Source organism: Balaenoptera acutorostrata, chromosome 6 (genome assembly GCF_949987535.1).
Source record: "Balaenoptera acutorostrata chromosome 6, mBalAcu1.1, whole genome shotgun sequence".
Classification (NCBI taxonomy): Eukaryota; Metazoa; Chordata; class Mammalia; order Artiodactyla; family Balaenopteridae; genus Balaenoptera; species Balaenoptera acutorostrata.
Window position 1 is genome coordinate 23,023,521 of NC_080069.1, and position 72,089 is coordinate 23,095,609.

At 39.3% G+C, this 72,089-nt stretch overlaps 1 protein-coding gene across 1 annotated transcript; it reads right to left on the reverse strand.

Moving 5' to 3' along the window:
• Positions 1-43,970: 43,970 nt before the first annotated feature.
• On the reverse strand, positions 43,971-50,946 carry LOC130708396 (spermatogenesis-associated protein 31E1-like). The gene is made up of 4 exons (XM_057548332.1): positions 50,860-50,946; positions 49,056-49,113; positions 48,412-48,472; positions 43,971-48,135 (listed from the first exon to the last, which is right to left on the reverse strand). Exons 1-4 carry the CDS (start codon positions 50,944-50,946, stop codon positions 43,971-43,973), a joined length of 4,371 nt encoding a protein of 1,456 aa, XP_057404315.1.
• Between the last annotated feature and the right edge of the window lie 21,143 nt (positions 50,947-72,089).

Below are 72,089 nucleotides of genomic sequence, written 5' to 3' on the forward strand. Positions count from 1 at the left end.
TGTTCTAATTTATTCTTTTACATGTAGCTGTCCAGTTTTCCCAGCTCCACTTACTGAAGAGGCTGTGTTTTCTCTATTGTATATTCTTGCCTCCTTTATCAAAAATAAGGTGGCCATATGTGAGTGGGTTTATCTTTGGGCTTTCTATCCTGTTCCATTGATCTATATTTCTGTTTTTGTGCCAGTACAATATGTTCTTGATTACTGTAGCTTTGTAGTATAGTCTGAAGTCTGGGAGCCTGATTGGAGCCTGATTCCTCCAGCTCCGTTTTTCATTCTCAAGATTGCTTTGGCTATTCAGGGTCTTTTGTGTTTCCATACAAATTGTGAAATTTTTTGTTCTAGTTCTGTGAAAAATGCTATTGGTAGTTTGATAGGGATTACATTGAATCTCTAGATTGCTTTGGGTAATATAGTCATTTTCACAATGTTGATTCTCTCAATCCAAGAACATGGTATATCTCTCCATCTGTTTGTATCATCTTTAATTTTCTGTCATCAGTGTCTTATAGTTTTCTGCATACAGGTCTTTTGTCTCCTTAGGTAGGTTTATTCCTAGGTATTTTATTCTTTTTGTTGCAGCAGTAAACGGGAGTGTTTCCTTAATTTCTCTTTCAGATTTTTCATCATTGGTGTATAGGAATGCAAGAGATTTCTGTGCATAATTTTCTATCCTGCTACTTTACCAAATTCATTGATTAGCTCTAGTAGTTTTTGGTAGCATCTTTAGGATCCTCTATGTATAGTATCATGACATCTGCCAACAGTGACAGCTTTACTTCTTCTTTTCCTATTTGGATACCTCTTATTACTTTTTCTTCTCTGATTGCTGTCGCTAAAATTTCCAAAACTATGTTGAATAATAGTGGTGAGAGTGGACAACCTTGTCTTGTTCCTGATCTTGGGGAAATGGTTTCAGTTTTTCACCACTGAGAACGCGGTTGGCTGTGGATTTGTTATACATGGCCTTTATTATGTTGTGGTAAGTTCCCTCTATGCCTACTTTCTGGAGGGTTTTTATCATAAATGGGTGTTGAATTTTGTTGAAAGCTTTTTCTGCATCTATTGAGATGATCATATGTTTTTTCTCCTTCAGTTTGTTAATATGGTTTATCACATTGATTGATTTGCATATATTGAAGAATCCTTGCATTCCCGGGATAAACTCCACTTGATCATGGTGTATGATCCTTTTAATGTGCTGTTGGATTCTGTTTGTTAGTATTTTGTTGAGGATTTTTGCATCTATGTTCATCAGTAATATTGGCCTGTAGTTTTCTTTCTTTGTGACGTCTTTGTCTGGTTTTATATCAGGGTGATTGTGGCCTCATAGAATGAGTTTGGGAGTGTTCCTGCCTCTGCTATATTTTGGAAGAGTTTGAGAAGGATAGGGTTTAGCTCTTCTCTAAATGTTTGATAGAATTCGCCTGTGAAGCCATCTGGTCCTGGGCGATTATTTGTTGGAAGATTTTTAATCACAGAGTCAATTTCAGTGCTTGTGATTGGTCTGTTTATATTTTCTATTTCTTCCTGGTTCAGTCTCGGAAAGTTGTGCTTTTCTAAGAATTTGTCCATTTCTTCCTGGTTGTCCATTTTACTGCCGTATAGTTGCTTGTAGTAATCTCTCATGATCCTTTGTATTTCTGTAGTCTCAGTTGTTACTTCTCCTTTTTCATTTCTAATTCTATTGATTTGAGTCTTCTCCCTTTTTTTCTTGATGAGTCTGGCTAATGGTTTATCAATTTGTTTGTCTTCTCAAAGAAACAGCTTTTACTTTTATTGATCTTTGCTCTGTTTCCTTCATTTCTTTTTCTTTAATTTCTGATCTGATGTTTATGATTTCTTTCCTTCTGCTAACTTTGGGTTTTTTTTGTTCTTTCTCTAATTGCTTTAGGTGTAAGGTTAGGTTGTTTATTTGAGGCGTTTCTTGTTTCTTGAGGTAGGATTGTATTGCTATAAACTTCCCTCTTAGAACTGCTTTTGCTGCATCCCATACGTTTGGGTCATCGTGTTTTCATTGTCATTTGTTTCTAGGTATTTTTTGATTTCTTCAGTGATCTCTTGGTTATTTAGTAGTGTATTGTTTAGCCTCCATGTGTTTGTATTTTTTGCAGATCTTTTCTTGTAATTGATATCTAGTCTCATAGCACTGTGGTCGGAAAAGATACTTGTTGATTTCAATTTTCTTAAATTTACCAAGCCTTAATTTGTGACCCAAGATATGATCTGTCCTGGAGAATGTTCCATGAGCACTTGAGAAGAAGGTGCATTGCGTTGTTTTTGATGAAATGTCCTATAAATATCAATTAAGTCCATCTTGTTTAATGTATCATTTAAAGCTTGTGTTTCCTTATTTATTTTCATTTTGGATGATCTGTCCATTGGTGAAAGTGGGGTGTTAAAGTCCCCTACTATGATTGTGCTACTGTTGATTTTCCCTTTTATGGCTGTTAGCATTTGCCTTATGTATTGTGGTTCTCCTATGTTGGGTGCATAAATATTTACAATTGTTATATCTTCTTCTTGGGTTGATCCCTTGATCATTATGTAGTGTTCTTCTTTGTCTCTTGTAATCATCTTTATTTTAAAGTCTATTTTGTCTGATATGAGACTTGCTACTCCAGCTTTCTTTTGATTTCCATTTGTATGGAATATCTTTTTCCATCCCCCCACTTTCAGTCCATATGTGTCCCTAGGTCTGAAGTGGATCGCTTCAGACAGCATATAAACAGGTCTTGTGTTTGTATCCATTCAGCCAGTCTATGTCTTTTGGTTGGAGCATTTAATCCATTTACATTTAAGGTAGTTATCGATATGTATGTTCTTATTACCATTTTCTTAATTCTTTTGGGTTTGTTATTGTAGTTCTTTTCCTTCTCTTGTGTTTCCTGCCTAGAGAAGTCCCTTTAGCATTTGTTGTAAAGCTGGTATGGTGGTGCTGAATTCTCTTAGCTTTTGCTTGTCTGTAAAGGTTTTAATTTCTCTGTCGAATCTGAATGAGATCCTTGCTGTGTAGAGTAATCTTGGTTGTAGGTTTTTCCCTTTTATCACTTTAAATATCTCCTGCCACTGCCTTCTTGCTTGCAGAGTTTCTGCTGAAAGAGCAGCTGTTAACATTATGGGGATTCCCTTGTATGTTATTTTTTGTTTTTCTCTTGCTGCTTTTAATATTTTTTTCTTTGTATTTAATTTTTGATAGTTTGATTAATATGTGTCTTGGCCTGTTTCTCCTTGGATTTATCCTGTATGGGACTCTCTGCACTTCCTGGACTTGATTAACTATTTCCTTTCCCATATTAGGGAAGTTTTCAACTATAATCTCTTCAAATATTTTCTCAGCCCCTTTCTTTTTCTCTTCTTCTTCTGGGACCCATATAATTCGAATGTTGGTGCGTTTAATGTTGTCCCAGGGGTCTCTAAGAGTGTCCTCAATTCTTTCCATTCTTTTTATGTTATTCTGCCCTGTGGTAATTATTTCCACTATTTTATCTTCCAGGTCACTTATCTGTTCTTCTGCCATTGATTCCTTCTAGGGAATTTTTCATTTCATTTATTGTGTTGTTAATCATTGTTTGTTTGCTCTTTAGTTCTTCTAGGTCCTTGTTAAACATTTCCTGCATTTTCTCCATTCTGTTTCCCAGAGTTTGGATCATCTTTACTATCATTACTCTGAATTATTTTTCAGGTAGACTGCCTATTTCCTCTTCATTTGTTTGGTCGGGTGGGTTTTTACTTTGCTCCTTCAACTTCTATGTGTTTCTCTGTCTTCTCATTTTGCTTAACTTACTGTGTTTGGGCTCTCCTTTTTGCAGGCTGCAGGTTCGTAGTTCCCCTTGTTGTTGGTGTCTGCCCCCGTTGGCTAAGCTTGGTTCAGTGGGTTGTGTAGGATTCCTGGTGGAGGGGACTAGTGCCTGTGTTCTGGTGGATGAGGCTGGATCTTGTCTTTCTGGTGGGCAGGACCACGTCCAATGGTGTTTTGGCATGTCTATGTCCTTATTATGATTTTAGGCAGCCTCTCTCCTAATGGGTGGGGTTGTGTTCCTGTCTTGCTAGTTGTTTGGCATAGGGTGTCCAACACTGTAGCTTGCTGGTCATTGAGTGGAGCTGGGTCTTAGCGTTGAGATGGAGATCTCTGGGAGACCTTTTGCTGTTTGATGTTACGTGGAGCTGGGAGGTCTTTGGTGGACCAATGTCCTGAACTCGGCTCTCCCACCCCAGAGGCACTACCCTGACACCCGGTTGGAGCACCAAGACCCTGTCAGCCACATGGCTGCTGAGCCCCTTTGAGCTGCTGCCTGCTCGCTGCCTCTGGAGGTGTGGGGACATCCCCCTGGATCCTGGTCCTTTTTTAGCAGCTTTGCTTCATGAGCTTTCAGACTCTGAGCATTTTTTTTTTCCAAACTGTGTCCCAAAACCACCTGGATTTGGCCTAGGTCCGACTCAGAAACCCCAGAATTTTAATTCTCCTTCCTTCATAGAATCCTTGTGCTGTTTGCCTTGTTGTTTTTTTTTTTTTATTTCAAATTCTTCTTCAGTGCTTTTGATTTGTCTTTATAGAATCTTCTATGATTTATGTCAGTTCTGGGATTTAACTTGACCCTATTAAGTCTAATAAGTTAGCTTTATTCCAGTAATGCAAAGCTAGTTTCGTATGTAAAAATCAAACAGTGTAATCTACTATGGAAACAGTACAAAGAAGAAAGACAGTATGATCCTATCAATTGATGCAGAACAATCATTGGAGAATAATCAATACCCAGTCTCTTAGAAAACTAACATCCTCAACCTGATAAAGAACATCTATAAAAATCTCTACAGATAGCATCATACTTAATGACTGATTATTTTCCCTGTAAGATCAGGAATAAGTCTCACTACTCTTTGGGGGGACTTCACAGTGAGGCTATGAATTAAACTATTATGTGATTCAGCACACAATTAAATTTTGTGTTTAATTTTCAGCAGTATCAGTCTTGTGGCTTCAAGAAATAGGAGATGTTTCTTTAGGGATGACGTGGAAGCCATCTGGTTCTCAGACCATCTGAGCTGAGAATTAAAACACCTGAGCTTGTTCTTTTTAATATATAAATAATTATACTCGAATTAATTCATCCCACACCACAGTCATCATCACTGCTGCAATGGTCAAGGGCAACAGTCACTTGGGCTCCCAAAGCACATGTTTCAGTTGGTGCATCATCACAATTAACCATGGGTGGTTAGTGTGGATTAATTAAATTTTATGTCATTGCATGCCATGGATTACTAGCATCTCATCTTCCATTAGGCAGGAGCTCAGCACCATGCCAAGCCCAAAAGCATGAGCAAACTAACTCCCAAACCCATCTTTATGGTTTATCTTCTAACACCACTCTCACTATCAAGTTGGACCCAATCAGGAGACAGAAACTATATAGGTGTAAACAGGGGAAATATAAGGAATTATTATACTATGATAGGAAAATAACTCTAGAAATGGAAGGAGAGCTCTAAAGGGTACCTTAGGGCTTAGGAAGAGGACCCAAGGCAGGCCAAACTTGGAAGGGGAATTTGGACTTTGTTGAATAAGATGTGGTTACAGACCACCACTGGAGAGAAGTTTACTGAATTGCCCAAGCTAGAGCTGATCCATAGTCACTGAAAAAGCAAGAATAACACTCTGGGTGGGACACACATGAGCAGAAGCTTGTAGGCAGGCATGCAGAGGGAGTTGGGGCACTACCGTAGACACTTTTGGAACTTGGAGTTGGATTGGCCTTGGTCTGCAGAAACCAAGCATACTTACATGTATGGCCCAGGCCAGGGTGGTTCTGGTCCACTGTGTGGAATGAAGATCAAGCTTACACCAGCTTGGTGTGGCTTACCTAGTCGAGAAGTGGGTGCTAGGGAGCCATGACCTGGGCTGGGGCAGTCCTTTGCTTGCTGGGGCTCCCTGCTCTTCTGCTGTTGCCTGAATCAAGAGTTGGAGAAAAAGTGCCGTGTAAGCCACACCCTGAGGCATGGAGCACTGGAGAAAACTGTATAGTCAGTAGTAAAGAAAAAATCATACTCTCCAAGAGGCTGGTGAATGAGCATAAGGACCCATGAAGGAAAACTTCTTATTCCTGCAGTGTCTCTCCAGAGCCCTCTCCTGACAAAACTTAACATCAAGCCAGCTGGCAAGGGGAACATTTAAAATGTCCAACTACCTTGTCTCGGATTAGGCAATTAAATAAGAATTTATAGTAGAGAATCATTAAATTGATAACTGGCACACCACACCTTTTTTACCTTTTACCATTTCTCTCTCTGTCTCTCTGTCTCTCTGTCTCTCTCTCTCTTTCTCACACACACACACACACACACCCCTCATATATGTATTTATGTAAGTATTTGTAGTGTCTAAATGAAAAATTAAAATATATAATTTTCAATAAAATATGCTCAGCCATAAGTATGTTAAAGACATCATGCAGTGGTCAGATGCATTCATCTATACGGGGAATAACTATGAATGTGGTGTTGAGTGCAGAATGATGCAGGGGTCTTGGCTTAAATATCTCAGGGTCACCGGTGAAGTAATTTTTCCAAAATGCAAACAACCGTTGATAAATTTCAAACAAATAAAGAATTATCATTTGATATAAGTGGCAGTTGCATTCCTGGAAATTTCTACATACATTATACACATGTAAAAATCATCTATAAATACACAAAACAGAGTTGGTACTAGATTCTTGCTGTAGTGTAAGGGCCTGACATTAAGCTTTTGATTGCCGAGGCATCCATTTCAAAAGACATCCTTCTTGAATAAACATATTGCCAGCTATATGACACAGCTACCAGCAAAACAACCAGATAAGGAATTAGGCTGCCCTCACTCATGAATTTCCCCTTTCAGATAGCCCTGCATAACCTAGATAACTGACCACTTGAGTGATCCCATCTCTTCCTCCCTGTGCCCTAATTCCCACTCTTATGCTTTAAATTAGCTAATAAGGAGTGAAGCTGCAAAATTCTAGATATCCCACCCTCTGACCCTAATAAATGCAGAGCCCCAGGTCCCCACTCTCTCCTTCTCAACCCACTACCTTGCTGTGTGGCCCTCAGGCATGCTGTGTATCCTTCAGGACCTGTGAGTAATAAATATTATTTCTCAAAGTTCCCTGATGGTTTTTGCTAAGATGTGTCCTGCAATCATAACAAGAACTACAAGGGCCAGTCTAGCCACAGCAGTGGCCTGAGTGGGGGAACTGTCTTTGGGGCTTGTTATGAGCAGTATGGACCCAGGTGAGTGCCTCAGGTATTTCTAGACAAGAGGATCATTATCAAAAGGCTGGGACAGTCACAACATATGTAAACACAGTGTTTTCACCCATATGAATGTATATTTGGACAATCAGAAGTTGACTGTGATAATTCCATGTGTGACAGGATGTGCAGTATCCCTGACCCTTTCCCACTCAGTGCCTATCACTGGGCCAAACACACATAATTTCATTACTTTTCCAAATGACCCATGGGGTTCAGTCCTCCACAACCCTTGGGAACCACTGCTCTACCTTCTTCATGCCTCTTTGCATTGCACTCCTGCTTTCTTTCAGGTTCCCTTTTGGCACTGAGTGTCTGTCTTCTGACCTATGATGTTTGTACTTCAGAAAGAAGCTTGGTGGTAAAGAGGACGGCTCCCCATTACCACAAATTTTGCTGATACCACAGGGAAGCACATGTGGATCAGTCTGGCAGCCCTCCTTTCTCTGCATGTCATGACTGAGGAAGATCAGGGCCGTGTTCTGATCCTCAGCATTCCTCTATCGCAACCCATTTTTTTCTTCAAAGATGCTGTTAAATCTTTCATTAATGTTGTTTTGCCTGCATACTGTGATTTTTTTTTTTTCTTGGCTTTGGAATCAAACTGAACTGAGTTGAAATATGGATGTATGGTTTTCATCAAAAGAAACAGCCAATCCACAATATTGTTTGAGACAAGACTATACCAACACCAATTATTTTCACTACATTGAGAGGGAGAGAGGTTGCTTTCATCTTACAAAGGGTAAACTTTATTTTAGTTTTTATTTTATATTGGAGTATAGTTGATTAACAATATTGTGTTAGTTTCAGGTGTACCACAAAGTGATTCATTTATACATATACATGTATCTATTCTTTTTCAAATTCTTTTCCCATTTAGGTTATTACAGAATATTGAGCAGAATTCCCTGTGCTGTACAGTAGGTCCTTGTTGGTTATCTATTTTAAATATAGTAGTGTGTACATGTCAATCCCAAATTCCCAGTCTGCCCCCCCCCCACCACACTTCCCCCACTGGTAACCATAGTTTGCTCTCTAAGTCTGTGAGTCTGTTTCTATTTGGTAAATAAGTTCATTTGTATCATTTTTTTTTTAGATTCTGCATATAAGCGATATCATATGATATTTGTCTTTTTGTCTGACTTACTTCACTTAGGATGATAATCTCCAGGCCCATCCATATTGCTGCAAATGACACTATTTTGTTCCTTTTAATGCCTGAGTAATATTCCATTGTATATATGTACCACATCTTCTTTATCCATTCATCTGTTGTTGGACATATAGGTTACTTCCATGTTTTGGCTATTGTAAACAGTGCTGCAGTGAACATTTTGGGGCATGTATCCTTTCAAACCATGTTTTCCTCTGGATATACGCCCAGGAGTGGGATTGCTGGATCATATGGTAGCTCTATTTTTAGTTTCTTAAGGAACCTCCATACTGTTCTCCATAGTGGCTGTACCAAGTTACATTCCTACCAACAGTGTAGGAGGGCTCCACAAAGGATAGACTTTAACGAGAAGGGACATTTGATTTGGTTACCAAAAATAAGTATGTACATACACACATATATACATTTACCACAGGCTTCCAGTCTGAGTAACATGACTCTCCTAAAAACTGTTTTTTGCTGATGATACTCCAATTTATAATTATGTTTATGCAAATGGTTCCAATGAACTCTAAGACTTTTGTTGAGCAAAAAGAGAAAAGAAACACATGTATACTGTACCCAAAGATTAGAACTTCCTGCTTTTTAATTCCTCATGCAGTTTTAAATATTCTTTATGGCTTTCATTCCCAAAGGTAATCAATGATTATGCAGACATGCACATTACACTCCATGGGAGCTGCCCTTTCAGGAACTTGGTTTTGAGCTGTAAAGACTCCCACTATGTCTCCTGAAGGTCATGGTAAGATGTTTAAATCACAAATACAGCCGTGTGATCACTGAATTCTCCTAAGAAGCATCTTTCTTTTGACTTTTACTTATATATGTTTTCTTTTAAGTGTCTCAAAGAAGCCTGAGGCATTGTAGGCCCTTTGGGTACTTTGAATTTTTTGTAAAGTGTTAATGATACTTTATAATAATGACATCAAATGAATTGACATTTGATCACACACACAAAATTTTAACTTACACTTTTTTATTCATTTACTGGCTTTCAGTGGACTTCCAAAACTTCTAGGGACCTATACAGAAAATGACCCTTTAAAATGAAAATATACCACTCTGTGTTTGTCATAAATATGTTATCAAAATATAAGAAAATCTATTAGTGGGGAAAGACAAGTAGAAGAATGTCAAAAAGTTGTGTAGAAAGAGATCATATCTACTACTTTGCTCAGTCATCCACTCTGCATTTTAAGAGAGACATTGAATATTTCTAAAATAAAGTGACCCACATGGTAGACTATCTAGAAACAAAGTCAAGTGATTATTAATTTAAGGAAGTGCATGTGTTTAAAATACAGAATAGACAATAAAATTAGGGCCAATTTTGAAAATTGCGTAATTTTTGGAAGCAAATTTCATCACAATAGTTCTTGTTTTGTAACAATTAGATCAGTCCAAAAGGGAGGTAGTGTATTCCTTATTGTATGAATTTAAGAAAAGGCTTTTTCTTTTCCTCCAGGAGTCATAGATGTTGTATTGAATATAAGCTTTAGATGGAACATCAAGCCAGTGCCTTTCACGTTCCCTTTTAATGTTTGTGTTCGATGTTTTTAATCGGGATCAGTACGGAGACTCACTCATGGTAGATCTGCAGTATTTGTTTACTTCTGCTGTGAATTCATGTCATTTATGTTTATTGATGGTTCTTGATTCATGGGATGCTTATTATTTTCATGCAATAAAAAATAGATATTAGGCACTTTATGTATGTTGCATCTGGGTAATTCCCAACTGCATTGTTTATCATCAATGCAAGTGTCACATTGCCTGAGATACCTTCTCCAGCTCTCTCAGTCAGAGCAACTGGATGCCTTCTCTGTTGCCTTTAGAACTTTGGAAAATTCATACATACACAGAGATCTAAAATGCACACACACGTCTATACATATAAACATGTACATGTACATGTATATGTATATATATCCACCCACATAAATATTTTACTTTTTCTTTCAATAAGTTTTTTCATATTTGTGTGATTTTTAACAACAATAACAGAACCCTATGGGGTCAAGTATACCATAGGCAGACTTTAAAGCAGAGTGTGAATATCTTAAAATTAACATATTATAAAGATAGAAAATATAATATGAAAATTGAACAAAACAACTTGATAATTCCAGAATAAATGCTTAAGAATTATGTGACTTCGATAATACAACTAAATAACACTTTCATATACGTACAATAAAGTTTTCTGTTTCTCTAGAACAAAAAAAGGATTACATGGCTTCCAATAAATGTGTCCCTTGGCTCTTTTTTTTTTTTTTGAGTTAAGTTTTATTTGGGGCAAAATGAGGACTGCAGACCGAGAGACAGCAGTTCAGATAGCTCTGAGAAGCTGCTCCGAGGAGGCAAGGCGGGGAGCCAGGTTATATAGAAGTTTTGTAACAAAGGGCAGGTAGTCTGAACATCAAAAGATTATTGTTAATTAAGGAAAACCAGATATCTCAAGTTAAGGAATTGAGGGCTTTTCTATCTGTATCACGTGACTATACGATGCACACCACAACTTTTTGCCAAGCTATCAAATCCGTATTAGGGCTTTGTTTGCTTGCTTGATTGTTTATATATCCATAGGTATTTCTGTGTTCTCGCCAAGTTCCAGCTTGTGTTACTCTTACATTTCTTTAAGACTTTAGAATAGTATTACCGTGTCGTCAACAATAACTCAATTTCAGCTTTTCTACTAAAAGCTGAAATTGAGTTATTGTTGACGACACGGTAATACTTTAGAATAATATTTCTTATGGAATCAGGAAAGCTGAAATTGAATTATTGTTGATGACAAGGTAATACTATGCTAATAAAAGACTAAAGGCACCCTGCATCCTTGATACAAATTAAAAGATAGATCAAATGCCTTCGAAGAGGAAAGTCCACCCTCTTTCTCTGAAATAGACAAGAAGAAATACTATCTACTAAGGAATGTGAAAGAGAGATTTTGATTTGTAATGAATATATCATTTTGGAAGTGTGCTTTGGTATCATTAAGTATTCATTTATTTTCTTACTGATTTACTCAGCCCCCATTATTGTCTGCCATATGCATTACCCCATGTTACATGCTGAAGTGGAGAGGGGTGATAGCAAAGACGAATTGGGGAAAATGGACATTAACAGTGTACCAAAGAAAACTTAAAGGTCTGCAGAAAATCGTAAGGACATCTGGAAGAGGTGGTCACTTGCTCTGACTTGAGGGAGCTGGAGAAAGCATTTCAGGTGAGGCCATGCACGTCTTGGTCCAAACATTGCAGTGTGACTTCACCAGGTGAAAAGGATAGGTATTCCTAGAAGACACACTAGAAATCGCAGAGTGGGGAGAGGAAATCAACAGCAACAAAAATATAACAGTGCATTAGGCAATAATAAAAGTTTTCAAAATGACTAGTCATAGGATTTGGGAAGAATTGCAAGACAAGGTGACTAACAAAAGAGATAGGACCACACTGTATAAGTTTTTGTTGTTGTTTGCTTCGTAATTCCTAAAGAAAATGGCAGAGTCAGCCAGTACGGTAAAATGTAATGTTTACAGTCAAAGAGGTCTCAAGGTAGGGTAAGAAGCAACAGTAGAGCTCTGGTCTGCAGTGTCATGCATTCCAGCTGCCTCTTCTGTGCTTTTTTTCCTTTTGTGCTCTCTGCAAGTCACTTAGTGTTCTTATGTTATCTTCTGTGTTTCCTCTTCTTAAAAACATCCGGCAAAACCAATTCAACCTAAGGTGTAGAGCCCCAGAGTGAGGACCATGCTAAGCCATAAGAAATGACACACAGATTATGGAATCAGGATTATTAAAGAAATACCACTGGGGAGAAATAAGGTCGTGTCTATGCTAATTACTGACATCCAAAGGGATTATGAACTCCTACGTTTTTACTCAGTGGCATTACTTAACACACATTTCTACAGTGAGGCAGGAGGAGAGGTAATCATCCTCAGAGATGTAGTTGTGAACATATTCTTAGTTCTAACACACCACTCCTACTTGTCCTGCTCTCCCAGTTCACTTGGCCACATGACTTATTTTGACACTACAGGCCATTGGGTACCAGCCATCACGGATTAGTCTGTAAATATGTTTTCTACTTTAGGTGCCTAATTTCTCATTCATTATTTGCTTTGTTCCTTTCTATGTCCAATCATTCTCCTATCTATTTTCTCTAGTCTCTAAAAACCTTGACAGCAAATTTATGGTAATTATTTGATTTTTATTCATAAATTTAACTTACATATCACAACAGAGTACTTTGCGAGCAGAGTGCAAGGTCATTGCCATAAGGAAGTGGAGGGGCACTAAAAAGAGATTTTGTGGAAACTGTAATGTTTAACCTGGATATACCTATAGGTAAGATTATAAGGTGGCAGAAGAGGGAGTGTCAGGCAAGAAGTTTGGACGCCAGTAGGATTAGGGGTATTTAAGAATGTCATAACCAGGTGGCTTGAAACTGTCATAAAATGCAATAATCAACCATTGTCACTGGTTGGGTTCTCTGGAAGTAGATGTTGAGGATGATGTGTAGTGTGCAGAATATTCAAGAAGAATCAACACCCAATGAAAGACAAAAACAAGGATTGCCTCAGGAATAAAAATGATAAAAGTTTTAGAAATTATTAGTGTAAGCCACTGTTAATAGATTAAAAGAGACATGATACTTTTGATTATCTCAGTATTTACAGAAAATGACACATGACACCACTTAACATCCTTTCATAGTAACCAGAACAACAACAACATAAACCTCAGCAGACTAGAAATGAAAAGATACTTATTTTAACTTGATAAAGACAAAAATCAAAAAACAAAACAAAATAAACATCATACTGGAAGGTGAAGGGTTTAAACCATTTCTTTTAAAATTGGGAACGTGAAAAGAATGCCCACTGTCACTGCTCTATTCAACGTTGTGCTAGGAAGCCTAGCTAAGGTAGTAAGACAAGAAACGAAACTATCATGTATAAGAAATATAAAGGAGGAAACAAAATCATTATTAGCAGTAGATAAAATAGTTGTCAACATGGAAACAAAACTCTAAACAAATTTTTGAATTTCAAAGACAGTTTAGCATGTTTGCAGGATATAAGAATATTACCCTAAAAATCGATTGCAGTTAGATATCACAGCAACAAATTATTAGGAAACATGAAGACATCATTTACAGAAATATATAATGCCCAAGAATAAATCTAAAAGAATATGTGTTTATGTCCTTTATGGAAGAACATTTTCAAATTTTATTGAAAAACATTGGATAAGTCCCAAGACATTATTAAAGGAATATCAATTTTCCTCAAATGTGTCTAAATACAATTCTAATAAAAATCCCAAAGGTGGTACTTACCTAGCTGGCAAGAATATTCCAAAATGTATATGGCAGAAATAGGGCCAAAATAGCCAAGAAAACAATATTTTTAAGATGTTAGTTCAAAACAATTGTGATAAATAAGAACAAAGTTGGGAATGTTACCCCAACTGATTTTGACTTACTATAATCATGTCAGTATGAGACGTGTAAAGATGGATATGTAAATCACTGAAAGAGAATAGAGTCCAGAATTAAATCCACACATAAAGGGATGGTCTGTTGATTTTCAACAAATGTGCCAAAGTGATTCAAAGGGGAAAGACATATTTTCAATAAATGGTGCTAGAGCAATTAGATATACATATTCAATAAAATGATCTTTGACTCTTACCTCAAAGCATATATGAAGATTAACTCAGAATGGATCATAGACCTAAATGGAAGAGCTAAAACTATAAAACTTGTAGAAAAAATATGAGAAGATATTTGTAGTTCTGAGTTTCTATATAGACTCATAAAAATTTTTATTGATATATGGGACACAACATACTAATAAACTAGATTTTGTTACATTTAAAAGCTTTTGCTCTTCAAAATACTCTGTTAAGGAATTAAAAAGACAAGTCACAGACTGAAAGTAAATACTTGTAAAATATATATTGGACATAGGATTTATATTCAGGATATGTAAAGAAGACTTGCAGCTCAGCAATAGAAGAAAAAAATCCAGTAAGGAAATTGGCAAAATATTTGTATAGAAACTTCACCATAGAGGAAATATATAAATAAATGGTAAAATAAGCCTGTTTTTTTTGAGCCTGTAAAATACCAATGGTAATTTTTTTTAATGTCCTGTTTTTTTAATTTTTGAAGTGTGAGTGTGGTGCGAAGGTGTGTCTGGGTGTGAATCTGCACCTGTGCCCTGCAGTGTGAAATGTGAGGAGAGACATGGAGGGGGCGAATGAAGCCCAGGGACTAAGGTCCACTGGAAAGACCAGCAGCCTGGTAGAGGCCATGCAATTTAAGATAAACAATAAGGGAGGGGAAATGGTTGATGACAGAAATAAGGAGGGACTGGGAGAAGTATGAGAATGTATATAACCTGATCACTCAGAAATAGGAACTACGAAATGTCGGTTATGCAAAAAGGGGAACTCTGAATTACCAACTTCAGCCTTGACCAAGGTCTTATTCCTCCTCCCAGAATTAAAATACAGATTTTCTTTCCCTTTAGAGATACCTGAGTAATGGTGGCATAGTGATTGTAAATATATTAAAATATTTTCTAATTTCCCAAAAGTCATTGACAAACTATAGTGACTTCAATAAAAACTAAAAATATCTAAAATAAAAATGGTATAGACAACAATATTTTGCTTCAAAAATTTACTATATTCTTAGTTTTATCATATTTAATTTTCCTTATAAAATTGATTAGCCATTTTCAATTTAAAATTTTCTATTATGCATATGTATAAATATATTTTGAATACCATTTCCATGCTTAACTTCTTTACATAAATCATGAAAAAATAACTTTTAGTTTGTATAAAGATATAATTTAATATCTGGTGGGAAGAATAGGTATGTAGCTGAAGATCTTTCTTGTGGGTTACATTATGTATGGTCTCTGGATATGAATGTGATCTCCAGAACTTTTTCTACATTGGATGAATACACCTAAGGACTTGCTTGACCACCTTACATATATGAGTATTTGTAGATACCTAAATGTTTTCTGTTTGAATCAGAATAAATAGAGCTGAATTTGTTTTAGGTTGTAGAATTTCTCCAGCATAAAATGGGGCTAAACTCCTTCAAATCACTTGTTTTTCAACTTGGACATACATGAATAGGCAGGATTATCTATGTATTTCATTTGAAATACACTAAATGCTTCAATCCGATATCAGTGCTTAATTTTCTCTCTGAACATCTGTCTAATTTTATAGTGAACTAGGCTAAAAAACAGCACAAAAAGGGACTTCTCTGGTGGATCAGTGGTTAAGAATCTGCCTGCCAATTCAGGGGACACGGGTTTGATCCCTGGTCTGGGAAGATCCCACATGCCACGGAGCAACTAAGCCCGTGCACCACAACTGCTGAGCCCACATGCCACAACTACTGAAGCCCACGCACCTAGAGCCCATGCTCTGCAACAAGAGGAGACACTGCAATGAGAAGCCCGCACACAGCAACGAAGAGTAGCCCCCGCTCGCCGCAACTAGAGAAAGCCTGCACGCAGCAATGAAGACCCAACACAGCCAAAAATAAATAAGTAAATAAATAAACAAAACAGAAAAATATAAAGAAAAGCCCAAAAGAAGTAATATTTATGAGCAGAAATCCTAATGGGTCATGATTTTCCACCAAAGAGACTAAAATATGTCATCAGTTTAATACACCACTCAGTAGGAGCACTGTACAATAATTCCACCTCTTCTTCATCTGGGTACAATTTCTGATAACATTATTCACTTGTTCTTTGGATGTAGTAAACTTTTACCTCTTGAAAATTTGCTTCACATTCTCCAGGTCGGAGGATGCATGATGATGAAGAAACGAGTAAGTATCCCTTTACCCAGCTCTGTCCAGGGCTGCTGCAATATTCGATGCACAGACTGTACAATGAAAAGCATGCACAGCCATACACAGCAGCCCGTGCGCACTATCACCCCTGTTTTCTTCCTTCATCTGTGGAAATCTGCAGGAAGCCAAGTGTTGCCATAACTGTAGCCTGTTGCCTCAGCTTCTTTGCTAATCAGAGACCAGAGCACCACCACCAAGCTATAAAGTGGGTGGGGCTGGGCTGTTTCTTTCTGCTCTGTACCCGAGCTGTGGAATTTGGTTCCAAGAAAAGAGCTCTATCATGAAAATAAGCTATTCTTCCAATCATTCAAATGGGAATTTCAAAACTTGGACTTGAAAGGACTTCCAGCATATTCTAATCAAGATCTCTTCTCTGTCCAGATCCTCTCTTTTCCTATTTTCAAAGGCAGCAAATAAACATCCTGACCCAAATGTTTCAAATTGCTAAAGAATTCATATGATGGTACTGGATTGACCTCCAAATGAATGTAAGGTGGTGTATTTTCACCACTTGCCATGCTTACACAATAGAATATGTACCCAATGAGATTTTTAGTTGCATATGTCTTGGCCTCTACTGGACTAGTTTGAGCCTTAGAATCTTTTAAAATTCAATAAAGTCTAGAATAAGGACACTCAGAGCATCTCTGCTGTTTTTGCTTTTGCCCACCACCACTTTCTTTGGTGACAACAAGCACTAATAAAGTGTATCTCTCTTTAATATTCATGTGTGTTAGAAATGAAAAACAGAGAAGTGTGTGTAATGTGTGTGATCCTTGTATCTTAAGTAAAAACTCAAATTTATCAGCTAAATATGCATTTTCCTAGCGCCATTTTGCCCACTGAGATGGTATGGATACATTTCTTTAAGCGCACCAATGATAAATGATGAGCAGTGACAATGACTTGAGATCAACTTGTTAGTTGAAGATCTGCCTAGAATGCCTGGGTCAGAGGGCTCTCACACTTTCTCTTAGATCTTTCACCTGCTCTCTGGTGCAGTTCAGGGGCCTTTTCTCCAGCTTGTCCAGCACTCTGAGCCTGCATCGACTCTCTGCAGGGTGCCATAGACAGAGAGGTAAACCCAGTCCAATCCATGATTTCAAGAGAATTTTAAGAGAAGTAAGCATGCCATGTAATGCGTGCCTTGAAAGAGCTATGTCTCCAATGCCAGAGAAGTTAAAAACAAGAATCTCATTTTCAGGTAGGGCAATAAGAGGAAAGCTACCTGGAAGAAGTGACATTTAGGCCAACTTTGAAATGTGGGTATTATTTTAATGGGCAGAGAAGCACAGGGGCTCTTGTGACAGAGAGCATGGCATTAACTAATGTGTGGAGGAATGTTTGGGACTAATGTGAATAGTCCAGTTTGCCAGATGAGTGGAGCAAAATATAAGGCAGGAACCAAGAAAGTTGAGATCTGGAGAACCAAGAAAGTTTAGATCTGAATACAACTTACTGAGGAACAGGGATGTGATGTAACTGGGTTTTAGCAAACTCATCAGAAGGTGGTTTTCATATGGGATGAGTAGTAAGAGGCTAGAGGCGAGAAGGCCTGGTAGGAGGTGAAAGGTGAGAAGGGGATTTATAGGAAGGATGATGCATAGACAGATGGCTCTAAGAGTCTTAACTAATTAATTAATTACTGCTGAGCACTGGGGATATGTGCTGAGCAAAAATTCAGTCTAATACAGTGGGAGAAATTAAATATTCACACATCGGAGCAGAATCACATCTGTGATGAATACTTGACAGAAGCAATTTGACTCTAGGAGGATTTCAGAACTTGGGGGAGTGATTGGCAATATTATATTTTGAGCCCCAGATAATGTCACATTAAGGAATTTGGGTTTGTCTTTTAGACTGTGAAAAACCACTGAAAATTTTGGATCAGAAACTAAGATTAAGAAAGCAGCCTTTCTCTTGGTCCATGTGGTCTTCTTTCTAGAGTTGGGATATTACATTATATACACCATGAAATTCTGGAAACAATTAGAGATGGTAAATCCTATATATGCCTCTTCTACCTTGAGTTGATGTCCAGTGGTCATTCAGTCAAATGCTTTTTAAAAGAATACTTCTGTTAAAACTTCAGTAATTCATTCAGAACAGTATAGCAACTGTACTTATGTTATAGTGCCTTGGATAATTAACGGATTCTACCTTTCCAGCATTGTGTTGTTTAATTTTCTGGAGTTACTGTTGGACATATCTGGTTATTTTTTCTCAGGTTGACATAAAGTCAAAATGAAAATAAGTAAGGAGAAGCATAGTGACTTTAAAAACTGTAACTTTAAAAAGTACTTCTGTGACTTATGAAACTTCTATCAAGGATTTTTATCTATTATGTTTATCATTTTTTACTGTATAGGTCCAATTTAAACACTTCCTTTAAAATTTATTGCCAAAAAAACTTTCTCTCAATTAACATATATTTGTAGTTTTTTTCCTAAAAATCAGTATTCTCACCTGTTTATCTTAACTTCAAAGAAATTGAGGATCCTTTCTTTATAGTGGTAAAATATGCATAACGTAATATTTATCGTTTTAACTGTTCCGAAGTGTGTAATTCAGTAGCATCAAATAACATTTGCAATGTTGTGTAATCATCACCACTATATCTAAAACTTTTTGGTCATCCCCAACAAAAACTTTGTATCAATTAAACAATAATTCCTCTTTCCCCTTTAACTCTATTCTACTTTCTGTCTCTATGAATCACCAAATGATTGTTGTTTTGTATCTGGACAATTTCACTTAGCATAATGTTTTCAAGATACATCCATGTTGCAGCATATATAAAAATTTCACTTCTTTTTATGGCTGAATAATATTCCTTTGTATGTATATATCACAATTTGTTTAGACATTCCTTTGCTCAAGGACACATGTTATTTACACCTTTTGGCTATTGAGAATAACTTGGCTATGAACATTGGTGTACATATATATGTTCAAGTCCCTGCTTTTAATTCTTTTGAATGTATACCTAGGAATGAAACTGCGGGTCATATGGTAGTTTCATGTTTAGTCTTTTGAAAAAACAACAAACTGTTATCAACAGCAGCTGTACCATTTTATATTCCCACCAGCAATGCACAAGAGTTCCAATTTCTCTACATCCTTGTCATCACTTGTTTTCTTTTTTTTTTTTACCCATCCTAGTAGGTATAAAATGCTATCTCATTGTAGCTGTGATTTGCATTTCCCTAATGACTAATGATATTGAGCACATTTTCATGTGCTTATTAGCCATTTGCATATCTCCTTTGAGAAATGTCTATTCAAGTCCTTTGCCCATTTTTGAATTGGGTTATTTGGTGTTATGGAGTTGTGGGAGCTCTTTATATATTCCGGATTTAATCCCCTATCAGATGTTATTTGCAAATATTTTACCCCATTATTTATTTATATATTTTGATAGTATCCTTTGATGCACAAACATTAATTTGATCAAGTCCAATTTATCATTTGTTTCTTTTGTTATCTGTGCTTTGGTGTCATAGTCATTAAGTCGTTGCCAAATCCAATGTAATGAAGACTTTAAAATTTTTTTCCCTGAGTTTTACAGTTTGAGCTCTTAAATTTAGATCTAAAATTTAGATCTTTGATCCATTTTGAATTGACTTTTGCATTTAATATGAGGTAAGGGTCCAACTTCTTTTGCATGTGGATATCCAGTTTTCCCAGCACCATTTGTTGAAAAGACTTTCTTTTTCCCATTGAATGATCTTGGCACCTTTGTCAAAAATCAATTTACCATATATGTGAGAGTTTATTTCTGAGCTCTCTATTCTATGCCAGTGGTCTATATGTCTGTCCTTAATGCCAATACCATTCTGTATTAGTTACTACAGCTTTGCAGTAAGTTTCAAAGTCAGGAAGTATGAGTCTTCCAGTTTTCTTTCTTTTTTTTAGGACTGTTTTAGCTATTTAAGGCCCCCTAAAATTCCATTTTTGTGAAAAGAACTATTGGTATTTTGATAGGGATTACATTGAACCTGTAGCTTGCTTTGGGTGGTATTAACATCATAAAAATATTAAGTCTTCCTAGCCATGAATATAAATATCTTTCCATTTATTTTTGTCTTCTTTAGTTTCTTATTTAGTTATTCATTTATTTTTTGGCTGCGTTGGGTCTTCGTTGCTGCGAGCGGGCTTTCTCTAGTTGCGGTGAGTGGGGGCTACTCTTTGTTGCAGTACGCGGGCTTCTCATTGCGGTGGTTTCTCTTGTTGCAGAGCAGGGGCTCGAGGCACGTGGGCTCAGTAGCTGTGGCACGTGGGCTCAGTAGTTGTGGCACGTGGACTGTAGAATGCAGGCTCAGTAGTTGTGGCGCATGGGCTTAGTTGCTCTGCAGCATGTGGGATCTTCCCGGACCAGGGATCAAACCCCTGTCCCCTGCATTGGCAGGCGGATTCTTAATCACTGCGCCACCAGGGAAGTCCCTTCTTCAGTTTCTTTCAGCAATATTTTGTAGTTTTGAGTGTACAACTCTTTCACCTGCTTGGTTAGATTTACTACAAAGTATTTAATTCTTTTAGGTGCTATTATCAGTAGGATTGCTTTCCTAAATTTTTTTTGGCCTTTTTTTATTGCTGGTATTTAGAAACACATCTGATTTTTGCGTGTTGATCTTGTACTCTGCAACTTCGCTGAATTTATTAGTTTCTACTTGGTGTATTCTATATACTGGATGGTGTCATCTGCAATAGTTTTAGCTCTTTCTATTTTGGATGCCTTTTATTCACTTTTCTTTTCTGATAGCTCTGGTTAGAACTTCCAGTAGAATGTTGAATAGCAGCAGTGAAAGTGGGTATTCTTGTCTTTGTTCCTTATCTTAGGTGGACAGTTTTCAGTCCCTTACCATTGATTATAATGTTAGCTGTGGGTTTTTGTAAATATTTTTTAATATGTTGAGGGATTTTCCCTCTATTTCCAGACTTCTGGAAGTTTTTTATCATGAAAGTGTGTTTGATTTTGTCAAATGCCTTTTCTGCATCAATTGGGATAATCATGTGGTTTTTTCCCTTGTTCTATTAATGTGACACATTACATTGATTAATATTCTTATGTTGAACGACTCTTACATTTCAGGAATAAATGCTGCTTGGTCATGGTAAGTAATTATTTTAAAATGCTATTGGATTCAATTTACTAATATTTTGTTGAGGATTTTTGCATCTATCTTCATAAGGGCTATTGATCTGTGATTTACTTTTCTTGTGGTATTTTTTTTTCTGGCTTTGATATAAATTAATGCTGGACTCATAAAATGAGGTAGGAAGTGTTCCCTCCTTGTCAATGATTTGGAAGAGCTTGAGAAGGATTGATATTAATTCTTCTTTAAATGTTTGGTAGAATTCTTTTGTGAAGCCACCTGGTCCAGGACTTCTCTTTGCTGGTAAGTTTTAGATTAATAATTCAATCTCTTTACCTGTTATAGGTCTGTTGAGATTTTCTATTTCTTTGTGAGTTGGTTTAGGGCATTTGTGTGTTTCAAGAAGTTTGCCCATTTCTCTAATGGTTATCTAATTTGTTGGCTTACAGTTGTTCATAGTATTCTTCTATAATTCCTTTTTGCCTCTATAAGGTTTGTAGTAATACTTCCATTGTTATTCTGATTTTAGTTATTTGTGTCTTCTCTTTTTTATTTTGTCAGTCTAGGTAAAGGTTTGTCAATTTTGTTTATTTTTTCAAAGAACCAATTTTTGGTTTCATTAATATTTTTCTATTGTTTTATTTCTCTATGTTGTTAACTTTGCTCTAAACTTTATTGTTTCTTTCCATCTGCTGGCGTTGAGTTTGGCTTTATTTTCCTTTTCTAGTTCCTTATGGTATGAAGCTGTTGATTTGAGATCTTACATTTTTTTACAATGTAAACATTTACACCTATAGATTTCCCTCTGAGCACTACTTCCACTGCATCCCATAAATTTGGTATGTTGTGTTTTTATTTGTTTCTAAGTATTTTCTAATTTATCTTGTGATGGCTTCTTTAAGAGTATGTTGTTGAGTTTCCACGAATCTGTGAATTTTCCTGTTTTCTTTGTTACTGATTTTTAACTTCATCCTGTTGTGATTGGAGAAGGCACTTAGTATGATATCTGTCTTTTAATCTATTCAGACTTATTTTGTGGTTTAACATGTGATCTGTCCTGTAGAATGTCCCATGTGCACTTGAAAAAAAACTGTATTCTGCTGTTTTGGGGTAGTGTGCTATATATCTTTTATATCTAGTTGGTTTATTGCAATTTTCAAGTCCTCTATTTTCTTACATCTCTTATGTCTGACTGATCTATCCATTACTGAAAGCAGGGCATTGAAATCACCACTATTATTATAGAGCTCTCTATTTCTCACCTTCTGTTCTATCAATTTTTTGCTTCATATATTTTGAGGTATTTTATTAGGTGCATAAATGTTTATAATTTCTATTTTCATTGTGATAGCGAACCTTTTTTAATTTAATTTTTTATTGAAGTATAGTTGATTTACAACATTTTATTAGTTTCAGGTGTACACATAGTGATTCAATATTTTTATAGGTTATACTCCATGTAAAGTTATTACAAAATAATGGCTATATTCCCTATGCTGTACAATATATCCTTGTTGCTTATCTATTTTGTATATAGTAGTTCGTATCTCTTAATCCCATACCCCTATTTTGCCTTTCTCCCCTTCCCTCTCCCCACTGGTAACCACTAGTTTGGTTTCCATATCTGTGAGTCTGTTTCTAATTTGTTATATACCTTTGTTTTATTTTTTCAGATACCACATATGTGATAACATAGAGTATTTGTCTTTTTCTGTCTGACTTATTTCACTAAGCATAGTACTCTCTAGCTAGGTCCATTCACTTTGTTGCCAATGGCAGAATTTTATTCTTTTTTATGGCTGAGTAATATTCATAGTATATATATACCACATCTTTATCCATTTATCTGTTGATGAATACTTAGATTATTTCTTGAGACTTTTATTAAGATACATCTTCTTTGTCTCTTGTAAACTTTTTAGAGTTAAGGTCTATTTTGTTTGATATTAGTGTAGCCACTCCAGCCCTATTTTCATGATCATTTGTATGAAATATTTTTTCTATCATTTTACGTTCAACCTATTTGTCTTTAGAAGTAATGTGAGTCTCTGATAGAGACCACATAGTTGAATTATAAATATTTATTCATTTTGCCAATCTCTGTATTTTTATTGGAGAGTTTAATCCATTTACACTTAAGGTAGTTACTGATAAGGAGGGATCTACTTCTGCCATTTTTCAGAAAACAAATATGTTTTCTATATGCCTATAGGTTTTTATGTCCCTCATTTTCTCCATTACTGCTTTATTTTTAGTTAACTTTTTATAGTGAAATATTTCAATTCTCTTCTTAATTCTTTATATGTATATCCTATAGATATTTTCTTGGTGGTTACCATGGGTATTATATTTAATATCCCAAAGTTATAATAATCTAATTTGAATTGATGCCAACTTAACTTCAATAACATAAAAAAGCTCACTACTATATCACACCACCCTCAGTTTCTGTTATTAATGTCATAGATTACATCATTACACATTTTGTATACAATAAAATAGATTAATAATTTTTATGCATTTGTATTTTAAACCCTTTAGAAAATAAAAGTCAGGCTCAACCAAAATTACAGTAATAGTAGCTTTTACAGTTGCCCATGCATTTACCTTTACCCTAATTTCTTTATATGGCTTCAAGTTACTATCTTCCTTTCATTTCAACCTGAAGCACTCCCTTTAACATTTCTTGGAGGGAAGGTCTGGTGGTAATGACCTCCCTCAGCTTTTTAAAATCTAGGGGGGTCATTTCTCCCTCATTTTTGAAGAGTAGCTTTATTGGATATAAAGTTGCCCATCGACAGTTTTTTTTCCTTTAAGCATATTGAGTATATCAACCCACTGACTTCTGGCCTTCAAGCTTTCTGATGAGAAATTGACAGATAACCTCATTGCGGATCACTTGTATGTGATGAGTCACTTCTCTCTTGCTGCTTTCAAGATCGTCTCTTTGTCTCTGTCTTTCAACATTTTGATTATAATGTATCTCAGTGTGAGTATTTTTGAGTTTATTCTATTTGGAGTTTTTGAGCTTCTTGGATTTGTAGATGCATTTATTGCAATTTCAATCCTTTAAATTTGGGGAGTTTTCAGGCGTTATTCATTTCGTTCCTTTCTCTCTCTCTTCTCCTGATGGCATTCCCACAACGCCTATGTTGGTCCACTTGATGGTGTTTCACAGGTCTCTTAGGCTCTGTTCAATTTTCTTCATTCTTTTTTCTTTCTGTTCCTTAGACTTGATAATTTCAGTTGTTCTTTCTTTATGTTCACTTATTCTTCCACTTGCACAAATCTGCTTTTTAACCCTTTTGAGGTATTTTTCATTTCAGTTATTGTACTTTTCAGCATCAAAATTTCTTTTTGGTTCTATTTGAAAATAATTTAATCTCTTCATTGATATTTTTTAATATATTGTTTTCCTTTGTCCATGTCTTCCTTTAGCTCTTTGAGTGTCTTTAAAAGAGTTATTTTAAAATCTTTGTCTAGTAATTTTGACATCTATGCTTCCTCAGGTACATTTTCTGTTGCTTTATTTTGTTTCTTTGAATCAGCTATACATTCTTGTTTCTTTGTATGCCTTGTTGTTTTTTTATTGAAAATTGGACTTTTGAATTTGATAACATGGCAACTGGGGAAATCAGATTTTCCCTTTTCCTCAGAGTTTGGTACTTTAAAAAGTTGCTATAAGGTGTCTCTGTATTGGAGTAAAAGCTTAAGATCTTCTGCATGTCTTTTCTGAGCTCCATATTTCCCTAGGTATGCATGGTGGCTTTCTAAATTCCCCCATATACATAGTTGCTTTTGAATATCAAAAACAAACAAACAAAAAGCAAGCAAACAAAAAAACAGGTGGCTCTTTTAAATCTCCTGGAAATTACTTCAGCTGGTGGAAGTTGGAACATTGGTGGCCAGCCTCCATATCCACACTTCAGCAGTGAGAGCAGTAATTCAGTTAGAACCAAGAACCTACATGTGGATGACAAGGATCTTATTGGCCACCCTGGCTCCAGAGGAAGCTGCTCCAGAAATTTGGGTTACGTTCTTCACAGCTGTCTGGTATGGGGCTGGGGTAGGGGGCTGAGTAGCTGCAACCACCCTAATGGCTGAAATAAACCAAAATTAATGAAAATGTCCTAACCAAGCTATCCCCTTGAAGTTACAAGTGTTCAAATAAACTCCAAAGTTCCAAAATATCCACCTCTGATAGTTTCTCCTAGTACAGTTGCTGTCCAGGTAGAGAGATGAATTCTTGGTGCTTCCAACTTCACTATCTTCCCTGACTTCATTCCCTTGAGGTTTAATCTTAATAGTAATGCACGATAACTTTTTAAACCATTTTGGTTTCCCTGTATTGGAGATCCTGATTTTCTCCTCTTTTATTAAATTTAGTGTCTATCACCCGTTTATTGGCTACATTAAATATATAACTTTAAGAAACCTAGATAGTTTAATTAATCAGAAAATTACAGTGCACTAACATCCGAGTCAATCAAGTGTCTTCACGGCACTATAGTACCACTTTGTGGGGTAACTGAAATCACTTTTCTTTGATATTACTGTCATGCAGTATGAAATAATTTAAAAAGTATAAAGGTTCTTGAGAGCAATTTACCTATGTTCTTTTTTAAAATCTTTTATTGGAATATAGTTGATTTACAATGTTGTGTTAGTTTCAGGTGTACAACAAAGGGAATCAGTTATATATATACATGTATCCACTTTTTTTTTTTTTTAAGATCCTTTTCCCATATAGGCCATTACAGAGTATTGAGTAGCATTCCATGTGCTATACAGCAGGTTCTTATTAGTTATCTCTTTTGTATATAATAGTGTGTATATGTCAATACCAGTCTCCCAATTTATTCCTCCCCCCCCGCCCCATGTCCCCTGGTAACCACAAGTTTGTTTTCTACATCTGTGACTCTACTTATATTTTGTAAATAAGCTCATTTGTATCATTTATTTAGATTCCACATGTAAGTGATATCATATGATATTTGTCTTTCTGTGTCTGGCTTACTTCACTCAGTATGACAATCTCTAGGTCCATCCATGTTGTTGCAAATGACATTATTTTGTTCTTTTTTATGGCTGAGTAATATTCCATTGTATATATATATATCACATCTTCTTTATCCATTCCTTTGTTGATGGACATTTAGGTTGCTTCCATGTCCTGGCTATTGTAAATAGTGCTGCAAAAAACATTGGGGTGCACATATCTTTTCAAATTATGGTTTTCTCTGGGTATATGCCCAGGAGGGGGATTGATGGATTATATTGTAGCTCTATTTTTAGTTTTTTAAGGAACCTCCATACTGTTTTCTATAGTGGCTGTGCCAGTTTACATTCCTACCAACAGTGTAGGAGGGTTCCGTTTTCTCCACACCCTCTCCAGCATTTATTGTTTGTAGGTTTTTGATGACAGCCATTCTGGCCAGTGTGAGGTGATACCTCATTGTAGTTGTGATTTGCATTTCTCTGATAATTAGTGATGTTGAGCATCTTTTTATGTGCTTTTTGGCCATCTGTATGTCTTATTTGGAGAAATGTCTGTTTAGGTCTTCTGCCCATTTTTTGATTGAGTTATTTGTTTTTTTGATATTGAGCTGCATGAGCTGTTTGTATATTTTGGAGATTAATCCCTTGTCAATTGCTTCATTTGCAAATATTTTCGCCCATTCTGAGGGTTGTCCTTTTGTTTTGTTTATGGTTTCCTTTGCTGTGCAAAAACTTTTAAGTTTCATTAGGTCCCATTTGTGTATTTTTGTTTTTATTTTCATAACTCTAGGAGGTGGATCAAAAAAGATCTTGCTGCGATTTATGTCAAAAAGTGTTCTGCTTATGTTTTCCTCTAAGGGTTTTATAGTGTCTGGTTTTACATTTAGGTCTTTAATCCATTTTGAGTTTATTTTTGTGTGTGGTGTTAGGAAGTGTTGTAATTTCATTCTTTTACATGTAGCTGTCCAGTTTTCCCAACATCACTTATTGAAGAGGCTGTCTTTTCTCCACTGTATATCCTTGCCTCCTTTGTCATAGACTAGTTGACTATAGGTGCGTGGGTTTATCTCTGGGCTTCCTATCTTGTTCCATTGATCTATATTTCTGTTTTTGTGCCAGTACCATATTGTCTTGATGACTGTAGCTTTGTAGTATAGTCTGAAGTCAGGGAGTCTGATTCCTCCAGCTCCGTTTTTTTCCCTCAAGACTGCTTTGGCTATTCGGGGTCTTTTGTGTCTCCATACAAATTTTAAGATTTTTTGTTCTAGTTCTGTAAAAAATGCCATTGGTAATTTGATAGGGATTGCATTGAATCTGTAGATTGCTTTGGGTAGTATAGTCATTTTCACAATATTCCTTCTTCCAGTCCAAGAACATGGTACATCTCTCCATCTGTTTGTGTCATCTTTGATTTATTTCATCAGTATCTTAGTTTCCTGAGTACAGGTCTTTTGCCTCCTTAGGTAGGTTTATTCCTAGGTATTTTATTCTTTTTGTTGTGATTATCTATATTCTTGGCATTAACATTTACTACTAGAATGAGTTCCTTCTGGGAAAAATCAGCTTGAGTGACTTCAAAGTTTTGGAGAGTACCACCATGGTAAAAATAGGTGGGTAAGTATAGATAGATTTCAGCGTGAAAAATTATCAATTTGCCTTTAATAGCCCTGAGTTTGGTGCTATAAGTGCACTTAAAGGCATGACTTAACAAAGAGGGATTTAGAAAGGAAATGCCGTTGACTTCCCAAGCTGTGCACTTCATGGGATACAGTTTTGTAATAAAGACCGTAGAAAATTGCGAAACTTCTGAAAGAAACTTCCTGTCTGTGTATGTATATGTGTGTGTTTACAGTTTATACTGGATTAGGATTGTAAACCTTGATAGTGTCTAAAAATATTAAAGGGGAATATGAGGATGTAAGCCAAATAAATGAGGACTGCTAGAATGTTTAATTGTGTATTAGTCTTTTATTAGCAGTGTATGTTCTTCAGGAAGCAGCTGCCTGAGAACCCATCTCCTGAGAAAAAACAGCTCTGAGTTTGAAATGCAAGACTCTCAGAATGAAAAGTGGTGACCCTCTAGAATTTTAGCCTTATCACTAAATTTGCAAAGTTGGATTAGACCAAGCCCAGCTACTTATCAACTGCATTATTATTCTCTTCCTTGGGCCTTGGTTAACTCATCCATGGAATTGTGGAGTCACACTAGATATCCTTAAAGTCCCTCTTAAATGCATGTCCTCTGGTCACACACATGTCAGTCCTCTAGTTAAACTTTCTGTGCCACAGATGTTGTTTTGTATAGCATCCTGCAAGTGTTGCCCAACTCTGCTGAGAGGGCTCCAGGCAGACCAGGAGAGTCTGGGTTCATTACAAACATCCCTCTTTGAAAACCAATGTCCGTGGTATTCACCTATCTTTTCTTAGCTAGTTGGATCTTACTTCCATATGTTACTACTCCTCCTTTAGGTCTTATACTTTCAGCCAATCTTAGACATGGCCATTGAGCTCTAAGGAAAAATTTTCAGAATCCTCATCTCCTGTTTGTTTTCCTCTAGAGCTACATTTGTTCATTAATGTGCCTTTTGTAATGTGGTATTCACCCTGACTGAAGCTACTAAAATAGTCTAATTACTAATCAGTATGTTGAGACTGTTGCTGTGATCCTTCAGTGGTTAGACATGTTCTTCATACTTACTATTTCATACTTACTAGTCAGTATGAATTTTAAAATTAAAGTGCATATTTAATCTAGTATTTATTTTTCCTCTTTTAGTCCTCTTAAAGTATTAATGGTGTCTCTTATAATCAATAATTCTTGTGCTGGAAAAGTAATAAGGTGCTCTGATGTTTGCACAAGTTTCTAATAATGTACCAAAAGATAAAGTATATAAAGTACAACTATCTTGCCATAATCAGTCCTAAGGAATTGGTTTTCATTCTGGAATTATACTTGAATTTCAATTTATTAAACCCACGCCCATTTCTCTCCCCTGTGATACTTATATTTATAATCATATGAGTATTATTTTAGCTATTACAGATCCAGGTAGCTGCTATTTGATGTTGACTCTCCACTTCTGTTCAACTGCTAATGATAGCAGGAGCTCTGTGGTCCCATAGGCCTCATATTTTATTGTATTGCTATGGCTGCCATGCTTGTTATTTCCTCAGCCTCTTCTGCAGAATGAATTCTGTAGGAATCTTTACATAATTTCAATTTTGAATTTTGTTTAACATAACAGCATGCTTACTTTTAAAAATAAAGGAAGGAGACTGATTGATTTCTACTCTTTGCCATCCTATTTATTTATTTATTTATTTATTTAATTGTGGTCTAGTTGATGTACAATGTTGTGCCAATCTCTGTTGTACAGCAAAGTGACTCAGTTATACACATAGAGACATTTTAAAAAATATTATTTTCCATTATGGTTTATCCCAGGAGATTGGATATAGTTCCCTGTGCTTGGGTATAGTTCCCTGTGCTATACAGTAGGACCTTGTTGTTTATCCATCCTGTATATAATAGTTTGCATCTGCTATAAAATAAAATTCATTTAAAATAAAATTTATTTTCAGCTATAAAATAATTAAGTCATAGGGGTGTAATGTACAGCATGGTGACTACAGTTAATAATACTGTACTGCGTATTTGGAAGTTGCTAAGAGAGTAGATCTTAAAAGTTCTCATCAGGACTTCCCTGGTGGCACAGTGGTTAAGAATCCACCTGTCAATGCAGGGGACATGGGTTCAATCCCTGGTCCGGGAAGATCCCAGATGCCTTGGAGCAACTAAGCCAGTGAGCCACAACTACTGAGCCCGTGTGCCCTAGAGCCCACGTGCTGCAACTACTGAAGCCTGCGCGCTCTAGGGCCCATGTGCCACAACCACTGAGCCCACATGGTGCAACTACTGAAGCCCGCGTGCCTGGAGCCCGTGCTCCACAACAAGAGAAGCCACCACAATGAGAAGCCCCCACCTGCCGCAACTAGAGAAAGCCCACATGCAGCAACAAAGACCCAGCACAGCCAAAAGAAAATAAATTTAAAAAGAAAAGTTCTCATCACAAGAAAAAAATTCTTGTGTATGGTGATGGATGCTAACTAGATCTGTTGTGGTGATGATTTTGCAATATATGTAAATATTGAATCATTATGTTGTATACTTGAAACTAATATAATGTTCTATGTCAATTGTACCTCAATTTAAAAAAAGAAAATTTCAAGTATATATGTAAGTTGGAGAAGAGAAATGGAGGAGTATTTAGAGGTGGATATGGAGGTCAAAAGAGGTATTATGTATTTATTTTTTAAGATGCAAAAAGTATGGTACCATTGTATGCTGATTGTAATGATTAAATAAAATTTTTATTGTTTATCCATGAGGTGGTGTTGGTGAATATCTGGGGCAGTATACTGCCTTGTATCTTTTTGTTGGAGAGAGTAGATAGATTCTGGTGCAAAGTGGAAGGTTTGGTCTCTGAACAGGGTATGGACAGTGAATCCACTGTGTCAGGAGAGAAGGCAGGGTGCATGGACACAATGGCCTGTAGGTGGGCAGATGTGGGGAAAATAGGGAAGTTGCTTTCCGATTGCTTCTGTCTTCTCAGGCCTATGGAAATGTCACATACAAATTGGCACTTGCCATCTACCTCTACAAAAATTAAATTATGAGCCGCTGCATCTGCTGACCTTCAACACCCCCTGAAAGGAATTCAGGGTGGAGATCAGAAATGAGGCACTCTGTGCTCTGGAAGAAACTGGCAGAACAGGTCCTTAGACAGTTAGATATTTTCAGGAGATGATTTTATGAGCCCAATTCTTGCATCTCCTCATATTTAGAAAAGCACTAAAAAATTCTTCATGGTGATGTCTGCTCCTCATGACTAGCAGTAACCTTCACGAAACTAGCAGAACCTTCTGCAAAAAATACCTGCTTGATTGCATGTACTCCCCCGTCACCAAAATCACATATATACTGACCTTCCCCACTTCCTCTTTGGAGCACTTTCTCAGAGCTATTTGATATGCTGTTTCCCAGGCTATAGTCCTCATTTTGCCCCAGATAAAACTTAACTCACAACTCTCACACTGTGCAATTGTTTTTAGTCAGCAGAAGCAAGTCATCAGCTGAGGGTGATCACTGAGGAGGAGACTTGGGAAGTTTTCAGAAAGAGAAGATGTGAAGTATGAAATAATTTAGGAGCATGAGAGAGTGAACAGACAAAGGAATATGTTAGAATTGTTGGGCAACAATGAGGGCCCTTGTGAAGTTATTGGTCGTGAGTTAAAGTGAGACCAAAACTTAGACATCTTAGAGGAGGTCTGGTCCGGGTCAAATCCTGGTTGTTCCTGTTAGTTAGATTCATCACCTGGACCAGGTCCATTCATTGACGCCTGAGCCCCATGGAGGAGAGGACAAAGAGTTAGACGTGAAAACAAAAAAACTGTCAACAAAAGCTCTGAAATTTTGATACGTCTTTAAATTTTGTAAACCAAAGCAGAAAAGAAGACCATGTCCTCTCTCCTGCCCCTCATCAAGGGGCACCTCAAGGAATCTCCTGCTTTGCCACTGGTGGAATTTTCGGCCACACCAGGTGAGGATGGTAGTGCCTTTGAGGAACTTTATGGAACCTGATGAATGTGGAAGAGCTGGAGGACATCGCAGGTCCCAGGAAGATGTAGAGGATTAATGTGTAAATATCACATGGTAACTAACTAGAATGTTTCATCATCAACTACAAGACCCCTCTGGGAAATCCCAGAAGGGCTTAAATGCACTTAACTCATTACAGGCTTATAGTAGGAAGATTTCTAAACCTGGTCTTCCAACATTCCTGTTCTCTGATTCTTCATTCAAACACTAATCTGGATACTGCTGTGAAGAGAATTTGCAGTTGTAGTTAAAACTGAATGGATTGATCTTAATACATAGAGTTTATCCAGGTGGACTGGACCCAATGAGGTAAGCAGTTTGCGTACAGAGTTTGCTCCATCTGGCAGCAGAAGAGAAGGTCAGAGAGATTTGATGTACAAGGTGACTTGATAGATCATTGCTGGCTTGAAGGCAGAGGAAAACACATGAAAAGGAATGTGGGTGGTCTTAAGATGCTGAGAAAGGACTCTGGGTGATAGCCAGAAAATAAGGGACCTAGCACTTCCAACAGCAAGGAACCGTACTCTAACAACCTAAATGAGCCTAGAGGCAGATGTCTTCCTGAGAGCCTCCAGACAAGGAATCTGCCTTGCTAACACCTTCCTCTCAGCCTTATGATACTCTGACCATTGAATCCAGCCTGCTGTAAACTATACGTTAATAAATGGGTGTTATTTGAAGCCACTTAGCTTGTGGTAATCTGTTATGCATCAACAGGAAACTAATACATAGTCCTTTACATTTCGTTTGCTCAGGAGCCAGATGAGTTTCAGAACTGGGTCATTTGTGCCTATGCAGGTGGCACTCAGCCAAGTAAACTGCGGCCATGTGCTATCAAGTTCTCTCTCAAATTCACCAATATACCTGGGAGTTGTGCTGGTCTCCATAGCGGTTCAGTTAACGAGGTCTTTTTCTCAAACTTGGTGGGTTGATTTTGAGCATGATTCAATTGCAAAATTATTGTTTAACATAACTCTATCCATAAATTGTTATTTGTTTATTAACGGAGAGATATTAAAACTTTCTTACAAAGAATAAAAATCTTCACTTTCAGTTTTATGTTTCATTTTTTTGTTCACTTTACTAATTTCGTTCTGAGAGAGGAAGCCTAGTCTTTTTAACAAATGATGCTGGAGAAAACGGATGTCCACAGGCTAAAAAAACTCAACCCAAACTTCACCCCTTTCACACTAATTAACTCAAAAATGGATCACAAAATTAAATATAAAATATAATACTATAAAACTTTTAGAAAAAATCCTGGGAGAAAACCTCTGGGATCTAGGGCTAGGCAAGGAGTTCTTTTTTAAGTACATTTTAATGAAATTTTATTTTCAATTGTAGATTGATGTGTACCTTCACTTATTCTGAGAAAAAATAAAATGTATTCAATTTGCCCTTCCAGGTTTATAGACAAATCACATGAATTGATCATATTATAAACCCATAGTTGGTCAACAGTAGAACCATGCAGTGTTTACCTGAGGAGAAACCTTTCTTTATGTTCATGAAATTTTTGGAGGATTAGGGCTGTAGCTAGAGGGTCGGGTAAGCTGGGGATTCTGCCAGTGGAGGTGAGAGCAGGGAGGGAATTCACCAAACCCAAGGACAGGCAAACCTGTCAGAAACTGCTGGAGAGAGAGGACAGTTACTTGGGATTCAAATCTGCTGATCAACCTTGGTGTGCTATGTTTTGTGGAGCAATAAAAATAGTATTTTCCAGCAAAAACTGGAATAGGTAATGCAAATTTAAGGATGCTAAAACGCACACATATGTATGTGCATATATACATACACAAAACATATATATGTATACATGTATATATCTGTATATATACATCTGTGTATTTTTTCCAGCTTTATTGAAGTATGATTGACAAATAAAAATTGTATATTTTTAGGTTGTACAATATCATGTTTTGATCTACATACACATTGTGAAAATGATTCCACAATCATTTCACAAAGTGAAATCAGGAAATCATACCATAATCAAGCTAATTTACATATTCATTATTTCCCATAGTTATCTTTTGTGTGCGTGTGTGCCTGTGTGTCTGTGTGTGTGGTGAGAACACTTGAGATCTATTCTTCTAGAAAACTTCAAGTATACAGTACATTATTATTAACGATAGTTACCATGCTGTACATGAAATTTCTAGAACTACTCATCTTATAACTGAAAGTTTGTACTCTCCATATTTGTAATTTAAATTGTTAGGCAATAAATATGCAGGCATATTTTCCTATCCTCTCTCTTACACATCTTTCAAATAATGTTGTGAAACATTTTCAGTTTTTTCAATAATTCAAATATAATTTTCAAACAGTCAAAAAAGCACACGGAGTTGTTTTTCACTACCCTATTTTACATATATTTGTTAGTAAATAAATGGTTCTCCAGACTGTTCAGCATATTAAATATTAAAGTAAACAAGGGATAATTGCTCCTTATTTTTAGAACAGTAGATTTACAATATATGTAGCTGTTACAAGTCACATATTTAAATTATTTTAAACATCTTCTTTGGTAATAGTTTTTTTTTTATGACTTTATGTCAAAATAGAAACAATACCTCGAAGTAAATTTGCTTTTTAATCCATACTCTGTGAACACCTAAATTTTACAATGAAAAATTTCAAAAGCTACAAGGATATCCATATTTGAAATATAAAATAAATGATAAATTCAGTAATTGGGAATTTTCTTTGCCCTATTAAACATCAATTTTTAATGCTGTTTTATTCTTACAGATTCTTCTCAAAATATATTGGCTACTTGAGAGATGTCATTACACTCCTGTGATTTATACAGAAGGTAAGTTAGAAAACTTTAATTCTTGTGTCCATTAATTAACAAACTTTTAATAAACACTTTTCATCAGGGACTAGAGTAAGTACTGGCAATGTGGTCAGACATGCTTCACTCCTCTCTCTTGCCTGCAAGGAGCTTTCAGTGTAGTGAGGTGGATGGACCTAGAGTCTGTCATACAGAGTGAAGTAAGTCAGAAAGAGAAAAACAAATACCGTATGCTAACACGTATATATGGAATCTAAGAAAAAAAAAATAAAAGGTCATGAAGAACCTAGGGGCAGGACGGGAATAAAGACACAGACCTACTAGAGAATGGACTTGAGGATATGGGGAGGGGGAAGGGTAAGCTGTGACAAAGTGAGAGAGTGGCATGGACATATATACAATACCAAATGTAAAATAGATAGCTAGTGGGAAGCAGCCACATAGCACAGGGAGATCAGCTCAGTGCTTTGTGACCACATAGAGGGGTGGGATAGGGAGGGTGGGAGGGAGGGAGACACAAGAGGGAAGAGATATGGGAACATATGTATATGTATAACTGATACACTTTGTTATAAAGCAGAAACTAACACACCATTGTAAAGCAATTATACTCCAATAAAGATGTTAAAAAAAAAAAAGATATGCAGTGGTTGTCACGGGGGAGAAGTGCAAAGTGGTCTAGGCAACACAGCACAGGGGACCAGTCCTCATTGGGGCAGTAGAGAAGGCTTTCTGCAGTAAGCAGTGTTTAGTGAAAGGGCTGAAGAATAGGGGTGTTCTCCACGGGGTGCCAGAGTTAGCTGGTTAGGATGAGATCATTCCAACTTCTATGTTCTCCAGCCAAACAACCAGGAACATACCTGGGAACCAGTTTAGTCTAGAACAAGTTGGATTTATTACTCATGGCAGTGAGGGAAGACACACACCCTGGGGAATCCTGGGGTGTCTCAGTAAGAGGGTGTTAGAAAAGAGCTACTACAAGATTTGGGCTTTAGTTGGGTGACTTGGCAGAGGGTCTAAAAGTGATGGGCCACTTTAAATTGGATGCTGAAAGCCAAGGCAATTCTACAATTCATCTCAATAAATTTTAGCTACAAGAGGGAAGACTATAGTCAAAATAAAGCCATTACTGGAAACAAAGTAGATGTCACTCATTTTAACCAAGAGAATGGAGTGTTTGGTATTTTGGGGGGATGGCACAGTGACTTCTTTTTCTGTACTTAGAAAACAGTTGTGAATTGCCTTCACTTTATCTCACTTCATCATTATCTCAGAGTAATCTTGCTTGGCATTGGTATTCTGTGATACCTTTTGGTATTTATGTCCAGGCTTACCTCTGGATATCATCAGGGCTGTTGTTGTTTTTGCTTTTTTTTTTTTTCCTCTCACAAGACAAATGAAGCATGGGGGAAGCATTTAGCTTCAATTGGAAGGCATCATTCTAGAATTTTAGAAATCAATGGAAAAGTACAGGTCTTCTAGCCAAACCCATACATCTGTTTGTATGAAGGACAGATTAACAGAGTAAGTGCATTGGTAGCTTGAATTTGTTTTCTAAGATTTGCTTAGCTCCCCTACTCCCATATTTTATACTTGTTATATTTTGATACAGTAAAAATTCATAAATGTGAAAACCACCAGTAAGATTTCAGTTCATCCATCTTCCCTTAAATACTTTCTCAGCCTGGGCACGTTGATTCCCTTTGCTTAGGATTTAAATCTCTTATCAGTACACCTCCCCAACTCTATTCAGTAGGAAACTGGTGAAATGATATCAGAGTGGGATGACATAAAACAAAGAAGACATCCACATGCACAAATAAACTGTATATAAAGTCTGCTCATAATTTGAATACAAAGTGTTTTAATAAAAAAGAATTTAACCACTGCTAAATTATCCATATACTGAGTAAAAGCAAAAATGTTACCCTAATAAAAAGAGTGTAGACATGATAGCCCATGAAGCCATGTGGGATGAAATTAAAAATAGAGTATGTCTCCAGAGATTATCAGGCAACACTTTTTTCAAGTTTGTAATGTATAGTATTTTTTTTACCATTCCTTTTTGTATTGATAAATCAATCATGTCATATCATATCATATATTTTGTATTATATGTCATATCATATCATATCAATCAGTATTTTTTACCATTCCTTTGTGTATTGATACATTAATCATGTCATGTCATATTATATATCATTTATTATATATCATATCATGAAATGTTTCATTTGATGGTCATCTATCTGAGAGCAAGTTGCAAGATTTTCACACTTTCACTGAGTGCTTCACTGACATCCAGCTTGACCTTGACAAGTATATCTGACCTTCCCGCTGTGTTAGAGATCAGAGTGTGTGAAATATTGACAACTACTGAAGATTACTGGGTAATGTAGACAGTGTGCAGTGGATCGACCAGTATAGACTCTTAAGTCCATTTTCTACATCTAGTCATGTGTTCAAGTGATTGGTTTTGGCATCAAAACTGAAATACTTCTCTTTCTCAACTTGCTGTTCACACATTATCTTCCAATGGCAAGTGCTGACAACTACAGATGTTGCTTTCACTAAAACTTCATTATTGACTAAACTCCCCTCATCTTAGCTTAAAACCCCTGAATTGGGAGAAAGTGTATCCGATCTGCCTGTGCTTAAGCTGGATCACAGCAGTTGCTTGGCCTAATAGCTGAGACCCTTTCTCAATATGCCAGCTTGTGAGTGTGATCAGTGGTTGTGCACCCTAGGTATATTGATCTGATGTTTAATTTTGTCTAATATTTTTACTCTCCTGCTTACTAGTCAAGTCACTATATCCATAAATTTGACTTAATGAGTCCATTTTTCTTTTCTTTCTTCAGAACTGTTTACCTGATCCAAAACACCTTCCAGTGGATTTTCTATATGTAAAACCTGTTTTTTAAATTAGTAAATAAAACTACTGCCTTCAGAATTTTGCCTCGAAAGCAACAGGATGCTTTCAACAATCTAATGTAAATGCAAACCACTGCATTCTTAACTAAAAGCCATTCTCCTGGGTATGGTGTGTGCTGCTGTTCACCAATCTCTGCTAGATGCTGCCTGAGGTCCCCCTTGCTTCTACACCCTCACACATTCCCCCTGCAGCTCTGATGCTGCTGGAAGGTCCGGAAGTTCCTGCACTGTATTCTAACTGGATCTGTGCTCTTACTACAGACTTGGGGTCCCTACCAATCCACAGCTGCATGGTGTTTGCAGGCAAGTGGGGGGAGAATGGTCCACTTACGTGTGTTACCTGCCCTCTGCCTACAAGGTGAAACTCAGGGCTGACGGGGTCCCTCTGAGTTTCAGAGTTTGGTGAAACAGATATTCTAGAGTTTCTTCATGGTTCTCCTTCTCCCTGGACAGGCCACACACATGTGCTTTGCCTGACAGAGCCCAGAGCCCATGGCTGTTTTGGATTCTGGTTTGATTCCTTAGAAAAGGCCAGGAATCTGGTTCATGTCAGTGTTCTCCAACATTTCTATCCTTCTCCTACTCAGTAAAAAGTTTTCTGAGCATGAAGATCCAGTGTGTAGATTTATGCATTTGCAAATTAAATGCATGTACTATGGTTCCGTAATTTATATGCAAGACAAAGATTATACAGATATAGGAATTTTAAAAGAATGAGATGAGGAGGAATGCAAATGGAAGTTCTAACATTTTCTTCCTGCATTCTAGCATACTGTCTTGTCCACTCTGACTGGCGGGCTTCCCCATCAAGAAGTCTCTTAGTGAAACTCCATGCCGCTCAGGTGAGGGGGTGTGTGGGGACATGGGGGCAAAGCAGGGATGGTATTTCCAGGAACTGGATTTTGTGTACTTTTGCCTTCAACTCTCGAAATCTGCATGGATGACCTTGAATTGCAGGTGGATTCAAGATTCAGAGAGTTGATGTTTTTCATGATGGAGTTCTATCCAGAGAGGTGGATGTGGATCACACTACATTGCATTGTTTTTCCTGGAAGTTTCTTTCTCTTGTTATTCTTTTCCTTTTAAGCCATGCTATGATGAAAAATAACAGACTGTTATCAAAGAAGGGTAGTATACTCTTAAATACTTTAAGTGGCAAAACGATTTTTTTTTTTTTTTTTTTTTTTGCTAAAACAGTAATACGTGCCATAACCTCGTGGTGGTGGAAATAATTTACACTAGGTTTATCATCTGGATGATCTATGAAAAGGATTCTTTCACACAGGTTATATGATGTAGCAGAGGAAGCATTTGGTCTGCGTCAGTTGTGGAAAGCGAATATCTGTATGGTTTGGGGAATCCCTCTCTGTCTCAGGGTCCCCATTTGTTCATTAGGTGACCAGACTACAGAAGAGGCCACAGTCATTTTTTGGTAATGACTTACCTTCATCATCCTCCTTCTCCTGTTCCCTCCCCACTCCTGCTCTCCTCCTTCTCCTCTTCTTCTTCCTCACCTAATCTCCTTCATCGAAAGTCCGCAGTAAGTCCCCAGACAGACAATGAAGGAGGGCTCTAGGGTGTAGGGTGGTGAAAGGCAGGGTCATCTAGGAGTAAATAGAGGGAAGGAGCAGCACCCATCACTTTGGCCAAGTTGTAGTTCCTCCTTCAATTATGGACAAATCTTTTAGGTGGTATCCTGGCCATGGCCAGCAGACCCTAGACCTGCCTGTCCTTCTTGATCTACTCTTTGCAAATCCTTTCATCAGATAGCTTTGGGGGAGTCCTTCCAGTTTTAATAGACTAAAATTTATGTACTTATTTGTGGGGCAAATGTATCTCAGCTGCCTACCTGAAGTCCCCACCTTTTTTCTTCTACTGGGAAAGTTCAAGGAAATGTAATGGTTTTTCCAGAAACTGTTTGTGCCGGTTGTTCTGTTTACCCTCATGTTCCATTCCATGAGGGATGAGAATGGCCACAGAGCCTAATTTATAAACCGCATATCCTATGCATCCCTTATGTAAAATTATTCTAGCCCACAAATCTTAAAAAAAGAATGTTAATGCATCCCATCCAGAGGACCAGCTGAAGCGCACACACACACACAAATGCTTAGACCGAAGAGCTGTGTCACTCAAATTTCTTGTTATCAGGATGAGATGAGGCAACTGTGTTTTCCTATGAAAGATGCCAGTATTTCCTAAATCCTCATATATGTTGTTGGGAATTACATTATTTTATAATGCCTCTTACTAGAATTTAGTTTTATCTCAAACACATGGTTTAGAAATATTGGCTTAAACTTCCAAGAAGAGAGTGTCATTTTCATGAATGTGAGATGTTGTAGTTGTGGGTATCTATAGGAAAACAACGAGCTAGTCTAGTTAGTAAATACTATTGATTGGCTATTAGAGGACATCTGTGGCTACTTTCCCAAGTTCTGTGATTCAGTAACATAAGAAAATGTCACAAAGGGAGCACATTTCAAAAAATTAATAGCTATGATTTTGTAAAATATTTTACAGCCTGAATATTTGTTTTTCTTAATTAAAGAAAATACACAGGGCCCTCACATCAGCTCACTCCTATCTTTTGAGAGAAAGGACCATGACACTGTTACCCCACAGAGTGACCTGAGAGACTTAACCAGACATAATACTTGACATCTGTACATTATCCAGTTTTTACCATGTAAAGGGCAACAGAATTTATGACCAATGAGAAATATGTGGTCTCAACTGAGTGCAAAATTTGGAAAGTATTAGGCAGACAGTGAGACCTCTATTATTATTATAATAGAAATGCTGATTAAAGATATACTTTCTTTAACAGATGTTAAAATGCCAATTCCCAAGCGATATGAGGTAATATATACTTCAAGCACCAATTAAGTGACATATTTTCTAAGATTTCAAAATTCTTTTAAGCAATGTATCCTTTTTGTAGCCCTATAATAAATAAATAAAATATAAATTTCCTGAGTCTTGGAAAATGCACATTTCTTATTAATTATATAAAATATGAATTCTTCTAAATGGTTCAGAAGTTTAAGTTATCACAGGTGAACATTAGGATTTTTTCACGTTCTAGAGACATGCATACCATACAACCATCTTGACTGTACTACTGTATTTTAAAAGGAGTAAAAGAAACAATATCATTTAATATTAGGCAGTTAAGTACAAATATGCCAGATAATGTAGTAGAGATATTGCCAAAAATCTGCCACATTTGTGAATAAGCTTCGTGTGTCTGATAAGGTGGCTCACTTCATTGAAAAATAAAGCAAACCTCACAAACCTGACACAAGCTATTCTGTGCGAAATCCCACGCCATTTGCACAGCTAGGAAGTAGGGGTTAGATGCCTCTTTGCTGGTTCATTTCACCATGGATCCCACTTGCTGTAGGCCTCTCTACATCATGTTTCCAAAGGAGAGAAGTCACTTTGAGTGCAGGAACTTGTCCCCAGCAAAACAAAGCATGTGACCCCCTGATGCCATTTGACTGAATGATATTTAAAATTGGACAAAGATTTTTCCCTCATTAGATGCTGGCAGAGTTTTACTTCTTTTCAAAGTCTGTCATTCTTTCAACTGTGAGTCAGAGCTCAAGCTAACTAAAACCTGTGAAAGAAAGGATTTTGCGGGTTTTCATGGGGAATCTGTAATTCTTCTTTTTCAGAAGTGGGTGAGTGGGTGTCAGGGTGTCATTTGAGTGGGTGTCAGGCCGCTGTTTGAAGGGTCTCTGTGGTCTCGCTGGGGCGCTGGGCGCCTGTGTGTGGACTGCATGGAACTGTGTGCAGGTCCCTTGCGATTTCTCTTCTCAGCGAGGGCTCTGTGTAAGGCTCCTGTGAGAGGTCTCTGTGAAGTCTATGTATTATCTCTGAGAGGTCCCTGTGTGGGGTGAGTGTGGGTCCCTGTGTGGGGTGAGTGTGGGTCCCCGTGTAGGGTGAGTGTGGGTCCCCGTGTGGAATCAGTGTGGGTCCCCGTGTGGGGTGAGTGCGGGTCCCCGTGCGGAACCAGTGTGGGTCCCCATGTGGAATCAGTGTGGGTCCCCGTGTGGGGTGAGTGTGGGTCCCCGTGTGGGATGAGTGCGGGTCCCCGTGCGGAACCAGTGTGGGTCCCCATGTGGAATCAGTGTGTGTCCCCATGTGGGGTGAGTGTGGGTCCCCGTGTGGGGTGAATGTGGGTCCCCGTGTGGAATCAGTGTGGGTCCCCGTGTGGGGACTCAGTGGGGGGCCCTCCATTGCTGGCCTTTCTGCACCTCACAGAAGGAGAAGGGCAAAGGGACTTGCAGCTTCTTGTTTCTTGCTGCTCTGTCAGTGTCCCTCTGTGTCACTTCTCCCGACAGGTGCCTTGGGCGTCCAGCACCCTCAAACCCAGCACTCACCTCTTGGTGCCCCTGAGAGGACCCGGCAGCAGTCAGGCTCAGGGGCCCCGCTCTGTGCCAGCCTCTGCTGAGCTCTGGAGGTTGTGCTGTGCTCTGGGTCCCAGCCCCTCCCAGGGCCCCTGGCTGTGCCCCCAGTGCGGTGTCGGCCCCGGAGGAGGGGCCCAGAGGTGAGACCTGGCTCCAGGGAGAAAGCACAGCACAAGCAGGCCTGTGGCCGCTCCCCCTCAGCAGGTCCTGGTCCCGCATGTTGGGGTCCTGACAGGCGTAGGGCAGGGCCATTCAAGCTGTCACCTGGATCAGGGGACCCCCCTGGAGCAGGACTCTGCAGCACGGGAGTGACTGTGACACAGAGCCCCGGGTTGCTCTGTGGAATTGCTCCTGTCTCCCTGGTTTCCCGTGTGGACGGGCCGGGGAGGAAAGCTGACGGCACCCTCGTTCTCCGCAGGTCACTTCCAGCCCGCTGGGTGACACATCCTGTCTGCTGGCCTCTTCCCCCTCCAGGCTCTGAGGTGAGCAAGGCTGACAGCAGGTGAGACTTGCTACGACCCCAGCACAATCCCTGAGCCTGTGAAGTCCCACTTGTCCCCTGGGGGCCTCCTTGGGCCACGCGTGTAGGTAAAGGTCACAGACCGCGAGTCTGTCGTGAGCTCCCAGTCCTGTGAAAGTTGATTAAATACATTGTGGGGAAGTGAACCTTCCCTGCTTGGGGGCTCCACGGCCTCTGGGAGCCTGGCCCTCCGTGGAGGAGCTCCAGGGGCCTTCCCTCTGTCTGGGCTCTGGGAGCTGGAGTAGGGGGAGAGTCTGGGCTGGGGCCACCATAAGCCACTGGCCCCTGACTTCTTTTCTCTGGGCCTGTACACGGTGGTGGGACGCCAGGGGTTCCTTGGTCACTGCGCCATTTATGGGCGCCTCTGCCACTTGCCTCCTTCCCCTGCATCCCACCCTAGGGGCACATGACAGACAGTGAGGTGACTGCACACACAGTCACACCCCTGCTCGTTCCCCAGGGGGCGGTGAGCACTGTGAGTAGGGCTGTCCTCTCCTCCGGGGCAGGGGTGGACGGCCCTCGGCGGCCTCCATGCTCGTCACCTCACACCCTCAGACCTGGGAGTGCGCGGTCCTCCTCCTCACCGCTGCTCCAGAGTGTGAGAAGGACAGAGGACGGGTGACGCTCCCGGCCCACCTCAGTCCCAGCTCCATCGGGGAGAGAAGGAGCTTCCAGGGCAGGCATCATCTATCCCCACCAAGACATGGGGGCAAGGTTTCTGCCACGTCTGGACTCTGGGCTCCCTCCTTATTCTGACATGTGAACTTGTCTCTGACACTTTCTGGAGCCTGAGGGGAATTTCAGCCTCCTCAGACCCCTCCCCTACAGTCCCACAAGTTCAGGGTAGAGAGAGAGCAGGAGAGGAGTGAGCCGGTTCCTGAGAAGGGGGAGGTCTTTAGGTTTAGTTCACCTTGACACGTCCTGAATGTTGTTGCTTGTTTCTGTAATGCTGCTATTATGGAAACTTAAATGCAGTGAGGGAATTGAGGTGAGGATGGGTATTCCACGCTGGGATCAACCTCCCTCCATGGCCCCATCCCATCTGGAAGCCAAAGCAGGCACCTGGGAAGAGTGGACCCTGATCCCTTCCCTTCCCCCCAGCAGGGCACAGACAGAGGCCACCACCTCTCATGAGAAGAAACATTTATTTTGGGAAACAAAAATTGTGGTAGGAAGAAGCCATTAACACATAGACAATGTGTTAACATGAGAAGAAACAGGTTTTCTTTTTATGAACTGCACTTTTTCTTGCACTGCTTTCCTACCAGGAGAGGCATGAGAAGCACGCTCTGGTTGACCAGAGGGAACACATTTTCGAGGACATGTTGGATGATGGCGCAGGTGGCCTGAGTCACCTGCCACCCTTGGTCTATGCTGGCAGGGTCTGACTGGGGACTCCAGTTCCCTGGGTGGGAAGGCCAACTTGTCGCCCCTGCCTCTGGTATGCCTGCTGTTGTTAAGGTAGCTGTGGTCCTTGGGGGTGGCTTGGTGACTGTAGGCTGTATTTTTCAACACTCTTCTCTGTTCTGAAGAGGAGAGAACACTGTGGTAGTGGGAATGCCCCTCTGCTGGGGCCTGGAGCTGTTCTGGGTGCTGATTTAACTCTGAGGCACAGAGTCCTTGGTGAAGCCCCAGTTTGTCTACTAGGGCCTGTCCAACAGCTGTTCCAATCGCCCGAGGATCAATAGCCCTGCTCTCTACAACAGATTTGCCTTTGATTGGCTCCTGGTGGTGAGCAGTGGCTGATACAGGCTTGCCTTTTTGAAGGGATTCTTCTGTTCCTTTGCCTTTTTTATTGTGGCTAAGATACTGCAGAAAGTGCCTTGTCCATTTTTGGCTTTCTGGTGAAAGCTCTCTCTTCTCTGGCGAGAGCTGGGGGTGTTTGCTCCCAAGGGACTCTCCTCTTTCCCTGACCTGAGAAGCGTGGCTCATCCCACTTGCTTGAGAAGCCTTTAGTGCTGAAGACCTTTCTTCATACTCTCCCGGTTTGGGCCTCCAATCGTCCTCCCTCTCATCAGTTGGGGCAAACATCTTGCTCTGGCTGTTCATTTCTTCATCCTCTTCTGGTTTGAGCCCCTCACAGACCTCCCCATCATCAGTTGAGGCAAACTGGCCCTTACACGGGTCCCTAACCTTTGCTTTCCTGGGTTCCTGTTGTCCCTGGTTGCTTCTCGTTTCTTCGTGTTCTCCTGGTTGCAGTCTCCTAACGCTCCTGCACTCCTCAGCTGGGGCAAGCGTCTCGCTCTGGCTTCTTGTTTCTTCATGCTGTCCTGGTTGGGGCTTCGTGAAACCCCTCCACTCCTCAGCTGATGCGAGCACCTCCGTCTGGCCCTTCATTTCTTCATGCTCTTTCGGTTGGGGCCCCTTAAAGTCCCTCCGCTCCTCAGTTGGGGCAGACATCTTGCTCTGGCTGTTCATTTCTTCATCCTCTTCTGGTTTGAGCCTCTCACAGACCACCCCCTCATCAGCTGAGGAAAACTGGCCCTTACACGGGTCCCTAATTTTTGGTTTCCTGGGTTCCTCTTGTCCCTGGCTGCTCCTCATTTCTTCATGCTTTCCAGGTTGGAGCCTCTTAGAGCCCCTCCGCTCCTCGGTTGGGGCAGCCATCTCGCTCTGGCTCTTGAATGAGTCCGTACGTGTTGGGTTTCTGAACTCCCACGGCCCCCGGCTGCTCCGTTCACTCGCGTTGAGGTCACATGGCACCGCCTGGAACGCGGGCGCGTCCTCACTGGCACGTTCCCTCTGGGAACTGGAAAGAGACCTATGAGAAGCCAGGATGTCTGCAGGAAGGAGCACATCCGTTTGAGAGTCTTGAAGGAGCTCCCCAGTGGCACGGCCTTGAGCCACCTGTGTTTTAAGGCATGGCTCCTTTGGATGTTGGGCAACTGACTTTGTTGGTAGTGACAGGGTTTTCCTAGCGGCTGGAAACCCCAAGACAGTCCCATTCTCCCAGCTTCTGCCTATGAGGTTGACTGTGGGCATCTGATAAGGCAGTCTGCCCTCCTGTCCAGTCAGAGGGGCCTCTGAGGGCCCATAGCTGTCACCAGGTGAAGTCTTTCCCAGGGCCCTCTGGATTTCTGTATGCTCAGGTGAGGGAACAGGGAGGGGACTCACCAGGGTGGGAACTGTTGCTTTTGTTATCACTTTCATTCCCTGATGGGGCTGAGGTTTTCCCAAGAACTTATTAGCAAAGTTGGCTTTTGAGTGTGCCCCAGATTGCCAGGTGGCAGAGGGGGAAAAGGTGGACCTTGGAGAGGACAAGGGTTGAGCCCCACATGGCTTGAGATTTATGGGCTCAAAGGCCTGTTTGGGTAGGCCCCACCTGTGCCTTACCCGCCACCTTAGAATATGTGCTTCCAGCATCTGCCGAATGCTTGGACTGAGGAAGGAAAGCATACGGGAGGAGTTTACACAGGGTTTCCAAAACTTCAAGGGTGCTGGATTTCTGATTTCCTCGTGAGGGTGGGGCTTAGAAAAAACACAGTTGGCAGCAAGCCAGGATTGACGCACAATCACAGGGATCAAACCTTGATTAATCTGCGTCGACTTTGTGCTCAAATGGGCTTTCAAGATTTCTTCTAGATGTTTCTTCTCTGGGCTACTGGGTAAACAGTTTCCAGAGTCACTCATCAAGGGCCTCATCAGGTATCTTTCAGACTCCTTTTCAGAGTTTCTTTGCAGAAACTTCCCTGGGAGCCTGGCCCTGGAGGAAGCTTTTGAGATCCTCCTCAGACATGGCCTTAGACCCTTGCCGAAATCCTTCCCTGGTTGAAATTGCATTTGACCCTTCCTATGGGATCTCCTAGGGCGCCTGGACCTTATCTTCTGTGGGTCCAGTCTCCTTTTGCCTGTAAAAGCAGAGGGCTGCCAGGGTCCCTGCTTGCCCTGTGCCTGATAAGTCCTTAAAACTTGGCACTGAGAGGAACTCAATTCCAGAGACAGAGACAGGTGGATACTGAGGCACAGGCCCCTCTTGGTTTGATCTTTGATGAGCCTCTTTTGAAGATGTTGCTTCTGGAGATCAGGGCCAATTAAGTCCTCATGATGAACAGAAACTGACCTTTGGGCCTGAGAGCGCCCCCTCTCTTGGGGAAGGTTGAGACTGAGTTGGCTAAAGCCTTTCTGAGATCTTTTGACCACAGAGGATGAAGGCTTCCCACTTTTCAGTTGCTTCTGCAACAAGGGGCATTTCAGCCATTGAGTTTCAGTTGGGATAAAATATGGTGTCTTGTTCTGAAATGTAGGACAGTCTAGTCCACAGGTACTCATCTGGGGTGGAGAATAAGGTGGTCTGAATGGGAGAGAAGATGGGAGGTAGGGCTGGGCCTGGATCTGAGCCAGAGGTGGGGACTGGCACGGAGGCAAGGTTTGAGTGAAAGGCTGGGGTGGGACCCCCGGGCAGGGCAAGACTGCGGCCTGGGAAGGACCTAAAGGTATTCTAGGTTGAATTGAAACTGGAAAGCCATTAGAAACTCCACTGAATAAAACAAAGGGTGCCTGCTGTTGAGTAGAGCTCCTAGTAGCCACCAGGGACTCGCTGTGCAGAGAGGGGTGACCCCAGTAGAGCTGGGTGTATGTCAGTTCCAAGTGGTCCCTCAAGACCTCGGAGTGTAAGAGCTGCCGAGGACCGGGTAGCTGCTCTGTTTTGTCTTTCCTGTTCCAGAAAGATTGAGGGATTGTGTTGTCCTGCTCAGCACCCAGTGATTTCCACACATTCCCTAAAGTGTTCAGGTGGTAGTCTGAGCTCATTTGTTCCAAGAATGACCCATCCTTTTCTTTCCCCTTATGAATGTTTAGTTCTACTTTCTTGGTGATTAGAATCTCCAGCAGCTTCTGGACTTCAGGGTTGACAGGTGAGGGGCTACCAGTCTCTACCTGCTTGTCTGTGGGCTCTTCCTGGAACGGGGCCCCTGGTGGCTGGTGGGACAGGTGTTCTTGCTGGGACTCACTCTGTGATGAGGTGGGGAAGAACAAGGCCTTGGTAGTCTTCCACCAGAAGGACAGGAACAAAATGGGATAGCATGCGAGGCCAAGACTCAAGATGGCTGCGATGGTAGATGCCAAAAAAGAGTTACCTGGAGGTGAGCTCTTGGCAACAGTGCCAAGGGTGATTTTCTTCAAGTTGGATTGGTCTTGAGGTTCTTTTGACAGGGTGGAGGCCACAGGTAAAGAACCCTGGGTCAGAGGAGCCAGGGCAGCTGATGGGCACGTGGCAGGAACAGCCTCTTCTGCAGGTTCCCTGCAGGGCAGGTGGGCTCCAGCAGACGCTGCTCTGCACACCTCACCAGGGGGGTCTTGATAGGAGAGCTGATGAGAGCTGCCCTTGTCAGGGAGCCTGCCCAGGTGGCTTCAGGAGACATGAGGCACAAGCTGCAGCCAGGAGCGCCCAGGGCCAGGAGGGCTGGGCAGGCCAGGCAGGGGTGGGCACCTGTGGCCCACGGCCCTCCACGGCCCCCATGCTGACTTCACAGTGCTCCTGCTGTCCCTTACCCCAGGGCTTTGGCCGTACCCCACCCTCAGCGCTCCCCCTCCCAGCTCAGCCCCAGGCTGCCTGCAGCCCAGGTGTCACACCATAGGCTTTGGGTGGAAGAAGAACCCAGGAGAGAAGGGGAAAATTCTTTACCTTTGTAGAAGTGAAGTCAGGGCCCGAACCTCTTCCAGCTCTTCCAGGCAATCTCTGAAAACTGGAAAACAGCAGACTGGGTCATGGTGGTGAAGGCAAGGGCTTAGGGGGTCTTACAGGAGGCTAAGTGCTGTGTCCCTTTAAGGGGACACCATTGGGAGATTGGAGCCCGAGCACCAGCGTCCAGGGCCACATGATCCCTGACAGTGATGGCGAAGCTCATGAAAGGGTTTATCATTTACAAAGTACTTCCATATCCATTACCCCTTGCTGCCCTCCCATCCTCCCTGTGGGGGACAATGGGCAGGGGTCACATCACAGAGGAATCTGAGCAAAGTTAAACAACTTGTCCACGGTCGGACCTGGAGGTCCCACCTCCCAATCCAGGCGCTATTGGTCCACTGTAGCCCACACACCCCTGCTGGGCCACACCCTTTTCCGGGCCCCTTACTGCTTCATTGTGCACATGGACTCTGGGAAGTATCTGGGTTCTGCTCTCCTTCCCAGGAACCTCCCTGAGGGTTCTGTTTCTTGAGGCACAGGCCCTGCCCCTGGCCTCCTCGGAGCCTGTGGAGTGGGCCCTCAGGGCTGGGAGAGATGGGGCCCAACCCTCGGGCCACACAGGGCTGGATGGCACAACTTACCTTTCAAAGCTCTGTTTTTCATCTTAACCTTGTGTTTCCCCCTCCACTCCGTCTGATGCTGAAAGACAGAAAAAACGAGGACCTGGGACCCAATTCTCACTCTCCCCTCTCTAGACAAGCATCAGACACTCAGTGTCCATACATAATAGGACTTTTTACATTTAACTAACAGAGCTCTGTGGTTTTTCTTTCCTTTCACTCATTTTTAAAGAGGATAAAAATATTTTCTGTTTTCCTTCTCTGTGAAGAACATAAAGAAGGATTTTCAATGTGAGATTCACCCTGGATTTCTTTTGTCACTGTTCCTCTGCTCAAGAAACACACACGTTCTCTGAACTACGGGTTCATCTGAGCTCCAGCAGGTGGGTCTCTGCTTCCCGAGGCCAGGGCCACTCCAACCCCCGCTCTGAGGCTCTCAGGGCCTCAGCACTGCCAGCAGATCAGCCCTCATCCGAGACACGTGTTCACAGCTGGTGATCCATTGCTCATGGGCCTGTCCTCTGGCTGAGATTGAACTCTGTATCCAGTCCTCGACCTCTGGTCACTGTGTGTGAGACTTGCCCTGGAGCCCTCTACCACACCTGGACAACTGGTCTGAGATCTCTGGATACAAATCCTAGTGTTCACTCTATCCCCTGCCCAGGCTGGCTTGCCCTTAGAGGGATGACGTCCTATTCTTAGGAGTAGATGTCCTATTCTTTCCCATTTCAGGAGTCTCTGAAGTTGATTCAGAAAAGTGGAAATAATAATAGAAAAGAAGGGAGAAGCAGGTGCTTTGTGGGTCTGGCCCAAGGGTTCTTTACCTTCGTGATGTTTCCATGTTTCCTAGGAGGTGGTGAAGATAGATTATTCTGGAGGTAGGAGACTAACAGGAAATAGAGCCCCAGTCCACACAGAAAGCCAAGGATGGTGGCACTCGCCCAGGAAGTGTGACTGGAGTACAGCCAAGTATCAAAAGTGCTTTTCAGAGAAAAGAGAGGATTCTCCATCATCTGAATCACATTGCTGGCTTCAGGCAACTGAGCACAGGATGTGTACTTGGGGACTGATGTCCTAGGCATACATCATAGAGCTGTGGTCTAGTCACAAAGGGCTCTTGAGGGTGGAGGAGGGAGTAATAGCGGAGGAGGCTGGACCACGGCCCCTCCCCACCATCCGCCCCACAGCTCTATCCCTCCACCCTCATGGGTCTTCTAGACCTTAGTCAATTTTCTATTCATTCCACCTGGAAATCACATTTTTCCTGGTTCCTCAGATCTCTTGGGGATTTTGAAAGATTCCCTTTCTCTCCTATTGAATCATTACTTATTTCAGCAGAAGCTGAAGATACAATAGGAAGGCCATTAATATACAGTACACTTTTTGCTTCCCTTTCCAATTTTAGTGATTCTGGAATCATCCTTTAATGTTGTGATAATATTCAATTGAGAAACTTAAGTTTTCTGTTTTTTGACAAATAATTTGAGCCCTCAACAAACAAAAGTTTTTGTTTTTGTTTTTATTAATTCAAGTGGTCTGCGGATTATCCAGTTCATTTGGATAATACCCGCCATAGGTATGGATCTCTTTCTAATTAATGTTGTCTGGAGAGAAAGATGAAAACAGCTTTTTACAATTTAAATGTCATTGGTCTCCTGTCAGAACACGTTTTTATTGTGTTTTATCATACAAGATGGTACATTTCCCTACTACTTCCTCAGCATCTGTCAGGTATATTAGGAAATGGGTTTTTTCCTCAGGTAATTGCTCAAATCTATAAGATGGTTTTAGGTCTACTCTCTCTGACCTGTTTTGACCTTTATACCTCTTCGAGTTCTAAATGCACGTTGCATTTCTTTCTAAGATCCTGGGAGGTGTGGCCATTTGAAAAGCCTTCACTTTTTATCGCCATTGATATTTACTGTTATACCTCTCTGCGAGGGCTGCTTGATGGGGGTGTTACATGAACATTCCCCCTGCTTGTTTTCTGTGCTTTATGGGAGTAATGTGAGCTTTCTGTTTTAGATAATTTACTATGTTCTCCACTGTGGACAAAGCAGGGAGTGAGCATATTGCTGTAAGGCAAAAAAGCATGATTGATAAGGTGGGTGTAAAACAAGCCAAGAGTCGTGGTCCTCATGTGTGTAATAGGTTCCATCAAGTGAGGGACAAATGGAAGTGATGCAAAGAGAGAGAATGGAAATGAAACTAAGAAATAATCTGTCCATTTTTATTTTCTTTAATGTCACCAGCCTGGATGAAAAGACTTCAAAGCACATAGAACCAATGAGTCAAAAATTATATTGTAATTATACATCCATTATTTTCATGTGAGTTCTTAGATCCTGTTTTACCAGGTATTTTTCTGAAACATTTTTCTGAATAAATGGAAAGGTGTTCCTGACAGGCAGGAAAGGCAGATATCAACATCTTACAATTGACTTCAGAGATGTAGAGAGCTGGAAAGAGTGTTGTTGGAAATTAATGACTTTTTTCAAACCCTTCCTAAAACTGAGGTTGCAGGACAAGCAACCAACAGGAACTCTAGAGAGTGACAGGCACCTGTAGGGAGAAACAGCAACTTGACATTCATTTACTTAAAACAGACACAGACTGAATGAATTATAAGCCCAGAGATTAAACTAGACAATTTTAACAAATTGAGCAACAAAACAAACAACCAAATACCAGATTATAAACCAAAGAATAAAATAAATGTCCATGAGTCCATACTTATATAAATAAATCATTGACCAGAAAAATAAATTACAGAAAAATTACAAATAATATATAAAGATATTTAGATATTCCTGCCTCCAAGAAGTGGAGTTTTATTTTGATCATGTATTGGGTTTAGTGGTGGGTTTCTAGCTAACAGAGATTTGAGAGAGAAAAAGAATAACTTTACAGTGAATAAACCTGGCAGGTACCACCTAAGTCTAGTGGTCCTGATAACATCCTCAATTATAAGTCATCTTGAAATCATGTACCCTCTGATATGATGCATAAGAAAAGCATTCACCTCTGTACTATGCTTCCCCCAAACCCATAACCCAAGTCTAATCATGAGAAAATATCAGAAAAAAGCAAAATGAGAGATATTCAAACTTGAAAAAGTCATGAAAATCAAGAAAAGACTGAGAAGCTCTCACAGATTGAGGATGACTAGGCAGATAGATAACTAAATGCAACATGTTCTTATTTGGATCTGGAACAGACGAAGGACGTTAATGGAAAGACTTGGTGAAAGTAGAATGAAGTCTGCAGTTTACTTAATAGTGTAGTACCAATGTTAATTTCTTAGTATTAACAACTGTACTATGGTTATATAAGATGTTAACATTAAGAGAAGCAGTTTCCAGAAGTCATCACTCCTATCCTTACGATAAGGAAAATCTGGAAAAACTGGAAATCAACAATTCTTTCCCATTTCAGGAGTCTCTGTAGGTGATTCAGAAAAGTGGAAATAATAATAGAAAAGAAGGGAGAAGCATGTGCTTGTGGGTCTGGCCCAAGGGTTCCTTACCTTCGTGATGTTTCCATGTTTCCTAGGAGGTGGTGAAGATAGATTATTCTGGAGGTAGGAGACTAACAGGAAATAGAGCCCCAGTCCACACAGAAAGCCAAGGATGGTGGCACTCGCCCAGGAAGTGTGACTGGAGTACAGCCAAGTATCAAAAGTGCTTTTCAGAGAAAAGAGAGGATTCTCCATCATCTGAATCACATTGCTGGCTTCAGGCAACTGAGCACAGGATGTGTACTTGGGGACTGATGTCCTAGGCCTACATCATAGAGCTGTGGTCTAGTCACAAAGGGCTCCTGAGGGTGGGGGAGGGAGTAATAGCGGAGGAGGCTGGACCACAGCCCCTCCCCACCATCCGCCCCACAGCTCTATCCCTTCACCCTCATGGATCTTCTAGACCTTAGTCAATTTTCTATTCATTCCACCTGGAAATCACATTTTTCCTGGTTCCTCAGATCTCTTGGGGATCTCGGCTTGAACCCACCATTTTCATAGCCTTTGAAACTCTGAAATTCTCCCAGGATTTTGGCTGTTTCCCAACGATTTTAACTCTCAGAATCTCCTTTGTTCACAATTCCATCGTTTTTTCATCTCGCATATTTACATTTAAGTTGTATCAATACTTTCTCAGCAAATTTCAGTTATACAATACAGTATTATCAACTCTGGTCACCACGTTGTACATTAGATCCTAAGACATTCATCTCATACAAATTTTGTACCCTGTTGCCACCCTCTCCTTATTTCCCCCAACCCTAGCCCTTGGCAAACACTCCTCTGTTTCTATGAGTTTGACTTTTTTCTGTGTAGATTCTGTATATAATTGATAATAGGCAGTATTTGCCTTTCTCTGTCTGGCTTTCACTTAGCATGATGTCCTCTAGATTCATCCACATTGTTGCAAATATGAACACCACTTTTCCCATATAATAAGTTTTTTACTTTCATCAACCCAGAAATAGAACTTTTTTTATACTTATTTAATTTTGAATATTTAATTTGTTATAGTTTCCATCCACCTTTGCCGACTTCACTCAGAATAATTAACACAAAAATTCAAACTAATGATGATTATTTCAAATTTACAAAACCAAGTATAACAAAAAGATAAGTAATTTAACCTCTAAATGATATGTTTTGTGTTAGTAACATTATATACTTCTGAAGTTAGAAAAGCTTCACAAAAACTGTACACACACACACACACACACACACAATTTTGACAGACGAATGCAGTATATTCAAATCCAAAAATTAAGCATGTCCTCATTTTCTCTAAATCTTTTGTATATTGTCTTGACCACATTTCTTCTCACTCTGCCCAAAATAGACAGTCTCCATTCTCCAGAGTTTAGAAACATGTGTGGAACACCCAGAAGTCAGAAATGGGTTAGGTGAGCTTAGGTTCTCATCTTTAGAGTAGACACTGGGACTGGAGGACCAAGGCCTGGGTTAAAGTCATCTACAGTAGCCTTTTCTGATATCCCTAGTGTGTTCTACACATATTCTCTTTTTCATAATACACCTTGCCTTCCCCCTCCTACCCTACCCTCTCCAGACCCTGGAGCTTCGAGTCTTGCCTGTACCTTATAGAGAGGGCACTTTGAGTCTTATAGGAAATCCCCTATGACATCATTGGACATCCCTTTTGGCAGGTGGAATTGGGTATTCACTTAGGGATTGTACTTTTTAATCACTAGCTGGTTAATTTTTCTTAATATGTGAAATATTTATTTGGCTATACTGTCATGAATGTACATGTTCAAGAACATGTCTCTAGCATCTACTGTTGCTTTTATTACAGTCTCTTCACCCTTTATGATATTGTCACTGGGGCATGACAGTCCTCAGTGTGAACAACTAGGGCACCTGAGGAGCATGGAGGTCCCTAATTTAGACAACTAGAATCAATGGAGATCATGGTGGGTCCTGATTTCTGCTTCATTTACAGGGGGACTTATGACTGAAATGTGAGTCTCATCTTGACCTAGAAAATCAGGCTTGGGCATGCAAGGAATCACCTTCCAATATGATTCTGTGAGGTAATGGAAAATATATATTGGTCTCTGCCACCAGTGCCTGGCACAGAGCTCCTGAAGCTCTTGTGATTTCCTGGGTGATAGGAGTGTCTTTTTTTTAATTAATTTTTATTGGGTTATAGTTGATTTGCAATGTTGTATTAGCTTCTGCTGTACAGTAAGGTGAATCAGTTATACATAGACATATACACACTCTTTTTTAGATTCTTTTCCCATATAGGTCATTACAGAGTATCGAGTAGAGTTCCCTGTGCTATACAGTAGGTCGTTATTAGTTATCTATTTTATATAAAAGTGTCTTTTTGTGATAGGGATGGGGCAGGCACGTGGCTATGAGCGAGCAACCATCAGCAGTCCCACTCAGCCATTGGTTGGCTTTGCAGTGGGCCCCTCCCCCTCCCCTTCCTCTGTTTAAAAGGAGCCTGAATTCAGACTGGAGGAAGATGGTTCTTTGAGACACTAGTCTACCATCTTCTCAATCTGCTGGCTTTCTGAACAAAGTCATTATTCCTTACCCCAACACCTCGTCTCCTGATGTACTGGCCTGTCGTGCAGCGAGCAGAGTGAGCTTGGGCTTGGTTTCATTTTGCTCTCGTGAGGTGACTCTGGGTGGGCTCCTGGATGGCTCCTGGGTGAGGGCTGGTCACCAGAAAGACCAAGCCATGATGCAGGCTTGACCTTTTTAGCCCCACCCCACTATTCTCTTGAGAAGGGAGAAGGGCTAAAAAGGGAGTTAATGACTGATCACATGCCTACATGAGGAAGTTTCCGTAAAAATCCCTAAAGTACAGGATTTGGAGAGTTTGCAGGTGGGTGAATACATCCACATTCTGGGAGGGTGACACACCCCAACACTGCGGGGACAGAAGCCCCTGAGTTTGCGACCTTCTCAGATATCATCCTATGTATCTCTTCATCTGAATGTTCATCTATATCTTTTCTCATATCCTTTGATAAACTGGTAAATATAAGTATTTCCCTGAATTCTGTGAGCCACTTTGGCCAATTAATGGAACCCGAGGAGGGGGTCTTGGGCATCATTTCCTGAGTACAAATTATTGATTCTCTGAACCCTTTTGTACACATGAGTGCTTAGATATTCACCTTTGTAGGTATTAGACAGTTACACATACAAACACTTACAGATTATGGAAAGATGATTTTTTACTTGATAAAAAGATAATCTTGGTTATACCAAAAGAGGTCTTGTATAAGTTGTTCTTATTACCCTAAGCTAGTATATTTATTTCCAATTTATGCATATTTTGATCAGAGAATAATTTGTTGCATAGTTAACTCTCTTAGTAGTCACCAAAATCATGTTTAATGTCTTCCTCAAGAGATAAGACAACTTTATACTTAACAAGTCAAACAAAGGTCTCTTTCTGGAGCTGGGACTGAAATTCAAGTCTGCTACTTTATTGCCTCTTATCATCAAATGATGTAGGAACAAATTAAGAAAAATATAGAAGAATGTCAAGTAAGATAGTGGGTATACTGTGAGTTATTTTATTTACTTTGTATTTAAAAACACATAACACTTGTGAAGTGTCAGGTATGGTTCCATTTAAAATACTGACCATTTAATAGTTTAATAGTTTATGTGTGACATAAATAATGTATATCTGTGGGATCTAACACAAAAAAAGAGCATCACAAGCATGTCTGAAAATAGAATTGCTCTTAGCAATGTCAGACCATAACTGTGCAGTTTGTCAAGGTGTTCTTACTATCAAATTCCCAGTGTATCACTTTTCACTAAAACTTCTGATGATATGCATTTCAACCTTACTTTGCTGTTTTGATCAAGGTTTTCCTTCTTTCTACACTTTTACAACAGTACTGTAACATCGTAAGCATGATTCAAAGTGTAGTTCTTTAAAAACTTCCTTTAAGAGAATTTTAGAGAATCCTGCAACGTACATTTCTCCACATGTATCATCCTACTTCTGTCAAACCACTTAGCATTTGCTTGATAGCGGAATCATCTATGGATATGTCTGACTTTTCTCCTAGATAGCAAATTTCTGGAGAGCAGGGACAGTTTTGGGCAGATTCAAGCAACATGGAGAAACCCTGAGATTCTGTGGGCCCAGGCGTCCCTCTTGCATGCAAGGCCTAGGTAGGGTTTGAGCCGGGTGACTTGCCCAAGATCATATGTCTAGTTTGTGGCAGAAATAGGCCTATCACACAGTCCCTTGACTCTTAGTCCTGTATTTTTATACCACACAGCTCAAGCCAACTGTGACCTGATTGTCCTTGTATAATGAAGATGGCCTTCCAATAAGCCAATAAGTAGATATTGGGCACTAAAATATGCCTAACATAGCACCATGGGACTAAGGAGGAAATAAAAGAAAACTAATAAGAACCATCATGTATTTATTATTATGCCACCAAATAGAATTTTTTAGCCTTCATCCTTATAGTAAAGTACCAGTTTGGGGAAATAGCCCACTACCTTTGCTCATTTATGCACCGCAGATGATATGAATTGTCATTGGATCTGAAGACAATGTATGTGTTGACTTTAGTATCACAAATCTTATCTTCACTGTGCTACATTTTGCTTATGATTTGTTTATGAATTATGCATCTATGTTTATGAGGGAGATTGTGGTTCTTCCTGAAATGAAAGGTTCCTGGTCTTATTAACAGCTATGCCACGACCTCCACCATAGTCTTCCAGTTTGCCTGTTTCTTTGGTCTCAGCATTCTCTGCTATGACACACAATGCTAATGTCTGGATTGCGACGCATGTAAATTCCAGCAAGGTGGAAGGAATGAAAGAGGATGAGAGAAATCTAGCACTGCCAGAAATTAAGAAGTGAAAAATCTTGGGGAAATGGGAATGGACACAAAAACCATTAAAGAGAGTTTATTTCATGAAGACAAGGTTGTTTTCACATTCAAAAAAATCAATCATTATTACACATCATATTTATAGGATAAAGGAGGAAAGTCCAATGATCACCTTAGTAGATGCAGAAAAAGAATTTGGTGTAACCCAGTATGTTAAATGACTTATTTTTCTATTGCATCATATTCTTGACAATCCTAATGTTGTTTCTTGTATTTAACAAACTCTAAAACCTAATCCTGCTCAGTACTTTTCTAGGCTTACATGTATATTTCTTATGAAGCCTTTAGGGCATGTGTTTAGAATGTAAATCAATACGAAAACTCTTCCAGAAAACCTAATCCAACTAGGATAGTGTGTATAGTAGAGAGGAACCCTCGTGTTAAATAGAGACCCCTCCCCTAAAAAATTAATCAGTATTATATTGGATTATTTCCCTGACCTATGTGATGATTTTTATCTCTGTAATAAAAGAAGCCATAAGTATAGGAAGTGCCTGCTGCTCAGTTATTAAGGTGAATTTCAGAAAGATTCCCTTTCTCTCCTATTGAATCATTACTTATTTCAGCAGAAGCTGAAGATACAATAGGAAGGCCATTAATATGCAGTACACTTTTTGCTTCCCTTTCCAATTTTAGTGTTTCTGGAGTCATCCTTTAATGTTGTGATAATATTCAATTGAGAAAATTAAGTTTTCTGTTTTTTGACAAATAATTTGAGCCCTCAACAATCAAAAGTTTTTTGTTTTTTTTTTTTAATTCAAGTGGTCTGCGGATTATCCAGTTCATTTGGATAATACCCGCCATAGGTATGGATCTCTTTCTAATTAATGTTGTCTGGAGAGAAAGATGAAAACAGCTTTTTACAATTTAAATGTCATTGGTCTCCTGTCAGAACACGTTTTTATTGTGTTTTATCATACAAGATGGTACATTTCCCTACTACTTCCTCAGCATCTGTCAGGTATATTAGGAAATGGGTTTTTTCCTCAGGTAATTGCTCAAATCTATAAGATGGTTTTAGGTCTACTCTCTCTGACCTGTTTTGACCTTTATACCTCTTCGAGTTCTAAATGCACGTTGCATTTCTTTCTAAGATCCTGGGAGGTGTGGCCATTTGAAAAGCCTTCACTTTTTATCGCCATTGATATTTACTGTTATACCTCTCTGCGAGGGCTGCTTGATGGGGGTGTTACATGAACATTCCCCCTGCTTGTTTTCTGTGCTTTATGGGAGTAATGTGAGCTTTCTGTTTTAGATAATTTACTATGTTCTCCACTGTGGACAAAGCAGGGAGTGAGCATATTGCTGTAAGGCAAAAAAGCATGATTGATAAGGTGGGTGTAAAACAAGCCAAGAGTCGTGGTCCTCATGTGTGTAATAGGTTCCATCAAGTGAGGGACAAATGGAAGTGATGCAAAGAGAGAGAATGGAAATGAAACTAAGAAATAATCTGTCCATTTTTATTTTCTTTAATGTCACCAGCCTGGATGAAAAGACTTCAAAGCACATAGAACCAATGAGTCAAAAATTATATTGTAATTATACATCCATTATTTTCATGTGAGTTCTTAGATCCTGTTTTACCAGGTATTTTTCTGAAACATTTTTCTGAATAAATGGAAAGGTGTTCCTGACAGGCAGGAAAGGCAGATATCAACATCTTACAATTGACTTCAGAGATGTAGAGAGCTGGAAAGAGTGTTGTTGGAAATTAATGACTTTTTTCAAACCCTTCCTAAAACTGAGGTTGCAGGACAAGCAACCAACAGGAACTCTAGAGAGTGACAGGCACCTGTAGGGAGAAACAGCAACTTGACATTCATTTACTTAAAACAGACACAGACTGAATGAATTATAAGCCCAGAGATTAAACTAGACAATTTTAACAAATTGAGCAACAAAACAAACAACCAAATACCAGATTATAAACCAAAGAATAAAATAAATGTCCATGAGTCCATACTTATATAAATAAATCATTGACCAGAAAAATAAATTACAGAAAAATTACAAATAATATATAAAGATATTTAGATATTCCTGCCTCCAAGAAGTGGAGTTTTATTTTGATCATGTATTGGGTTTAGTGGTGGGTTTCTAGCTAACAGAGATTTGAGAGAGAAAAAGAATAACTTTACAGTGAATAAACCTGGCAGGTACCACCTAAGTCTAGTGGTCCTGATAACATCCTCAATTATAAGTCATCTTGAAATCATGTACCCTCTGATATGATGCATAAGAAAAGCATTCACCTCTGTACTATGCTTCCCCCAAACCCATAACCCAAGTCTAATCATGAGAAAATATCAGAAAAAAGCAAAATGAGAGATATTCAAACTTGAAAAAGTCATGAAAATCAAGAAAAGACTGAGAAGCTCTCACAGATTGAGGATGACTAGGCAGATAGATAACTAAATGCAACATGTTCTTATTTGGATCTGGAACAGACGAAGGACGTTAATGGAAAGACTTGGTGAAAGTAGAATGAAGTCTGCAGTTTACTTAATAGTGTAGTACCAATGTTAATTTCTTAGTATTAACAACTGTACTATGGTTATATAAGATGTTAACATTAAGAGAAGCAGTTTCCAGAAGTCATCACTCCTATCCTTACGATAAGGAAAATCTGGAAAAACTGGAAATCAGCAAGTTTTCATAGACTCATCAAAGAACTAAAGTTGCAAGGCTAATTGTCACCCCGAAATTTGGAGAGACAGGCACATCCAGAGAGATATAGGAGCCAAGATCTGCTTACCTGCAGCAGGAGCCATAGACTAGCAGGATGGCTTAAAAGGTAATTTTGACAAACTGCTGGAAGCCAAGGATGACTAGTTGAGAGGGAGAAAATCCTGGGAGCCAGACTCTTGGAGGGCATTACCTCCAGGAACCCCTGCAGGCTCTCATGGTGAGGATGGAGAGAGGTGCCCTGGTGGCTCTGGAGGGGGTGGGGACGAAGGGGTGGCAATGGAGCTTTCTATGTAGCAGAATCTTACTCTCCAGAGAAAGGACTTGGCCAGAGTGCAATTCTGAAATCTTATCCCAGCTAGAGGAAATAAATTCTCCCCCAATTCAGCCTTCTACATCCTTCCTTTCTCATGTGATGCGGTGTGTTGGGGGAACATGTCAGCAGGAGATAGGGCTTCAAGGAAATGCTGCAGCCAAGGGAAGGCGTAGGGGCAGGGGAAAGAGCCATATCCTTGCGGAGAGTCAGAAACAGTTGTGAAGGCCACACCCTCAAACAGACTCCCACTAGAGACTGGGATTTACTGCAAGATTATAGAATGTTTTCCCTCCCGCACAGTTCACCATCACACCCGCAGGCCTCCAGGATAGTTAAGAGTAGATCACAGCCAAGAGAACTGCAAGACACAGACTCAAGCTGAGCAACAGTACTTAGGGAAACCCCCAAATCAAGATGAGAGACAAGGGACTTCCCTGGTGGTCCAGTGGTTAAGACTCTGTGCTCCCAATTCAGGCGGCCCAGGTTTGATCCCTGGTCAGGGAACCAGATCCTGAATGCCACAACTAAAACCCGGCTCAGCCAAATAAATAAGTATTTAAAAAAAAAAAAAAAAGAGGAGAGACAAAAACAAGGACATTAGAGGAATTTGAAGCCTTTGGCACCTATGTTACCACAAACATTAAAAACAGAGCAACTGACAAAGATCAGAAAATTATATCTACATAAAGGAGGAACTTCCAAGGAGAAATGAATGCTGGTAAAATGAAATCCTTGAGTTTTCTGCTTCTTAATCAATCTAAAAAATAACTTTTATCAGCCCTGGTGGCCTAAAGGATAACATATAACTGTTTTAAGGGACAATAGTAACAATGTGTTAAGGAATTATGGCACATGGATAAGTGAAATTAATGACAGCCACGTCACAAGGATGGGAGAAAAGAATTGGGAATACTATGTTATAAAGTTCCTGCACCCATCAAGTGGTGTAGTGTTACTTCAAGGTGGGATTAGATTATTTTAAAAATGCATATTGTAAACTCTAAGGAAACCATAAAAAATTTAAGGAGTATAACTTACACTCTTAAGTGAGGAGATAAAATGGAAACATTAGGGGAAACTGGGTACAAGGAACAGTCTGTACTATTTTTGCAACTTTGCTGTTATTCTAAAATTATTCCCAAAGTAGTAGTTTAATATGTTCCTTAAGTGTACTTGCTTAATTATGAAACTGTCTCAAATAAATTAATGGTGCATCTCTTGCCCTCAGTTCCTAATTTTTGAAAAGTAAAAAATCCTGGAAAAATTAGCACATTTAAGTCAGTTTCTCCACCCCACTCCAGGTGATTCTCTCCACATTGTCCCTCACTTGGCTATATAGATTATTTAGTTCTTTTTAGGATGCTAATACAGCTGTCACTGTAGCTATGTATGCCCCATTAATGTATGTAACAGAATATGCCCACATAGATTGTTGGATATATATGCCCTTATTCATGTTTTCAAAGACAAAAAATAAACAAGTAAGAGGATTGATTTTATTCAGGCTTTTGCAATAAGAAGATCAGAATGTCTTGCAGGGTGGTTTTTGCCTTAGACTTTTTTAGGGAAAGTAGAAAAGTTACAGGTGGGGCTGATTTACAGCTGGAATTATTTTGCAATTAGGTGAAGTCTCAGTCAGTTAGATGAACAGGAAGGTTCATCTCTGTGTCTGGCTAGTTTTAGAAGGACAAACAGTTCTGAGCTCAGCTAATCATTCATGGAACAAAGAAAGGGAAGTTGAGAGATCAGTGCCTGGTCTTATCAGCAGGTTAAGGCAAAAGGGGAAAAGTTGGTGTTTCCCTGGTCACAGATAAACAAGGGAGTGATCTCCAGGTCTTAGGGGAATCCTGAGAAGGCCTGGGTAGCAAATCTTATCTTAAGTGGTGTGGTTCTTTGTGGTACACAAAAGGTGGAGGATTTCAGAAAACAGAGGATAGGGTGATTTCTTAACTGTTGCTATTTTCTGAGATCACAGATCACAGGTAAAATTCAAAACTGTTGGGCCTCAGTTTTGTTCATGACCAAGAAATGTCATTCATTGTTGAACAACACAGAGGCAATCATAAACCTTTGAGTGGGGCAAATATGGGTCTAAGGAATAATCTCCTGAAGACTCTTGTTTGGCGTTGTTCCTGCAAAATCATTTGAACAATTGTTGAGAGGAAGTGGAAAAGATGAGCGTTTTAGAGTTCTGGAGATCAGGCATCTTAAAAGAGGGATTCTAAAATGAAGAAGAGAAATATTAACATAAACTATTATAGTAAGTAAAAAGTCTGTACCCTCTCTTTTCCATGTGAAAATTAGAGGCAAAATGATATAAACTTAAAATTATGTTTAGTAACTAATTTTCAGTATTTTATCTTATTTAAAAATGTATAGGTATCTAAAGAATACTATTATTTAACTCAGTTTAGCATAAATCTAACGTTTTAAGTTACCTAAAGATCTTGGAAACTATCTTCATACCACAAAGCATAAGCACTGTTAAGATTGGTTTGAATAATGATTCAATTTGGTTAAACAAAAATTTACATTTTTCATAATCTGAAACATCTGGTAGATACAATGCTAGTTTATTCAATCAGAAAAATTTTATAAGTTTAGGAAGAGGATATCCAGGTAGAATAAAAATGTATGATGTTGAAAACATAGCTGTTTTTATTAAACCAATAATATTAAGCTAGTCTTTTTTGACAAAGATTTGCCTTAATTATGTAAACTTGAATTTTACAAACTTTTTAGTTAGTTTCCGTAAGAATACATTTTTAAGCATATGAAAATATCAAAAGTTCAGTTTCCTTAATTTCTGGTAATTTTAGAACTATTCAATTTATCTGTGTTTGTTTATGTTTAAGCTAATCAAAACAGAATTCTCTTTAAGAAATTTCATAGTGCAATTTTGTAATACCATCCAAAGGTAGAAACTTACTACACATTCATAGACAAAAATACATACAGACAGACACAAATAGAGAGCTTCAGTTCTACAACTTTAGCCATGCATTGGACAAAAGCACAGAAATACTAATACATGATCCCTGGGCTATATAAAAGAGTTAGCTTTCATCCTTGTCCCACCAATACTTGTAAAAGAGATCTTCAAGATTCCCTTTGTCCTGATGTGTAACTTTATGGATGCTGTGTACTAAATTTTCGGCAAGTAACCAAGAAAGACCAAGTGGCCATCTGGGTGTCTCCAGAATCCATCTGAGTGGCAAAACATCCAGCTTGTTTCCAATGAGATTGTTCAGCCTCAGGTTTTAGCAGGCTGTTGTGCCGTAGGTTCCTTAAGTAGAGTTTCCCATCTGCAAAAAGATTGAGCAAGGGGAAGTATGTAGGTGGCAGAGGACAAATTTTCTTGGGAAGTGGCTATGTTAACATTTTTGTCAGTCAGGTAGTTTCCTTGGCTTTGGGAGTTCTGGCTTCCAGTGTGAGCTTTGATTTTGAGAATAGCTAATTATTTGGTTTGCAATGTCTTCTAATAGGTCAGTGACTTGTGTTCCGTTTTTGATGGGTATTCCTGCAACTGTCATTGAACACTCTGTGTTTCCATTAAAGGGGGCTTAGGGATCTTGACAGAAGCAAAAGAAAGTCGGGTGGTCAGTGAGAGCAATTCAGGGGCAGAGGTGCCTAGGCAGAGTCAGGGGCCCAGAAGGTAAGGCCATTGGGAGAGCAAAGAATACTGTTTTCCAACTGGAAAGTTATTCTCTTCCCAGAAAGTTTACTGCAGTTTTGGGGCTAATGCTGGGTAAATCATGCCAGGTAGTAAGAAGTTCTAGTGAGACAGAAAGAGGTTTAGATAAAGGCAGGTCACACACAGCATGAATGTATGTCGGTTCTAGAGTTCTGTGCGCCTCCTTGGGCTGCATGGCCTCCTTTAGAGAGACCTCCTGCAGGAATGCAGCTTTCTGTTCTCCCGCACAGATGGCCAACCTGCTACTGCATGCTGAACCCTTGCTCTGACTAATTAATTTTTCTTCTCCACTTACTTCTGCTTTTAGTAAGTGAGTCAATTCACCCCATTTCCTATTGTAAATTAGATAAACCGAACATTAGATACAAAGAGAGGGATAAAGAACCAGTTTCTTGGTTAAGCTTGACCTCTTTTATGTGTATCCAGTTGTTGTGTTTTTCTGCTTTAATGGGATGTGGTATTAATAGGAATAAAGCCAATGAGGCAAACAAGTCTGAACGATCTGAACATCACATAATAAACACTGAAGGAGGGCTGGTTTCCATAGTTGTATGTCAGCGTCACTAGGCACAGAACATTCTAGAGACACCTGAGTGGTTTGGGACCACTGGGTCAGGGATAGCAATTATTGTGGGAGAAATTCCAAATAAATAATTAGCATGTGTTCATGCAGAAGAAACCCTATTCACAGTAAAACAATTAAGGGTGCCTGAGGATAGGAGCACAATAGAGAATCACTGTACTTACAGGTAAATAGAAAAAGGAGACTACAGAATATGCCTCTATATTGGTTTAATTTGTAAATTTAAAAAAAATAATGTGAGGTTTTATATGAATGAAGAAAATGCGATATATTCAAATACATATATATATATTTCACATATATCTATAAAGACATATAATGAAATATTATTTATCCATAACAAAGAAGGAAATCCTGCTATTTGCATGAACCTGGAGGACATTATGCTAAGTGAAATGAGCCAGACACAAATAGGTAAATGCTGTGTGATTTCACTTACATATGGAATCTGAAAAAGTTGAACTCATAAAGCCAGAGAGTAGAACGGTGGTTTCCAGAGGCTCGGACGTGGACAGAATGGGGAGATGCTGGTCAAAGGGTACAAACTTCCAGTTATAAGATGAACAAGTTCTGGGGATCTAATGTACAGCCTGGTGACTATAGTTAGTTAATACTATACTGTACACCTGAAATTCACTAGGAAAAGCTAACTATGTGAGGTAATGGATGTGTTCATTAACTTGATTGTGGTAATCATTTCACAATACAAATGTATATTAAATCATCACATATGGCACTTAAAAAAATCATGTGTACAACCTAAGTATATACAATTTTTATTTGTCATTCATACCTCAATAAACTGGAAAAAAATACTGAAAAAAAAAGTGGAAAGATAAGCCACAGACTGTGAGAAAATATCTGCCATTTATATCTGATAAAGAACTTGTAGCCAGGATATATAAAGAACTCTTAAAAACTCAATAAGAAGAAGACAAAATAATTCAATTTAAAAATGGGCAAAAGATTTGAATAGACATTTCCCCTAAAGAAGGTATACAAATGGTGAATGCTACATGAAAAGATGTTCAATATCATTAGCTATTAGGGAAATGCAAATTAAAACCCCAGTCACATCCACAAGAATGGCTAACAGAGAAGAGAAAGAAGATAAATATTGGTGAGAGTGTGGAGAGGAACATTGCTGGCAGGAGTGTGAAATGGTACAGCCACTTTGGAAACCAGCTTAGCACTTTCTTAAATTGTTAAACAGAAATTTACCACATGTCCTAGCAAAATTCTACTAGTAGGTAACTACTCAAGAGAAATGAAAACATTATGTCTACAGAAAGACTCACACATGACTGTTCCTGGCAGAATTATTCATAATAACCAAAAAGTGAAACAACCCAAATATCCATCAATAGGTGGGTAAATAAAATGTATAAGTGGTTAATTAAACCTGTGATAACAATAGCAAAAAGGCCCAAGGGGAGAAAACAGTATACTGCTGTAAGGTTCTTATACTACCTGTGAAGTGGTATAATAAAAGCTGAAGATAGGCTGTGATAAGTAAAAATGTATATTTGAAACCCTGAAGCTACAGCTAAAACAACACAACAAATCACAACCAGTAAATTCTATGTTCCAGGTGATGCTACCCACTGAGTTATAACAAACCTGCCAGTATCTAAGAAAAGGTAAAGTAAAAGATAGGAGATTTTTATACCTGCTTTCACTTGGCTTTTTAGTTATCTGAATTTCATTGACATAATATATGTCTTGTGTGAAGAAGATGGCAGAGAATAGTATTGAGAGTTGTTTTCTGCTCTCTGTTTTTATGTTTTCAAGGAACAATTTAACCTTTACCCTCTCCAATCTTAGGCAAAATTGCAACACTTTGCTCTCTATCTCCACACAATTAGCCTTGCATGTACATTAACCAAACAAGATTATTTACTATAACACTATTTGATAACCGTAATTCAATGTGTTTTAAAATGAGGTATGCTCTGCAGAAAGAAGAGTCAATAATGCTTACTTTGTGAGAAACTAAGAAGTATGAATAATGATTGTAGGACTCATACGGCTTTGTTATTACAAGGTTTATAAAGGTAAAGCTCCCCAAAGAGTTTACATGCTTTAAAACCCTGAACTGTAGTCAATCTGAACTTGTTTAGATTGCACATCTTTATTCAGAGTATTAAAAGTAAAATGTACATAGATACCTTTGAAATATACTCACGGTGAAAACTCAAAATTTAAAACTATGTTGCAGTTTTTACTTCACTCCTCCCCATACTCTCTGGGGTTTTTTTGTTCTCCTAAAATCTGGGCACTGTCAATCCCTGAATGAATAAAATAATTTTTTCAAGTCAGGTGCCCTTTGGGAAATCACATCTAAATTAATCGAGCAAAATGTTGTCGAAAAACGTTCCATAAGGAAAACTTTTGAGATGCACAGAAAACCTCTGTTTAAACCATGTAAAAACTAACCAGAATAGCCAAGAAGTTTGGGAGTTGGAAATAAAACAAAAAGACATAGACCACAACACGTGCACAAATATACATTTCAATATTTTCTTGTTTTCTATTTATAATCAGAGTAAAGAATTGTCACAAAATGGTTATGAAGGAATTTTAAAATAAATCTGTTGTTATAACTATTGAGATAAATTAGTAAATCAAACTGAACCAAAACCAAATGTGTTCATGGGGGCAGGGGGCAGGCTCATTCAGGGAAGGGTTTTGGAGAATTAAAATTATAAACCAAATGGAATATTCTTTATTGAAAAATATTGTGAGGTTTTAATTTGTTTATAAACAAAGTCCTTTAAAATAATCTCTTGAGCCAAATAATTCTTATTTCCCTTCAATATCATTAGGAAAACCAGTGAGCTATTCTTATACATGGCAATTGATAGGTCAGCATATTGGTTAGAAACCCAGATGTATTTATCATATTTCATTGTTGTGCAGACATCAAAGACTGTAAGCATCTTGTTATAGCAAATTTGATATATTTTATTTCTAAGTGGCAGCTAAGGAGGTATATTTTCCAACTCACCCTTCAAAAGAACCTACTGTGAGGAGTGTGAGAAAGTGACAGCCTCCAGCTGCTGTGCCTCTGGACCTTTGGGACCCCTGACAGCCTTTACACTGAGGCTGTGCTCTCCCCAGGCTGCTCCCAGCCAATGTTTGGATAATGGAACAGGGCCGTCCCTGCCCTATGTGGGATTACCATAGCTGGCAGCCTTTGCTCCGGGACTCCCTATACGTGTAGCCAAGAGTTTCTCAGAGCTGCATTGAAGTCTGAGGCTCTTCTTCCACAAGCCTCCCTTTCCCTGTGTCCTTTCACAGGTGTCAGATCTGCAAGGCAGTTTGAATAGTTTTCCCTCCTACTCCTGCTCCATCACTTCTTTATCCTCCACAGGTGTTTCCCTGGCAGATCGCTTACATGTCTGATTTCATCTTGGCATCTGCTTGCAAGAGAACCCTAAGTGATCCAACAAGAAAAATAAGAAGAATTTCCTTTGGGCTCCTCTAGACTCCACTGATCAATAGCAAGTGAATCCTTTTCTAGGAATTAATGGCGACACTCAACTCAGCTTAACATTCAAGGTAGGAAAGCAAGGATTATTTTTCACTCCAGAAAATGAATGACCCATTGGGACTGCAGATAATAAAACTTGGGGAATAATAAGAGGCATCTCCAAAGGACTGGAAATGCTTCATCTAGATTTAACACAGACAGGGCATTGTCCTATAAAACCACACAGATCTTAAATTCAATAGATCAAAATTTGTTTAAATTGTGTAAATCTAGAAAGATCTTAATTGTTCTCTTAAGTTTAACATATTTGCATAATTCATGACAGGTTAATTTTTTTCAAGGATTTTAAAAAATTTGTTGTCACATGTGATTTTCTTTTCTTTTTTTTTATAATGCAAAGTAATTCAGATCCTAATTAAGAGAATAAATAGGCACCATGTATGGCTCCCTACACACCCCCTTTTCATACCCAAAGCTCTGTTTTCTCTTCAACACCATCTGTTCAAATCTCCCAGTCTAGCTGAGAGCCTTCTGGCCTGTCCTCTAACTCATCAACTAAAACTACTTAGTTTTAGCACTTAAAAGGAAAGACTGTTCTGCCTCTTCTTAGTGCTGGAACCCACTTGCTCTGCCCTGCAGCCCCCTGCCCCTACCTCACTACCTGGCTCACCCCATCTCGTCACTTGTTTCTAACACTGATGACCCTCCGTGGGGAGACCTCGCCCCTGATCCTTCTTCCGAAGTAACCCCTTTCCATCTTTTTCTCCTTGACTTGTTTATTTTTCTTGGCATTTATTACTAACTAAAATTATTTTTCTTCGTGTGCTGCCTTAGTAATTAAGGAAATGTAAATTAAAACACAGTGAGATACCATTTCCCAAACAACACCAAATTGGGCACATTTAAAAAAAAGTGACATTGTCTTTAAACTGCTTGTAGGGATGTAAATTGTTACAACCACCTTGGGAAACAGTTTCTCATAATTTAGTAGGTGTGAATGTGTAAACATTTTGACACAGCAATTGCACTGTATATAACCTAGAGAAATTCCAGCTCCTTCATATGGAAAACTCATTTAAGAATATTCATAGCTGTTTTTATTGTAATATCAAAAATGGGGGGAAAACAATCCAATCAATTAGAATGGATGTGTTTGCTTAATATAATTTTATAAGGGGTACTCTAAAGCAATGACAATAGACTACAGTAAAATTTTCGTAATAATGAATACTGTAACACTGAGCAAAAAAGCAAGTTGCAGAATACATACAGTATGATTCCATTTTTTTAAAGTTCAAAATATGCAAGCCAAAGCAATATCTTATTTAGCAGTATATTCATATTGATGAAACTGTAAAGAAAAACAGTGGAAATAACAAACAGGTTAGGATTAAAGAAGGACCAACAGAGACCTTCAAAGATATGGGTAAGTTTTCTTTTTAGGAAGAGTGGTTACACATGAGCGTTCATTTATTTTTATTCTTTACATCTTCTGCATAACTTTCACACATTATTTTGCAAATTTTAAAAGACAAATCAAAACAATAATGCCAACAAACAATTGGGGAAAAGTAATATAGCAATAACAACAAGAAAAAAGTGAGCCCTATCTGCTGGAAAGTATTACAGAAGATACAGAAAAACACATTCAAATGGCTTCTTTGTACACCAGAGCCAAAGCTTTGTTTCACAACATCTTAATGATTTCAGTGAGGTTCCTAGCTTTTGAAACAGTGATTCTCTGTTCCCTCCCCACTACCTTGTTTATGACAAGGTGGATTCAAATAAGATACTTCTGACAGCTTTTAAACCTAAAACGCAATATAGAACTCTATTTCTTCTTTGACACATGCCACTTACATCTTTTTTTGGAGTTGGACTGTAGTTGTTTCATAGATGTGGGTCTTATGCCATGATCTGACAACACCCGGTCCCTGGTGTGCCACTGCAAAGCCTCTTAGGATCAGGAGACCCTCACAAATGGAAAAACTGAATTCACAATGGGACGTCAGATCAAATGTGTATGACCTCAGTCTAGTGGCTTTCTGAGTTAACCAACCCTGGGGTATATATGCGGTAGCCATAAAAGGTACTTTTAAGGAGATTAAAATGTACACTACTGAAAAAGATCAAAATTAAAATACATAACTGTCTTCATAGAAATTTACATACCATTTTTACACATAGATTGTTTTGTTTGTGTAGTTGTAACAAAATAATCCTGAATATGCATAACATGTTCTGTTTTGTAAGACAACTGTGAAGATTGTAGGTATTTATATTGAGTAGCGAGAATGATAGCATTTTACAACTGGCTTTGACATCCCTCATCTCACACACTGGATAAAAAAACTGATGATCAGAGAGGTTAAGTAATTTCTTTTCAGTCAGGCACTGAGCTGAGACCAGAACCCAGGTCCTCCTGACTCGGGGGTGGTTCCTCCTTTTCACCATCCAGCCCTGTCTGAAAAGGTTTACGGTCCATGGCAATATCATATAGTGTATCTCATACCATCTTGTTCTCTGCGATTAACACTGTTATTTGTGAAGCTTACTCAGTGGTCTAGGATGCAACTTCCCATAATCTATGAGTGCTTCCGCATCATTTATCCACATCCACAAGACGGTAAGCTAAGGACTTTCCCCAAACTCTAGACCGTAGTAGTAGATATCCCAGGCAGTAAAACATGTCCTGGAATAAAGAAATTCTTATGATTCATACCAGACTGCTGTAGCCCTGTTGGATTCCCTACAGCTTTAAATTTCATATTCTTAATGCAAGACTCTGCAAAGCAGTTTAGAAAACAATGTAAAGATTTTAGTAAATTAAGACAGTGGTTTTGTTTTCTCCCACTTCCTACTTATTGAATGTTCTTGATGCAAATAAATCAGATCTCTTTTATTTTCCTATGAAATATCAGTGCTATGCAAGAATGTTGGAATCAGATGATTCCACTGTGTCTGACATCTTGTTGTTGGTGTCCATTGAGTGTCTTTGTCCTTTCTCATATATGTTGTGATCATCTTGGCTCTTACTACGAGTGATTCTCAATAAAAACCTGGGTGTTTTGAGTATTACATTATGAGATTCTGGATATCATATAAATTTTCTGTTTGACTTGCCTATTCTGACACCACTCTAGCAGGGGATGACAAGCCATCTCATTACTGCCTGGTGGAAATGGGGGTCCAGGTCATGGTCTCCAGGTTTTGGATTTGTCTCTGTTCTCACCCAGGGAGCGAGGGGTTCCTTGTTACTGCTCAGTGGGGTTGGGATTTCTGGCTCCCACTGGACCTTCACTGATACCTCCTGCTGGGAGGGGCATGGGTGCCTTGTTCCTGCTCCTCCTTTTGCCTAACCTGACATCACGGAAGAGCCTCATTACCTTTGGATGGTGGTGAGAGTCCTGACTCTGAAACCACCTCTGCAGGGAGGGGTTAGTGTGCCTTGTTCTTGCTGGGTGGAAGTGGAAGTCCAGGGTCTCTGTGGTCTTCAGGGACACTGCTGAGATGGTCACTCATTACCACCGGCATTACCACCTGCTGAGGATGAATATCCTGGCTCCTTATGTTACAGAATTAAGTCGTATGGACCTTGTTCAGGCCCAGCTCAGCAGGGCAGGGTTCTTTTTTTCGAGTAGGAGAATAACGAGAGATCCACACAGCACAAGCCTTATTCTATGGGCAAAAAAAAAAAAAAAAATGGAGAAGAAGGAATTAAGTTCATAGATCAACTTCTCACCCACCTGGTGAAAGTGATTTAACTGTAAAGAGTAAAGACAAAGGGAAGAGGAGTGAGGCAGAGGATGGGGAGACACATGCCTTAGTTAACCAGGGAAGGGTCAGGGCTTTTTTGAGGG

Coding starts and splice junctions, on each gene's coding strand:
- LOC130708396 (XM_057548332.1), bottom strand. CDS start 50,946: ATGGCGATAAAAAGTGAAGGCTTTTCAAATGGCCACACCTCCCAGGAT. Junction 48,473..49,055: donor GAAAAACAGAGCTTTGAAAG/GTAAGTTGTGCC, acceptor GCTGTTTTCCAG/TTTTCAGAGATTGCCTGGAA. Junction 48,136..48,411: donor CTGACTTCACTTCTACAAAG/GTAAAGAATTTT, acceptor TGTCTCCTGAAG/CCACCTGGGCAGGCTCCCTG.